General features: G+C 35.7%; 3 protein-coding genes across 3 annotated transcripts; 1 reads left to right on the top strand and 2 right to left on the bottom strand.

Annotated features, from left to right (window-relative positions):
- Position 1: 1 nt before the first annotated feature.
- On the bottom strand, positions 2-17164 carry Rtf1 (RNA polymerase-associated protein Rtf1). The gene is made up of 19 exons (XM_073077880.1): positions 16986-17164; positions 15255-15372; positions 13555-13770; positions 12182-12245; positions 11839-11958; positions 11134-11360; positions 10252-10344; positions 9622-9803; positions 8093-8204; positions 7455-7581; positions 6749-6854; positions 5079-5210; positions 4385-4513; positions 3630-3742; positions 3259-3427; positions 2717-2815; positions 1849-1941; positions 1226-1352; positions 2-223 (listed from the first exon to the last, which is right to left on the bottom strand). The coding sequence occupies exons 1-19, from the start codon at positions 17052-17054 to the stop codon at positions 117-119; spliced, it is 2403 nt and encodes an 800-aa protein (XP_072933981.1). The 5' UTR covers positions 17055-17164; the 3' UTR covers positions 2-116.
- A 679-nt stretch (positions 17165-17843) lies between these two features.
- maf-S (MAF bZIP transcription factor K) lies at positions 17844-22540 on the top strand. Its single transcript, XM_073077878.1, has 4 exons — positions 17844-18144; positions 19274-19392; positions 20265-20367; positions 21345-22540. The coding sequence occupies exons 1-4, from the start codon at positions 18100-18102 to the stop codon at positions 21489-21491; spliced, it is 414 nt and encodes a 137-aa protein (XP_072933979.1). The 5' UTR covers positions 17844-18099; the 3' UTR covers positions 21492-22540.
- Positions 22541-28660: 6120 nt separating this feature from the next.
- LOC140745735 (uncharacterized) lies at positions 28661-49561 on the bottom strand. Its single transcript, XM_073077629.1, has 6 exons — positions 49296-49561; positions 32124-32233; positions 31743-31874; positions 31219-31335; positions 30550-30752; positions 28661-30140 (listed from the first exon to the last, which is right to left on the bottom strand). Exons 1-6 carry the CDS (start codon positions 49378-49380, stop codon positions 29894-29896), a joined length of 894 nt encoding a protein of 297 aa, XP_072933730.1. The 5' UTR covers positions 49381-49561; the 3' UTR covers positions 28661-29893.
- Positions 49562-57170: the final 7609 nt, after the last annotated feature.

Below are 57170 nucleotides of genomic sequence, written 5' to 3'. Positions count from 1 at the left end.
ATCTTATCAAACGTCTCCCCCAGCAGTCTTCGGCCCGAACGTTCGTCCAAAAATTTGTCACACAACCAACACACCAACACTGGTACAAGTCTATCACATCACTAGCACTATGACACTCATATGAGCCCGTGGCGTTTCTTGTACTCCTCGAGGTTCAACGACCGTTTGGGACCAGTCTCTTTGACTTTCGTGGTCACTTGTTTCGGTTGCGAGGATGACATTTCTGAAAGAAATTTCAAATCAAATTAAAAAAAAAATATATACTACTTTGGTGTAAAAAAAAAATTACCAAAATTATCACGGAATGATTGTAAAATGTCATAACATGATATATGTATGTCATATTTTCTTATATGTATTCTCTTTAAAATGAGGCTTTTTCTCTAGTTTGTTATTTATCATTCCCAGAATTTGATCCTTATAAGCGACACTATCCAATGATGGAATAATACAGATGTTTTTATTCATAATGAACTCATTTGAACCCGGCTAAGAAAATAGATTTTTAAATATCTAATGATGCAAATGGGCCTCGAAACTCTTCAGCATTGTCGCTAATCTTTATAGTATCGGATTTGGCCCTGAAGGCGTATTTGAAAAATTCACCCTGTATATCAACAACCAGCAATTATGTGATCAGTGGCGGGTCTAAGGTCGTCGGAGGCCCGGGGCGGAAAGTTGAATGGAAGCTCCCAAAAGTGTAAATAGTTTATTTGATTTTACAAAATGACAAATGTGTCATAGAATTATTCGCCTGTGATTCGGTGACCCTTTTTTTCGCCGATTTATACATGGATTGTTTTTTTTTAGCAACTGTGTTTGGAGACCCTACAGATCGGAGGCCCGGGGTGGACTGCTCCTTCCGCCCACCCCTTTAGTCGCTAGAGTATGTGATTTATACATGAATCAGTGTAATGTGACTGTAACAATAGTCATAATGATAGTGTCATTCATGATACTGATGATAATAGTGATGTTGTTGCTGATAATGATGATAATGCTATACTCATTGGCGACAGGCAGATCGATAAACAATCAGTGTGATTTAACGGTAACAATCGTTATAATAATGATAGTCTTGTTGATGATACTGATGATAGTAGTGATATTTTTGCTGATAATGATGATAATGCTATGTTGTTGTTGAATGTAATGATAGTGCCGTTGATGATACTGATGATTATAGTGATGTTGTTGTTGTTGATGATGATAATGCTATACTCACTGGCGACGGGCAGATCGATCTCGATGTTGATATCGAAGTCGTGCAGTGAGTACAGGCTGGAAGCATCCGCACCGGTCAAGCGCGAGCGCTCCGCCGCCGCCTGTTGCTGCTGTTGTTGTTGTTGTTGCTGGTGACAACAATCATCATCATAAATATGCTTAGACACGACAGTGAAATGGAAATTATTCTCGTTTGCTTTAGTTAAGAGATTTTCTTTGTTTTTGTGATGATTGCTATTAGTGATTGGCTTTAGTAACAATTAACGATATATAAAATTTTTGGAAATCAAATCAATCGATTAGAAAAAAAAATGTCCTAACTCATTATTAATTGACTCATCAGCTCAGAGCTCAAACTACTGAAGATAGAAGCGCGAAAGGATAATAGATTAGTTTTATAACATAAGTTATTCGAAATGTGATATTCGAAAGTTAATTTTAAAGCAAGTTCTATCAAAATTTATATTTAACTTTCCAGTTCCTTTTGGCTTTTCAAGGAATATTCTTTTTCATTGGATTGACGAATTTCAGTGTTATTGATAAAGGTTCCATAATGATTATGGTCGAAATTCGACCACCAGATAACAACTAGTATCAAATAATATCCATGTAGTGTGTACTAACCATTAATCTCTCCTGCTCTTGCCTCTCTCGCTTCGCTTCTTCCTCACGCTGTAGTCTCTCTTCTGCAGCGGCTTCTTCGTTTCTTTGTAACTCCTGAAATTGTATTATAATTTATATCAAAATATTGATGACGGAAAGGTAAGTGCCGTCCAATGACATCTGTAACCCACTACATATAGCATATAACAGGGGTTCTATCCGAATATATGCACAGATACTTTGCCGTTTGACAGGACTGTTTCACATTAGAATAGGTAGATATTTCTTCAAGTCAACTATACTGGTTCTATCCTTACTAATATTATAAATCCGAAAGTAACTCTGTCTGTCTGGTTGTCTCTTCACGCCTAAACCACTGAACCGAATTTTAATCAAATTTTGTACAAAGATAATCTGAGACCCGAGAAAGGACATAGGATAATTTTTTATTCCAGAAATCCCACAGGAACTAGGGATGGCGCTCTAAGATCGATTAATCGGAGAATCATCTTTTGGATCAAAAAAATCGATTATGTTAATTGATATTAGTAAGAATTGAATCGCAAACTATGCATTTGATCAAGCGATGATCTTTAGCAAAGTTGTTGTTCATGAGCCCACGAAGGTTTCAGAGTTGGTACGACCAATGTTCGCCAGATGGCGCCACTGTCATTCCAACGAAGGTACGAATTTTCAGCTTTATGTATGTTAGTATGTCATATTATTTTCTTTTAAACGCGGGCGAAGCCGCGGGCAGAAACTAGTTACCTTATAAAAGCGTATTTTATATACTTCTTCCGTAGATTTCCATGATACTTTTTATTTTAAATTTTCTACGGAAAACAACAGACTGAGTTATACGATAGAGTTGCCATATTGTATAACTTACTTGACTCCTGTTCCCTTGATGTGATTTGAAGTTCATAACCGGCTTCGTGTGTCGTCTTGTGAAGGGGTCGTCCGTCTTCTTGCCTTTCATGGCTTTCACCTGAAAACATTAAACACTTTTAATTTCACTATAATAAATGTTTTAAATCTTCAAATTTAATATTTCAAAACACTATAAGATGGCGCAATAATACACTGCAATTGTTTTAAAATGAAATCATTCGATTCTCGGCCAAGCATATAGATTACGGATTTGATCAATCATACAAACTTTTTAAGGTGGTAGAACCCTTTGTGGTTCGACTCCGGCGGCACCACCGCCACACCTATTTCTACCTCATAACAGCAGTGTTAAGCGCTGCTGTGTTCTGGTTTGAATCTTACGGTCTTAGTCATGGGTAGCGGCGCATCTGTGACCGACCTCAGGTAGGAATATCTAATCCTATCTGGGGTTGATCACAGATGTCCATGGGCGGCAGAAGCCTCTTACCATCAGGTGGACTGCATGCTCGTCTGCTACTCCTATATTATAAAAAACCTCACCTCCTCCATAATAGCCTTCTCGGCGGTTTCCACATTGAGTTTTCGATTCCTGTTGTTGATGTAGGAGATGCTCTGGATCGACGAGGTCCTGGTCTTGTCCAGCTGGCTCGCGCGGTCCTCCAACTCCTGGATTTTGGAGTTCAGGTCCATCACCAGCTCTTCATCACCCCTGGGGGTTGAAAGGAATACTTAGGACAGGGTACAAACAAGGAATACTCTGCATATAGAACCGATATACTGACTGTTTCTCCCACAAGTGATCATAAAGCACATGACCCCAAACAGAAATCTAAATCCATTAGTAATTCATCTGGCTAACCCGGGATCAAACCTGGGACTACATGACAGACCAATAACTACAATGTACAAACCTCAACTGTGCAACATCTCTCTCCTTCATGAGCTGTGTTTTCTTCATGGCATAGTTTGTGGGATGTGATCTGAACCTCTCCTTCTCTGCTACGATCTTCTCTATATCTTCTTCCTAACACACAAACAAACAAACATTAGAACACAAATTAAATATAAAAAGGAAATATAAAATATACAGCTGATTTTTTCAAATTAGCGAAAAATGCTGAAAGGAGTTACGAGGGCGATTTTAATAAAAATTAAAACTGCACCCTTAGATTGTATAAAATATAAGGCAACTATATATTTTATTTTCTATAAGGAAGGGAGAATCATACTGCATGTTTTAAAATATGTATGAAGGTGGTAGAACCCTTTGTGGTTCGACTCCGGAGGCACCACCGCCACACCTATTTCTGTCTAATAACAGCAGTGTTAAGCGCTTAAGTGTGATTCTAATCCCATCTGACATTGATTGCAGATGTCCATGGGCGGCAGTAGCCACTTAGCATCAGGTAGACTTCATGCTCTTCTGCTACTCCTATATTATAAAAAAAAATTAAAAATCAGTGGGATCAGCCTGGGATTTGAACCTCGGACTTCTCGATCAAGAGGCCGTTTCTTAACCACTAGGCTTTCACAGCTCTAATCCTATCTATGGTTGATTACAGATGTCCATGAACGCGAGTAAGCACTTACCATCAGGTGGACTGCATGCTCGTCTGCTACTCCTAATATAAAAACAAAACTTACATGAAAACAGTATATAAATTACCTTGAACTCATACATCAGCGCCTCCTTAACCTCGCTGATCTTGCTCCTAACGAAGTCCATTGTGGGCGGTCGCTTGCCAGCGTCCTTCATAGCTTTATTCCATTTTTGGAACTCTGTTTCTGTGAACTCCTGAAATATAGAAAACATATTTTGTATACTGTTTGGGAACACTTTGGGGGCGTCCATTAATCACGTGCCTCACGTGATTTTAGGGGTTGGGTGGTCAGATTTTGGGTTGAGGGGGGTTTCAGCAAATATCACGTATTTTATTTCCACGAGAAACTAAGTAAAATTACGAGAAAATGGTGTTAATTAGATTAAACAAGGCATATTTCTTCATTAAAATGTGATCAAATCTAACACAAAAAAAATAAGCAAGTACTCGCAGCATGCAGTGCATCTGATGGTAAGTGGCTACTGCCGCCCATGGACATCTGTCATCGACCCCAGATAGGATTAGATATTCGTACCGGACGTCGGCCACAGATGCGCCGCTACCCCTGAGGACTAAGCTGGAACGCCTCGGAAAAGTCTGTCTCCCTTACCACACCCTTCAAACCGGAACACAGCAGCGCCTAACACTGCTGTTATTAGGTAGAAATAGGTGTGGCGGTAGTGCCGCCGGTGTCGAATCACAAAGGGTTCTATCACCTTCAAATAAAAGCGTGTTGAAAGAGCCAAAAGGATTCCTTACTTGATTGCTAACGAATTCCAACCGAAACACTCTATCCTGTGTACCGTGACGCAACTTCAAGCCCTTGTTGGTTCTCGTGTTGCCCAAATTGTACACTTTAGCCGTTTCGTACACGTCTATTATTTCTGCTACCTGCAAAATTAAAAATATAATTTACTCGTATTAACTCGTATTAATGTTATAGCATGTGTATTCTTATGTACGCAATGAAGGTGGCACATATAAATGTAATTATCGTTGGTTATTTAAAAAAAAAAAAATAATATTCTTTGCCGAACACAAAAATTACCAAAACAATTACATATCATATTTGTGAATCGATTTTAAATATATATTATTTTGCGAAATAATAGCACTTTTTTGGAACTATAGTAAATGGACACTTCATTATTTATTAACAAAAAAAAAACAACATATTATACAAAGATCAAAATGGTCCAGATGCAGTAGGGTTCCCATAAAAAAATTACGATTAGTGATTTCTCTCTTTACAAGTTATACATAGGTAGGCAGGTAGACTTCAAATTTAAACAACGTAAAATGCACTTTTAAATAATAAACAAAATATAATAAAAAAAGTTTTTTTTAACTGTATTAGGTAAACTCTAAATTTGCAATGCAAGCAATGCACTTGTAAAAAAAATAACAAAAAAATAAAACCGACTTCTATGTCACTACAAAGTAAAAAATAATTCAAATAAATGTTTGTTTAGTACATAGTTCTGAAGTCGGCGTTCAATATATTTCGTTGGATAACGACATAACTGCTTATCCAATATCCTTTTCTTTTCTTTTATAATATAGGAGTAGCAAACGAGCAAGCAGTCCACCTGATGGTAAGTGGCTACTGCCGCCCATGGACATCTGTAATCAACCCCAGGACTAGATATTCCTACCTGAGCTCGGCCACAGATGCGCCGCTAACCCTGAGAACTAAGCTGGAACGCGTCGGAAAAGTCTGTTTCCCTTACCACACCCTTCAAAACGAAACACGGCAGCACTTAACACTGCTGTTATGAGGCAAAAATAGATGTGGCGGTGGTGCCGCCGGAGTCGAACCACAAAGGTGTTATCTCTCTACCACCTTCTAAATATGAGCGCTCCAGAAATGGTGTTTAAATCATGTCGATCGGTCGAGGCATCGCGAAAAAATCGCAGGTCATACATTAAAAAAAAGAATAAAAAATATACGCGACGAATAGATAACCTCTCTTCCTTTAGGAAGTCGGTTAAAAAATTAAAAAAATCATTGTTATACAGAACCCTCTATTTGCAAGTTCGACTCGCCCTTGACTTACTATTATTAAGTACCGATTGAAATGAAATAATGAAATGAAATATATTTATTCTTTTGTATAGGCCAACGACGGCACTTACAAATTGTCAGGTACAATATTTTTCTTAAACTACTACCGGATCGGACGCGAATCCGGTAAGAAACTCAGTGGGTTTGTCTTTTTTTTTAATAATAATTATTCTCTTTTTTTTAATGCCATCATTTTTACATATAATTAATAAAGCATTAGCTCCAGTATCTTGCTTTACATTTATCTAAAAAAGAAGTTTGTTCAGCAAGATACGCTTTGACATTTTCTTAATTAATTAATAATTTTGTTATTGATCAATTCAGATCAGATTCAGAGCCCCTACTATGTATAAACAACACTCACCCTATATACGGGATTGCCGTTATTATTCCCAATACCGATGCGCACGAAACAGCCGTTGACGACGCGGTTGAAAAACGGTAGGTGCACTAGTCTCTCCAATTTGAACCTGGGGAACATAAAAAACAATTACTAAACAAAATATCTTTAAACTTGTAAAGGAATTGAATTGAAGAATTTGAAAGGTTTTGGGAGAAACGCGTAGTCTATCAATCTTACTAAGGTTGAATTCAAACATTCGAGAATCAAAATAATTACTAATATATTTTTTTAAAAAGCTTCCTACAGTTTTCAACTGTAACCTTTATTTATCTGTTTCATATGTTTTATTTCATATTTATTTTATTTTATTTTACCTCCACATTATTATTTATACAAAGTTATTTTTCAAGAGAATGTGGATGTCCAAATACGTAACTATAAAAAGTAGCAAAAAATATTAAAAAAAGTTACAGGGCAGATTTTACTAAAAATTAAAACTGTATCATTTGATAAAAAAAAATCTAAGCCGAACACGCACGCACGCACGCACGCACACACATTCACACCTACGCACACACGCACGGACATACACACAAATATGCACGCACACATGCACACACACATATGCACGCACACACACACACACACACACACACACACACACATACACACACACACAAGCATCATCCGTATCACATTTTTCCTTTCTATTTCCCATATAATTCACCTGCTAAGCCTCAACTTGTTGATCTGCTCCTTAGAATCCGCGTATTTAACTTCAACCTCCTCCCTCTCCCGTTTCTTTTCCTCCTCCTCACCGGCTGACGACGAAGAACTCGTTGAACTGCGACGACCTACGATTGTAATAGGGTTTTTAGGGTTCTGTACCTTAAAGTTAAACCCTTGAGAAGGTGAAATTAAAAACATTTGGTTGAATGCCTTTTCAAGATGAAACAAATTTGAACGTTGTACCTATTACGATTCCATAGATAAAGCGAAAAACAGCGATTTCTTGAATGGCGAACCCCATTAATTTTCAAGCTATTTTTATCTATATATTTGTATTTTATAGCAGCCACCGTTATAATAAGCTGTAAAAATTTCATGTGACTGTCTATTACGGTTTAAGAGATAGAGCCCTGTGACAGACGAATAGACGGGTCTGACAGCAGAGGCTTAGTGACAAGGATCCGTTTTTACTCTAGGATATGGAACCCTAAAAATGAAAATTTGGTGGTACTGAACCCTCAGTGTGCTAGATACACTGGCACTTGGCCAATTATCATTGAAAAATAAACCTTAAAAAAAACGGCGGGAACTTAGTTGCCAACCTATTGTATATTCCAGAATATAATAGTATAGTACCTTGTGACTTGTTATCATCGGAATCCGAACCAGAGTCGTCTGAGTAGATATCGGAGGCCTTCAGTTTCACACTCTGTTTGCTGGTACCACCTATTATTTCTGCATCGGCGTCCTGTCAAATAAATAATATTTTTTTATAATGAAAGATGTAGAACGTAAAAGATACCATGTGTAGTGTAACACTTATACAACTTAATCGTTACTCTGCTGAACAACATAAGAAAAAAACGTGGAATATCAAACAACAATAGTCAAATTATGTTAGCAATTCATCATCATCATCAACCCATTACTGTCCCACTGCTGGGCACGGGTCTCCTCTCAGAATGAGAAGGATTAGGCCATAGTCCACCGCGCTGGCCAAGTGCGTATTGGTAGACTTCACATACCTTTGAGATTTTTTTTTGTTAGCAATTACCTCCTAAGATTCTGCAGTAATGTAATGCAGACGTCATCCAACTTATCACAAAGAACCTTATTGAAGTATAGTTGAAGACCTGTGTTGTGGCCTGCGCTCTGCATATAATCACCTATTTGGATTCCTTACCCGAGGTTTAAACCAAACTCGACTTACATCATCATACTTATCGCGCCATACGCGATACGCTCTGCAAGGAACTACCAATGCTAAAGGAAGGTATAGTCTTTTTTTTTTACATAATATAAGAGTAGCAGACGAGCATGCAGTCCACCTGATGGTAAGTGGCTACTGCCGCCCATGGACATCTGTAATCAACCCCAGATAGGATTAGATATTCCTACCTGAGGTCGGCCACAGATGCGCCGCTACCCCTGAGGACTAAGCTGGAACGCCTCGGAAAAGTCTGTCTCCCTTACCACACCCTTCAAACCGGAACACAGCAGCGCTTAACACTGCTGTTATTAGGTAGAAATAGGTGTGGCGGTGGTGCCGCCGGAGTCGAACCACAAAGGGTTCTACCCCTTAGTCTGATTCATAATTAGGTGACCAAAATGTAAACAAAGAAATGTCACTGTCAAAATATAATTACAGGTGTTATAAGCCCTAACGAATTAACAAGAAACAAAAACTTTCACAAACTCAACACAAAACGAAAATTTAATAATAACACACAATTTACAAACGCGCTATGAAAACGAGAAAACATTCGAGTTCGACCACGATCACGAAAATGAATTAAAATCACATAAAAAACAATAACATCAACTATAAAACTTAGAAATGGCGGCACAAAAAATGTTTTGGATGTCCCGATTGTGACTTTTTAATTTTCTACCATAAATCTTTTTTTAATTATTATTACTGTATAAAACGAAATTCAGTTAATATAAATATTGGAAAATGTGAATTGATCTTAATTTATTTAGATTTTTATTTTATTATCGTTGTATTAATTTAACATTGTCAAAAATAAAAAAACTATCATTTGAATCGTATTTTCTTGATAGGTCAACACCTTTGTTTACATTTTGGACACCTAATTATGAATCAGACTATAGGAACAATATTCTCGTATCCGTAGCATCTTCTAGAAGCTTCTAGCACTCACGTCGTCCTGCTTGTCGGTCTGCTGCTCCGCTCTCCGCCGCTGCTTGTGCTCCACTCGGGTGGCTCGGGCGTCTCTCTGAGCTCGCAGTGCGGCCATCGCGTTCAACCGGCGATCGTCCACGTTGCGTTTACGCTCCGTTTTCGCACCGAACAGCGGCGACGCTGAGCGTTCCGCTGAACGATCTGTGAACAACGAGTTTTTTTTTTATAGAAACCTATATAACACCTAAAAATACTAACTAATCATTATAAAGAGAAAAAGCCTTGAATGGTTAAAAATATAGTCTATGTAACCAACAATACCTATATGTTAAAATCCTTTCAAATATAAACATTTAGATTTCGGAGCGAACTAAGGAATGAGAATAACCGACCACTTAAGGCACTAACACAAAAAAAATATACAATGTCAAATATTTGAATAAAAAAATGAAAGTCATGTTTGATGTGCAATTTTTGTTTCTCTTAACATCATCAACTTCCTTTTCTTACTATGTATGAGCTCATATCTATCTCTTTTGAAAACAACTAAAAATAATTCAACTGAAGTGATTTCACAAATCACACACAACATTGAAAAACAATAGAACTAAGTCACAAAAAAGTCCTCTTTCTTTATATATAAACTCACCATCATCTTTAGAATCATCCTGTATTTCCCCGGGACTCTGCGGCGACTTCTCCCTCTCCTCCTCCGGCTCCTTTGTCTCCTCCACATCTGATTCTGAAAGAAAACATTTGCATAAACCCCACATTTGGTTTTCTCCACTCCACTCCACTCCACTCTCTATCTATGACAGTAGATTAAAATTAGTTACGCAGTTGACCTGCGTGACGGTGTGGTCATGAGACTGCTCTGATACGCAGAACAAGGAAGCCTGATCAAAACCTAGAGTAAAGATCATTTTTCAAATTTATCTGCTAAGACCTCTGCACTTGCTGCCTCGCCATCTCTTCTCGAAGCGCTCGTTCTTCCTTGCTTCTCTCCGTCTAGTTAACATTACTTATAACTTTCTCAAACACTCACCATGTCTCTCCATCTCCTTCTCGCGTTCCCTCTCCCGCTCCCTCTCCTTCTCCCTCTCTCTAGCAGCTTCTCTCTCCTTCTCCCTCTGCGCCTGCTGCCTCGCCCTCTCCTCTCGTAGTGCTCGTTTCTTCTTCCTCGCTTCCTTCCTTCTGTCTAACATTGCTTATAACTTTGTCAAACACTCACCATGTCTCTCCATCTCCTTCTCGCGTTCCCTCTCCTTCTCCCTCTCCCTGGCCGCTTCTCTCTCCTTCTCCCTCAGCGCCTGCTGCCTCGCCCTCTCCTCACGTAACGTTTGTTCTTTCTCGCTTCTTTCCTTCTGGCTAACATTGCTTATAACTTTCTCAAGTACTCACCATGTCTCTCCATCTCCTTCTTGCGTTCCCTCTCCCGCTCCCTCTCTTTCTCCCTCTCCCTAGCAGCTTTCGTTCTTCCTTGCTTCTCTCCGACTAGCTAACATTGCTTATCACTTTCTCAAACACTCACCATGTCTCTCCATCTCCTTCTCGCGTTCCCTCTCCCGCTCCCTCTCCTTCTCCCTCTCCCTAGCGGCTTCTCTCTCCTTCTCCCTCTGCGCCTGCTGCCTCGCTCTCTCCTCTCGTAGTGCTCGTTTCTTCTTCCTGGCTTCTCTCCTTCTTGCTAACTCTCCTGGTGACGCCCCACGCTCGGCGGCTGAGCGACGAGCGAGGCGGAGTTTGCGTTCGATTTCCCATCTAGGCAAGACGTTAAATGAGTAACTTGGTTTTATAACTCGATCATAACTCTCAAATAGAGAGTTAATCACTTTGTTACTTTAAAATTAAGAGGCAACGCCTTATGATAATGTCACCCTTATCACACCCATCACAGCAGAGCACTGTATTTATTCATAAAGCAACAAGAATGATAGTGATTCTGCTGCAATAGAATCATATTCACGTTTATTTCACACCCCATGATGGAGCGGTCACCGTATTTGAGCCCTGGTCAGACAGATATCTCGATCATAAATTTAAATCATTAAATTTTGTCTGTCATAATAGAAACGGCAGGACTAATTTTAACGGGACTTTGACCGGCAGGTAGTTTATGTTATAAGGAGTAACTTCGGCTTCTTTAATTTTACAAAAATAATTAGTAATTTTACAAAATTACTTACACTGAACCGCGAATGAAACAGTTCATTTATGTATGTCACAAAATCTTACTAACCTGGTCTTCATCATGTCTCTAATCTCAATACGTTTGAAGATCTCCTGTTCCCTCTCCTTCTCCGACATGGCGGCCAGACGAGCTCTGTCTTCCTCATCTCCCATAAGGTTCTCATCATACCTGAAAAATATATTAAATAATTAATTAAGAGCTTTGAAGGTCATTTAACATTTCGATGGAAAACACCACTTATTAATTATCAACTACTCTCTTTTTGAATCTCTAATTAAATTAATATATAAACATATTATAATTTGTGGCGAAAATTACATTTTTATTCTGTGGTAACACTGTTGTGCTCAAATTTTTTTTCATCATTTTATAACAAGAGATTGCGACTCACCCATCATCAAATTCCTCTTCTGAATCCAATGAATCAATGTCTGATGAATGTGATGATACTTCCCCTAAAACAAAATATAATTGTTACAAATATAATTATAAGCAAAGTAATTCTTTTTTGTATGAATATTTCAAAATAACAACTTTTCTACTGAACCATACATAGTTTTATTTTGTAGAAATTAATATATTACTTGTATGTTCTATCCACCATAAACATTCTAACCAATAACAATTTGCTATAATATGATGTACATACATATTACGTGTAAAAACGTGCTTGAATATTTTTGTTGATTACATTTGTATGATTACCTTTAAGTACATAATATTTTTTTTATTAAAACTCATTTACATACATAACACGTTATTTTATTTAATGATTGCACCTGTATAACTGAAATAACCTGTATTCTCACCTCTATTAATGGAACCCTCTGTAAATGAGACAGATATTTATTTATACCTGTATATCTGAGACACTGGGTAAGTGGAATACCTCTATAAGTGAAACGACATTGCAGGTCCCTTGATGTCTCACTTAACCAGGTTTCACTGTATATGTTTAGTTCATTAACGAAACGATTTAATTTGTTTTGAGACTGAGAAATTACTCTTCAATATAATCAGGTGAATAATTATGGGTTTTTTTAACAGTACTATTATTTTTTCCTTTGTCTCAAAAAAAGATACTTTGACATATAGGAGGTTATTAGGTAAGGCCGAGTTAGAAATTAAATTGAAACATTTTATATACAATACGGCTCAATTTACATTGCCGCGGAATGAAATGGAAGCTAATTTTTGCAAACAAATTCTGCATAGCATAATGAACTTTATATCAATACATGTGTGTATACACGAAACTACACATTTGTGTAGGAAAATAATACTTTGTTTGCCCCAATATACATTTGACATGGTTTATGTTAAAAAACTTATCTACATTACGCATATCTACGGTACACTCTACTCTATGTTAAAGATGTAAATGAAACCTAACTCTATTATCATACAACTTATTATTTGACTACTAAGTGGAGGATGGATCAAGCCCTCAACCGATGGCACCACCAGTGTCGACGTCCCAGCGGGCGCTCCCTAGCACTGCTATCACGTCTTTTTCCCCACTAAGTGGTCGCCATCCGACGAGGGCTGTGGAGCCTGAGGACTAAAGCCAGAAGGGGCATATTTTGTCGGTAAGGCATCCCTTAGGGATGAGTCCCACAGTATCAGGCAACCATTGCAGCGATGGTGCTAATGGCATGAGCATTCACCCCCTCCCTGTTTGCAGGGTGCCCTCAAAAGGGCTACCCTGTCGGTCATACCAATAAATTGTCTGGGTGCAAAAAAACTAAGTGGACATATATTTACCTTCTTCCGGTTCACTGTAAACATCTTTCTTCTTCCCCGAACCGTTGCTATCCGTGCTTTTCCTAACCTCACTCTTCTTAGGTTCCGGTTTCCGTCTACTGTCATCAGAGTGCTCTGACGACGTCTTCCGGGAGCTTCTAGCCGGTTCCCTCTTTCTGGATGAATCGCTTTTTGCATCACTGTTCGATTCTGAACCGGATGATGATGAGGATTTGTCTGAAAAGTAACCAAGTTAATACATTAATTTTGTATTATATCTAATAATTAATTTTGTATTATATCTAACATGCAATGGGGCCACTTTGTGTCTTAGACTTTTAGCCTTTCTAGGGACAATATTTAGTACTCTAGCAGACTAAGGGGGCGGCGGAAACAAACACCGTTGCAAAAAAACAGGTCGTCAAAACCAAACAATCTATGAAATGTGTTTAAATCAGCGAAAACAAGAGGTCACCGGAATCATATGTATTTTTCTGCGAATAACTCTCTATGACACATTTGTAATTTTACAAAATCAAATCGAATTTTTACACTGGGGGCCTCCATTCAACTCTCCGCCCCGGGTCTTCGACAACTTTATTCTTATACTGTTATAGTGTAACTAGCTGTTAAGACCCGACAAATGTTAAGGGTGAACAACCCTTATCATTTAGGGGGATGAAAAATAGATGTTGGCCGATTCTCATAGATACCGGATAAGCACAAAAAATTTCATCAAAATCGGTCAAGCCTTTCGGAGGAGTATGGCAACGAAAACTGTGACACGAGAATTTTATATATTAGATAAAAAATACTCGTAAATAAATAACAAGGTTAAAAGGTAGCAAATCCCTTAATATCTCAATAATATGCCTATTAACCACATTAAGTGAAGGTGGTAGAACCCTTTCTGAATCGACTCTGGAAGCACCAATGCCACACCTATTTCTGCCTTACAAAAACAGCATTGTGTCCCGTGTTCTGGTTTGAAGAGGGTGGTAAAGGAGACATACTTGACCAAGGTGTTTTAACATAAGTCCTCAGGGGTCTCAGCACATCTGTGGCCGTCCTCAGATCCATGGGGGCAATAACCACTTAACACATTATGTGGACTGCATGCACATTTCCTACTTCAATGTTAGAAAAAAAACTATTGAAACATTAGAGAATTCTACAATTTCCAATTTTTACATTTACAAATACAGTGTAGTGTAGAGATACCACCACATCTATTCGTTGTCTGAAGCAGGCTTTGTATTTCAGTGGAAGAGTATAGATGCCGGCTGACTATCGAACCATTTTAGTTCAGAAGTGACAACACATCTGTGATTGGCTTTATATAGAACCTGTTCCATGGGACTTGATTACATATGTCCATGAACGGCAGTGACGTCTTACATACTCTACATGGCACCACCGCCACAGCTATTTCTGCCTCATAACAGCAGCGGTAAGTGCAGCTGTGTCCTGGTTTGAAGGGTGTGGTATGGGAGAGATACTTTCCCGAGCAGCTTAGTCCTCAGGGGTAGCAGTGCATCTGTGGCAGACTTCAAGTAGGAATATCCAATCCTAACTGAGGTTGATTATGGATGTCCATGGGCGGCAGCAGCCACTTACACTCAGGTGGACTGCATGCTCGTCTGCTACTACTTTATTATATAATAATAATAATACACATTTTTAATTCAGTCTTAATAAAATAAGAGTAAAGATAATCTAACCATCCTTTTTGTCATCTTCATCCCAATCAGACTCGCTGTCAGATGATTTGCTTTTGGATTTCGTTGGCGGGGGTGAGTCGCCGGGCTTCTTTTTCTTTTTGGCTAAATTCAAAAATTGCTGAAATAGACAAACAGTTGCTAGTCACAAAGTTATGATGAGGATTTCTGTAGTAGATTAATAGCCATTATTAATAATCAATCTATCTAATTATTACTAATGAAAGGTCAAAATTGACTATAATTGGGTACTTGACAGTTATAACAATAAAATATGAAATATGTTGGATATGATAGCTTATAAGTAAACATAAATTATGCAGTATTTCGTTTATTTTTTAATATGTTCTAAGTATTTTAATTTTTAAAAAGAAATTTTCGATTTTTTATCTGTGGATTTTAAATCCCAAAACGGCGACAGTGCTGCCTCAAATGTCATGTGACGTCACTACATCGAAACCTGTCGATCACATCGAAACCTGAAGTATGTGTAACGTCGAAGTTTATTTCTATATTTTCAATGTGTTGACGTCACGCTACGAAATGACACTTGACCGCCTGTTTTGGCGTAACGTTCCGTTTACCGTAATAAAAATATGTTTTTTATTAATAAATAGCCCTTTTTCGAAAAAATGATCAATGAAAGGCATATATAATACGTATATGAATTCATTAAAACAGTTTCCCAAAAAGTGTCAAGTAGCCAATTGCTAGAAAGTACAAATTGTCAAATTTACAAAACATCAAAATTTGACAATTGATAGGAGGCAAAAATTGTAAGATTGAAATTGAAAATAATTGCTAGTAGTCACAAAGTATCAAATTGATCAAAGATTCAAGAGATCGAAGAATATAAAGTAAGACTCTGTTTCTCTTAATTGCTAATTAGAGACTAGATCTCTAGTGTCAAGAATACATGGGTTTGCTCTTTTTCAAAATATTAATTATTAATTTATTTGGAGTAATAAGACTCATTAAGTACATTATAACATTGTATTTATTACACAAACTTATTCAGGACATACAATTATTAATTTGCAAAGAATTTCGAATATCTTTCATGGAGTTATTTAGAGACCAATATTATGTTAATTATTTAATAGTGAGCATAAAATTCAGGACTATAAGATGTTTTGTACTTCTGTTACTCAAATGCTTTCAGGATATGGACATTTTAAACCAATTTTGAATTAATTAAATATGGGAATTGTAACATGTCTAAAACAACTTTGAAGACTGACTTCAAAATGGTCGTAGATTCGAATCCCGATCATAAGTATTGGACTCCAAAATAATACCAATCGTAACGCACCATAAACAAGACATTTTATGAATCGAATATCTATGGATTCATTCATAAGGGATCTGAACCATGCTTGTATTCTCAGACGTACTTACACACTATTTGATATAGTTATTCGTGTTTACGTCACAGTGTCGCATTACGATCACGAGAAAGTTACATTTAACGATTTCCATGAGTCATGCAACAGAGGCCATTACAAAACAGCCTAAAAAGAAAAACATCGAATACTATCTCTTATACGTTTATTCGCACTTAAAACCGTTTCTCGAGCTTTCTAGACTCTTCTAGCGCTAATACACTGCGCAACGGACATAATTAGATACTCCAGACATTGATCTTGGCCTAAATACGCAGATTCTGCGGAATGTCGTAAAGATGTTTTGCCAAATTAAAAAACTATAACCTACGTTGTTGTTTACGCAACTTACCGAATCTAAATCTGAACACTCGCTGCTAGAATCCGAGTCGATAAGCGGTTTGTTTTTCCTTTTAGCCATTTTATAATACTTTAAATCGAAGAAATGCGTTACAGTTTTTTCTAGCGTACGAAATCACCCGTCAACTACTACAAACATACAACACACACAGAGACAAGAACCCAGAGGAAAGCGAGCACACAAAAATAAATGAACGGAAACCATAGACAAAACGTTGTAAAATTCGGATACTTGTATAAACATTATTTTAGTTTCTTATTTTTTATTTACTCTGATTTGTAATTTAAATTCCTTGTAGCCGACATTTGCAGGGACAGGTGGATTGCTTTTTAAATAAAAAGACTTATTCGAACTGAAATTATTGAGACATACATTAACCTAGACACTTTTACGGAAACTTCGAAATATTATGTCTGAAATCCAGAGTGATATAATGACACCCATAGAATACAATGGATCAGTGGACTCGAGAATCCCAGGGACTGTCCGACATGAGCGACAAAAAATTACAAATAATTTATTTTATTTTGTCCTCATTAATACAAGAATTAAACTTTAATTTTTTTTTTTCGAATTATCTTATCGTAAATGAAATATTTATTATATTTAACCGTAAATACCGTAAATAGAGACTTAGAATTTATGTGAGTAGTAACTAAATGTACACACCGGGTAGCATATTTATTCTGTTAACTTTATAATAATATCATTACAATATGCCATGAGCATACATGAATCTATTTTAGTTACTATTGTGTAGCCGAAGGGTTAAAATTGTCTATGGTCGTAGTCATTGAAGTTGATAGCGTAGTTTCCGTAGTATCCCTATGTCATCTGTGGTATACCTATACAAATACACATGTGTGTGACATATGACGTATTATTACTATTATTCTAGTATTTTACTATTTCACTTTTACTATTAGCATTGTTTATCAAAAATTCTCAAAGTTCGGGTTAAATTTCGTTGTTTTTTCTATCTTCAAGCACTGTTATTGTGTTCCTTGTGTGTTACTCATACTGAATAAACTATAATAGTTACCAAAACACGAAATAAGCAGGCAAATAGTAACGGTGTACCGTTACCTTCCCACAAAACCTTATTATGCCTCATGATTTGAAAGAACTGGGAGTGAGGAAAGCTATAATGGTAAGTACGAATACAGATTCACATTGCCATTAATCCAAATTTATTCATAGAGAACTATTTTCGAACGTCTACAATCTACTTCCGACTACTTGTCGGAAGTAGTTACGCTATGGAGAAGCTAGCTACTTCATAAGTGTTTTTTTTTTTATAATAAAGGAGTAGCAGACGAGCATACAGTCCACCTGATGGTAAGTGGCTATTGCCGCCCATGGACATCTGTAATCAACCCCAGATAGGATAAGATATTCCTACCTGAGGTCGGCCCCAGATGCGCCGCTACCCCTAAGGACTAAGCTGGAATGCCTCGGAAATTATGTCTTCCTTACCACACCCTTCAAATCGGAACACAGCAGCGCCTAACACTGCTGTTATTAGGTAGAAATAGGTGTGGCAGTGGTGCCACTGGAGTAGAACCACAAAGGGTTCTACCACCTTCATGTTGTATCTTCATTTTTTTATTTTATTTTTGTATTGAAGAAGCTAGTGTACATGCAGTACACACTCGTAAGTTGTCACTGTGGCTCATGGACCTCTGTAACCCACTGCACGTAGAACAGTTCTTCCTGAAGCTGAAAAGCGGCCTAAGGACTAGGAAGTTCGCTTCTCAAGTATGTTAGTTGACTCCCACATCCTTTAATGAAATGCAGAAATTACTTTACACAAGTTTAAAAACATTATCTACGTTATGAGACAAGTGCATGTCAGTGCCCAGCAGTGAAATAATAATCGGTTAATCATGAGTTCCTGGATGACCGAGCCTTGCTTGGTGTTGTAATAATAAAACAAAAAAACCGATTATATTATAAAAAGTCACGATTGACATTATTTTTGTCACAAAAAGAAGGAACTCGTAAAAAGAGAAAAAATAAAAGAAACGATCGGACCGAGATTTGAACCAGGATTTCCTGCGGTTTAAGGCACCCGATTTCAAGACCGAGCTATTCTAACTTTATAAATGTTTGTTTAAAGATATAAGATGCTCCACTATACATTACAGGTAACCCATACCTTGACTAATCCCTTCTCATTATTGAAGGATTCCTATATCCATATCTATAAGGGGTGTTGTCCATGCCTATAATGGGTTGATGATGAATGTAAATTTTAATGACACTACAATTATTTCCAGGCACCCTTGTCTCCGACCCCCTGCGCGGAGATCAGTGATGATGAGCTGGTCTCCATCTCCGTGCGGGATCTGAACAGACAGCTGAAAATGAGAGGTCTTACTCGGGAGCAGATTGTGAGGTAAACAAAAACTTTTTAATTTCTCCATTCTCTACTGAGTAACAATAATTATCAAAAATAAATCTGACCGCAGTATTATAGTATAGTTCATGTAATACTGCTAGTCCGGTCTGAATATAGAAATGAATCGCGTGTCCATAGAACATTGTATGACTATACCTGCTCGCAACAACTTCAGGGCTTACTAGCAGCTTGGCGAGGATTGTTCTATACAATGTTTTAATATATATTGTTGTATTATGTAACGTAATGTTGTTAACGGTTAATACTCTGTAGTCCGATACCAGTGGCACCGATGTCACACCAATTTCTGCCATATAACAATATACCTATATTTATTAATGAATATATGGGACTTGATTGATTGGATTTACCAGTGAAAGATTTAGAAATAAGGTCATATAGTTTAATTGTACAGAATGTCTTGTTTTGATGTTATAAAACATACTAATGCGATGGAGTCACACAGATCTTGGATTTAAATTGAGTGACCCAAAAAACTTGTAATAAAGAAGTCTGGCCTTTGGGCTCTGAAGTCGTTTTTTTTTGTTTGGCTCAAAGATTAGTAAAGATTACTCACTCCTAACAAGAAAATGTACCCAGTTTTGAGAATTGAAATAGTTGCGTAAAAAAATTTTCGTCACGTCTCCGTGCTAAAATGTCCCTAAAATATTTGAAATAATTATTTATTTATTATGTCCATTACGCAGTACTAGTTATTTATTCCTAAATTTTCTCTAAAAATGTTTTTATTTGTCAAGAATTCAAAAAAAGAAGTTACTAATAAGCCGTTTGTGGCTTCATTCAATTTCAAGGCGGCGAAGTATCTTTACTAATCTATAGTTTGGCTGTGTAATTTGTTGTTATTTCAGAATGAAACAACGTCGACGTACGCTCAAAAATCGTGGTTATGCCGCCTCGTGCCGCATTAAACGTATTGAGCAGAAGGACGAGTTGGAAACTGAAAAAAGTCAGGTAAGAAACCATTAACATTTATATTAGCAGAAAGTATTAATACACAATTAACAGAGATAATGTTGTTGTATTGGTCTACAATGTATTAGATTTCTTTCTAAGTTTCCATACCCGAAGGGTAAAAATTCAATCAAGGAAGGGTCCCCTGAATTATGAAGATTCTGCTATTGGCCGGTCATAGAACATGTCTTGAATTGTAATAGCGTTTTTCGTTTAATTAAAAAATCATAATGGGTAGTATATGGGTAGATGGGTAGATGGGTAGATGGGTAGATTAGGGTAAAAGGTGGTAGAACCCTTTGTGGTTCGACTCCGGCGGCACCACCGCCACACCTATTTCTACCTAATAACAGCAGTGTTAAGCGCTGCTGTGTTCCGGTTTGAAGGGTGTGGTAAGGGAGACAGACTTTTCCGAGGCGTTCCAGCTTAGTCCTCAGGGGTAGCGGCGCATCTGTGGCCGACCTCAGGTAGGAATATCTAATCCTATCTGGGGTTGATTACAGATGTCCATGGGCGGCAGTAGCCACTTACCATCAGGTGGACTGCATGCTCGTCTGCTACTCTTATATTATAAAAAAAAAATACTAAATTTTCACAATCTCTGCCCTTCTGCTTGACCTGTATGTATGTATGTAATGGAATCTTTGAACTTAATTTTTACCCATTTTGAATGGGCCGATTAATTTAAAATTATGAACAATTATCAAGAACCGATGACATTACGCGATTTTAATAATTTTATCCCATTCTCCTCATCAGGATCATCAGGAATTAGGATTAACGATTTTCCTTGTGCGATTTTAATGTTTTAGTTTTTTTAACTATGATTATTTATAGTACTCCAAAATACATACAGCCCTAAAAAATCATACAAAAAACCGGTAAATTTCAGCATTTTTCGGTTTATTTATTGAAAGTTTATTTCTAGGTACAAATCCATGCTTTTTATAGGGTATTTAAAGATATTTTTTTTACAGGAATGGCATGACATGGAAGCAATGCAAGAGGAGAACACACGCATCAGAGACGAGATCGAAGCGCTCCGAAGCAAGTATGATGCACTGAAGCGCTTCGCTATCATGAAGAGCATTCCGTTACCCACTGAGTTGGAGGTTTTGCCTTAGTTACTTCTTCTATTGTTTTGCCTAAACTAAGGGGATTATTGTATTTCATGTATAGGTGTAGAACATAAGGAAGGGGTAGGGATGGATTTTTAAATATCGATGTTTATATCGTAGGGTCGAAAATGTCGATGGTAGGTAACATCGAAAGTTTCAATCAAATTATCGGTACGTAAAATACTTGATTTGGAATGATATGAAATGTACAAAATTAGAAAAATAATGAATTAAAATAAAATATTAAAAAAGTCCAAAATATTTATAGATATAACAATGAGTCCAAATCACTGCAGCAGGTAGGGTCCCAAGATTGCTGACTGCGTTCCATGTTGTTCAAAATACGCACCAACCCTTAAATACGATATGATAATTATCCTATCGGCAATAGTGTTTATCCGATATAAATATCGATATTTAGGGTTCGATATTATTGAAATTTAATATATTGTTGCATTCTAAGACGGATGTCGCCTTCGACTAAAAGAATAACCTTGCAACAAGGGAAATTTTATTTTTTTGAAATGGGGTACCTTCATAGTAATATATTTTAACCCCCAATGCAATAGTAGGGTTATGTCTGTTTGTACTTTGTACCGTAGCTCTTAAAATGATATACCAATTGAAATGATTTTTTTTTGAAGCTATGTAATATAATAATTCAGGATAATTAGTTATGTATAATTCTGATTTGGATGGATAGATGCTGGTTATTGATTAAAAATAAGTCAAAATAGTACCACCATTCCACAAGAAAAAAATGTAATTATTAAAAAAAATGTGTCTTTTTTATTTGTTATACAATCGTGACTCTACGTCTTTTATATTTTGTGATATCGACAAAAGCTTGTAATATATATATGTAATATATTACACGATTTCTAAGGAACTATGGCGATAAGTGCAACAGAGAGCACAATATGTGGCGTCCTGCTCACTCATTTTCAATATTATAGTTGTTTTTTATAATTTAAAATTAAACCGTTACCTAATGTAAAATAAGCGATCATATTACATATATATTTGTAGTTGTAAATAAATTAGTTAAGTATAAACCTAGTTGTTTTATTTAAATAAAAATCTTGTTTAAAGTAAGTATCAAATAAGCTTGTAATTGTCTTCTTTTCCAATAGTTTTAGTCCGCGTTAGTTTTAAACTGCTAGTCCGCTCTGAATATAGAAATGAATCGCGTCGCCATAGCAAATTGTATGACTACACCTGCTCGCAACTTCAGAGCGGACTAGCATTTTGGCGCGAACTATACCTAATGTTAACAGTAAAAATACTTTCTAAATGAGAAGGGTTAAAGAAAACAAAAATAGTAATCATTTTGACGTCATTTATTCATAAAGACAATTTTAATAAATGAACGCACTATATTACAATAATTTGAGATATGTCACTTAGATATATTCGGTGGTGGTCGTTATGTTATTCTAAATATTTAATATCATATTTAATAATAATGTAATATCATATTGGTGTTATTATTTTATTGTTCATTATTTTATATAGTTTTACGTGTTCTTTCATTAGTACGGTATCTCATTGAGTGTTTCTTCCTTTTTTGTACAGTATGGAAGTTTTACATGCTGATAGATATTTTATTTAGTCCTTCCTCAAATGGAAAACTATCCTAGACTAAGTTGGAACGCTTGTAGTTGGAACCCTTTGTAGGACTAAGTTGGAACGCCTTGAAACAGTTATTCCATCCATCCGCACTAATCAAAAACACGAGGAAACATGGGGAAAAGAGATATATTAACACTTGCATTGGAGGTTTTGATCTATTATTATATTCATATAATTATATATATTCACACACTACATACAGCACATCCAACAAAAAATAAATGTACATAATGTTACCTAGATAAAGGCGCTTTTATATTTGAACATTCGTCTGTAATGCATAGATTAGTAAAGATTATTCACTCCTAACAAGAAAATGCAACCAGTTTTGACAATTGAAATTGTCACTGTCATCTATTTTCGTGTTTGAAATATTTAAAAAATGTAGTTTTTAGATCATTTATGAATGAAACTATATTTTTCCGCACTTTTTCTTCGATTTCGTGTTTTTGCACCAATTAACTGCGCATGTCGGCATTGTTCCGCGTAAATTTAACCATGACAGCCATTAAATGGCTGACAGAATTGTTAGCCGTAAATGCCATTTAATGGCTTCCTTCAATTACAAGGCGGTGAGATATCTATACTTATCTATGCTGTAATGGTACAGATTTCATTTTTACATTACGATACCTACTCATTTACTGAAGTACAAGCATTCACACAATCCAAATTTGTCACACATTCTCTCTAATTACTGAAATATTACAAATTGTAACATTACAGTTACGCACTGTATTGCTCAGTTCTCTTCACTCACTGATGTAATGCTCATATTTGACTGTTACATTACTGGTAAAATGTTTCTCTATAGTAAAAGAGTGCCCTTAGATTTTGCTTCAAGATAATATTAAAAATTGATAAAATAAAAATTTGGTTAACAATATCTCGAGAGATTAAACTTGTAAAAATACGTAGAACAAGGAATAGCAGAATTTTAAAGTAATATTGTATAGTGTTCGAGTAAATTACATACGATATGAGTTATAGAAAAAGTTATGAAACATAATATTATTTTTTCTAATCAGACGGTGGTCATAACATGTGGATATTTCAAAATATAGATACATAACCAACAAGTTTTGTTTCGTGTAATATTAAAACACGTGTAGCTAAGTAACAATACCTTATTTCTTATTCTGTTCATACAAGAGTAGGTATAGGTAGGTATTTCTTAGTATTACAAAAATATGGAAGGCTGACAAAGAATTTTTAACATCATGAAATATCTTACTTATAATTTTTACTTAATTACTCTGTTGTAAAATAAATGAGTAATTTGATACTTAAAATTATTATTCTTTTAACATAAATAATTACAAAAATAATAAGGACATTAAAAGAGGCCTTTAATAAAATCATTCGTCTCCACACACTCGCATTAGCGATCATAACACAACACCACCACCTTTGTATTACAATAATAATTATTATGTATAATATAATAATAAGCTACAATACTTTACGCTATTGTATTAAGTTCAATGTTACTGGAAGACAAATCGTATGGCATATAATATTTAGTACATTATTTATTTTAAATTTAAATGCACCGATACAAGTACATAATGCTACGAAATCATTAAGGAAAAAAATCTACAGAAGTCCAATACAAAATATTAGGAAAATAGTATTTAATCTCATCTAGATAGAAAACTTTTCAGAAACGTTAAGAGTCCTTAAAACAATTAATTACGTTACAATACGATAGAATAGAATTTGAAACAAATAGCGTTACTATTCGAAATATTCGAAGAACGGCTTTCGCTATATACATGAGATGAAAAAGCGTACCTAATCATTTCATTGTATTTATAAATTTATCGAAAAATTCAAGGAAGTAGATGTAAAAAAGGGAGAATGCCTTCAATATTCAGAACTGGAGACCGATATGTGCTAAGGTTTAGTGGTGCCACAAAAAACGAATTTAATGGGAAATTTCTCTCTGTCTTTAAATATCATTTTAAATGAAATAACGTTTAAAAACATCTTCTTATTATACTTTTTAATTATTTCTTCCTTAAAAGGGATCAATAGGAATAATCTAATAGTTAGTTATTATTTTTTCACGAATACGCATTTTTGTCCTCTTTATGCTTAAATAATATTGAACATAAAACCCCAAAATGTTAAAAACGTATGTAAAGACCTATTCAAAAAGTTATTTATCTCGTATGATCATACTTCGTAATATTTCCTTGGGAAAAGATTGTGGGTACATCGCTAGTTCGCGCGTACTTGGATCACGCAAAGGAGCGATTAAATATATTGTTGTGGTCTAATTTAAATTTGTTCAATCATTATACTGTTGCGAACAAGCCTTTGTGACGTAAGTATAACGTTCAAAAAATTTGTAAATGATGTACTTTGAATAAAGTATTTTTGATTTGATTTCGACGCAACGACATTTGATGTTTCTATCGTTGTTACTATTATTTAAATATATTATTATTTATTTGGGCCCCTAATCTATATCTATGTCCACTATATCCAATTGAAATAGTAATAGGGGTCCATTATACACTTTGGGTATGAAACCGTAAAAAGAAGTTTGCTTAAAACAAAACCTTAGATCGGACTGCCAGTTCTAAATGTTGACAGGAATAGCATACTTCGGCAAAATGAAAGCCAAACTTATTTACAGCGAAGCGAGCGTAGAAAGAAGTAAGGACTATATAACTAACTTAAGCTAAAACTTTAACTTCATATAAATAAGATACAAACTTACATTGAACAATGATCACATAACGTCTCACATACAACACACCTTTAGACTTACAATGACGTTATGCAAAATAGTGTCAAATTGACTATGTACAAAACATTTAAAAAAGAAACGTCCGACTGCATGAAAATAATTATTAACATATGCCATTCCCCCAATTTGAACGACTCTAATGTCATCTCATGGGTTAAAATCCGACAAGGTCTATAGGGCGTGCCAAAGAATAAGACATTCATACATAATAAATCCATACATACATACATACATACATACATACATACATACATATAGAAGTATAAGCAATGTCGGCTTGAGAAGGAATTAAATGTAACTCGCATAATTCAAATGCATTTTTCTCAAGTGCATAATATTTGCACACACGTCATCGTACTTCTAAATGTGACAACTTATTAATTAAATTGAAACGATATGCTTAATAATTGATGAGTATTCAAATAAAAAGTCTCTCGACTTAAAAGCATTTTACACACAGCGCATCTTAACAAGCAAAACTTGGATACTAGTGTTCGGTAGTAATTCATGTCATATTATTGTTAAATATATTAATTATAACCTATTTTTACAAGAAAATATTATTTTAACCTAAAAGGAAGATATATCGAAAGATGGAAGTCTCGTAAATAAAAATATAGAAAATATGTCTCCACATAAAAGTATTTATCAGGCAGACGCACTTAAAATGTTTAAGCTTGGAAGATTAGGTAAGAGGTAGATAGGAAATCATAAAGATTACAATTATCTTACGTCATTCATACTTCATATAAACTAAACTTAATATTTGTATATTGTATAGGCAATTTATCTTAAATTAAAAAGGTTGACGAGTTAATGTTACGTACAAAAAAAATATAAACATTTTAGCTGATTACAAAACATAAATTCTCTCATAGTTATCTAACACATGAAAACTGTAAAAAAGGAAGGGACATGTAGTATTTTCGTTATAAAATCCTATCATTTCAATACTTCAAGTACTAAATACTTATCGCTAAAAAGAACACTAGCAAATATCCAGGTTTTGCGCACAATACAACATCAAATTCAGCCATATGTCGCAACGACGGGCGTTCAATTAAAAAATTACTTATTGCTTTTACACGTAATATCTCCATAATTATACAGTGTCCTATGCAAATAATTTAAAAATAATTTCCATTATAATTACATATACTGAGTCGATAAATTATATTATTATCATCTGATATGCACTATGAATAGTTAACATTTAACGAAAGGCGATTATCTTCACATTCATCGCCAAATAATTTAACGCTTCTATCATAATCAATAACTGATTACCAGTTACCGTAAACCATAACGTAATATATTATATACGAGTATTCGCCGATATTAGGCACTGGTATATCTCGGCGTCTATTAGAATCGACGGACAGCGCGTTTTCCCTTATACTAACGCCATCTTCATTTCTGAACCAGAAACTTTTGGAAACATTCTATTACAAAATACTTGTAAACTTATCTCATGTCAAACTTATTCGAGCTACTCTTGCTTAGTAATTTGTTATCCGCCGTAATTAATGACACGAGGTGACACGTTAGATATTGATTTCCGCTCGCCGCTCCGCGTATATTTCCGCTGACAGTGGCGACGTACACATCTATGCTTATTATTGTTTAGCCGATTTTTTACATATTTTTTTAGTACAGCCGAAACATATTACGACTAAACAACAAAAGCGTTGAGCACAGGGCTGTCGGCGCCGAAAACCGGTTTTCAACCTACACGACCTTACACGCGTTTTAATACAAAACTAGCCTATGGGATAATTGGGGATATATGAGGATTAAATACATTTTTACAATAATATCAACCATCAACAACATTTTAAACAATTTTTACTTAAGATACGGGATCGCTTGATCGCGAAAGACATAACTGCATATGAGCTAATACACATATACATGCATATACGATGTGGAATCGTAAGATGTTGCGATGTTGTGTATCAATGCGATGTCGTGTCGTGGGAATTTGAACGACACGACGCCGTAATGCGTCACGATTCGACTTCGAATCGTATGTGTCTTAATCTTTTTAAATATAATGAACATTTACTCATATAGCCGAAAGTGTAAATATTTTCACATATACATATTTATAATTTAAGCAAATGTTTGTAGTTTTAATATAATAATTAAACAAAGGTAACATATTTTAAAAGCTTGTAAGCATTTTATGTGTTTCCGTTTTATTGATATGTATACACCTTTAGAATTACAAGTGCAAAAAACATAAGTGTCAAATTATACAATGCAATATTGACACTAGTGTAATTCATAATTTCCGCCAGATGGAAGTATAATCAACGTTGCTTTGGCGGGAATTAAACTGAAGAAGTTTGTTTGTTAATGCATTTGTTTCGAATGCATGGCTTACGTCATTGTAATTCTAGAGATGCGAATTATGTTCGTTTTTATCGATATGTCGGACAAATAAGACGATTTATTTTCTGCATCAAAAATAAATATTTGTGTGACGAATTTAACAACTTTTTATTATTAATAATATAATATATTATTTAATTTTAGTAACATTTTAGGCTATCGTTCTATAGATATCATAATTGGCATTTTACTTGAAACTTGTACCTATAATGATTTTAAATCTAACACTCCCGCTCTGAACTCTGAAAAATATTAAACAAAACTATGCAAATAAAAATATAACTATACCCTAAAAATGCAATCTTCTTTATTAAAAAGAATTATTGTATTTTAATAATTGTTTTTGAACGGGTATATTAATTATTAATTATCATAATCGGAACTGAACAATGTTTTTTGTAATAATATAATATTTTATAATACTAAATTACTGGTTTATACTGAAACGCCAAAATAATAATGAAAAGTATTGTCAAAGTTTCGAAGAACCATAATTTTCACAAATTCTACAATTTTTAGTTAATTTTTAATCGACAATGATAATGAAGTTGATAATGTAGATTATCATAATAATCAAATAAACTTAAAAGTGATCGATCGAATACCTTAATAATTAAGATATATAACTAAGCATATATATCTTAGGCTTAGTATACATGACCGTACAAACAAGCTTTCAACTTGTATTTTTTTAGTTTTGTCCAAGATGTTCTTGGTTGTACGATCGTGCATTCAAGTAACTCCTATCATCGACCCACAAATGTTAAATAAAGTGCCTCTGGATCACAGACCGGAACGAATACATCCTAAAATATAGGTAATAATTTCTACCGTATAAAGTTTATAATCAAACTCAAATGGAGCATGTATTTTATATAATATAGAAGTAGTAGACGAGCATGCAGTCCACCTGATGGCAAGTGGCGTCTGCCGCCCATGGACATCTGTAACAACCCCAGATAGGGTTAGAGATTCCTACCTGTGGTCGGCCACAGATGCGCCGCTACTCCAGAGGCCTAAGCTGGAACGCCTCGGAAAAGTATGTATTACAGATGTCAATCTCAAATGCGTCGCTACGCCTGAGGACGAAGTTGGAGAACTTCATATTAGTATCTCTACCTCACCAGGTGCCGCCGTAGTCAACCTAAAAGGTTTTACTTATTTTAATTTTTTAGTTGTATTTTGTTTGGCCTAATATTGCGACCTACATAATATCCTAGATTTCATATCAATCCATCATTACCTACATCCGAAATCGATATAAACAAAAGTCTCCTATTTTCGGTCTGTGAATCTAATATGTTTTAAGAAGATCAATCGCTTATTGACGCGGAGTATTGGATTAATAAATAATTTCAATCATTTTTTTTTCATCTTCGACATAATGATAACGAAGTTGATAAATCAGAACATGTCCATAATTATAATAATAATAAAATGTATGCAAAAACGATCGCTGGAATTAATATAATCGATCCGTCAGTACTCTTATAGAAGTCAGTACCTATCTGAATCTACAATATTGTCTCCAGTTCTGTGACAATCACGCGTCAATCGTTGATCATCTTAAAGTTACAACAAAACAGACATTAAAACCAAAATATGTACCAAAAATTCAACCATTTCATTCCATCGTGTCGTATTGCACTTTCTTCACCTTCAAGTAACGCCAGATGGCGTAACCAACCAAGGTTCCAGCGGTTGCTATCGCCAGGGCCGCTCCCACTGCGACAGGGGCCGCTTCTGACCTCGCGCGGGTCGCATCTGAACAATGCCATGGAGGTCCAAACTCTCCATCGCGTTTAAACATGAAGGCTTGCAGGCGCATTTGGCGGAGGTACAGCTTCGCTCGATGGGCTACGTTTGAGTTGCTGTAAAGGAATTTTGTAGGACCTTTTTATGAGATGCATCTCATCATCTGATAAATTCCTGATCTCTACATTTTACTGATACTACTAGGATATCACTAGTGATAGCCTAGTGGTTAAGAAACTCGGCCTCTCGTTCGAGGGGTCCGAGGTGCAAATCCCAGGCTTCTGACCCCTGATTTTACGAAGTTACGAGTATGTGCGTATTAGAAATAAATTATCACTTGCTATACCTACGGTGATTGAAAACATCGAGAGGACACCTGAGATTTTTTTTAAAGGTGTGTTAAGCACGGTGGACTATGACCTAATCCTTCTCATTCTAAGAGGAGACCCGTGCCCAGCTACTGGGTTGATGACGATGATGACATATTACTGGTACTCAAACGTACAAAATACTTAAAGCCCTTACCCTGCGTCTTCTTCAGCCATTTCCACAATAGTCTCATCCGGGCAGTAGAAGGACTTCCCGACTGGCGTAGGGAAGAGCAAAGCCCTTGGACCAGTGGTCAATGTGACTCGACGCCCTTGCTTCGCTGCGTGCTCCAGGATCCTTGCGCTCGAGTTGTAGGTCAGTTTCAGGCTGTCTGCGTACCAGCGTTCTCCACCTGGCGTCTGAAAGAGATGTTATTTGTAACTTTAGCACTGGCTTCTTTGTCCGAATTAGTATCGTTAATATATTCCTGGGTAGATTCAACGGCCATTCTGTTTTAAAACAATAATGTAAATCAATCATTCAGACCATTAGATTCAAGCCATGAACGATCTTTGGCTTAAGCAACTTTGACATTAGTCCGAGGTACATCTCCGTTGTAAACATGCGTCTGAAAAGCATTTGAAATAAGATAAAAGCGACAGTGATAGAAAAAGGCAGAGTGTAAATGTTACGGACGTCGTAAGTCGCGAAGGTTTCTGCTAGAATGTTATTCACGAAAAATCTAGAAGTGATTGTTGGTACTTATAGAACTTGCGTGAAAACCACTCATGGTCAGTTGCATACATCAAAACTTTAAACGCAAATACCCAAGTTTCCACCAAAGTGAAATGCATAGATCGATTAATATTCGATCGCTTAGCTCACCTTCGCGAAAGACCACTCCAAAGAAAACTCCTTAAATGACAGGACCAGAGTTTCCGCATCAGATTCTCTGCACGCACCAGCTACGTTCGCGTTGTTAGGTACGAACGTATTTGCGTCCTGCAAACAAGAAAAACTATTTAATGTCCAAAGTTATTAACAAAATAGGTATATTGCTTGTATGCTGTATTTATCCAGGAGTTTGCTCCTTCATCCAAGACTTTTGTATTCTTTTCAACGTTATACAATAACAATTAAGGAAGTATGGCCGATTTACTAACGCTCCTATTGAATAAGAATTTTAAAATACTAAGTAACAATTAATCATTAATCGTGAAGAATTAATCGTGATAAAACCGACATGCTTGAGGGTTTTATAAAAAAAGTTAAAAAAAATATAGAATCTAAAAATCCGCACTCGCCAGCATGACAGACTATGACATCATCATTATGTCAGAATACAAGTACTCAGGAGTGAGACAATGAATGATGATGAACAAAAAGCGTTATTTCTAGGCGTTACTTACTGCGCGTTCATTAAGTTTCGTGAGATACGATATATCGAGTAGTGCGTCCACAGTCAGCAAGATACATGTCTCTCCACCACTACCTTGCAGGCGGTAAGTGGCTGTCATTAAACTCCGTTCTGTTGCTGGCTCCTGGAATAATACATTTTTTTTATAATATAGAAGTAGCACACGAACATTCAGTCCACCTCATGGTAAGCGGCTACTGCCGCCCCTGGATTACATATTCGTACCTAAGGCCGGCTATAGATGCGCCGGTACCCCTGAGGATTAAGCTGGAATGCCTCGGAAAAGTCTTCCATACCACACCCTTCAAACCAGAATACAACAGCGCTTAACATGATTCAAAAAGACATAAAATAGTTTTTCAAGTCCACATACCGTTGACCCTCCAGGCGTTAAGGTAGTCTTGCTGTACTTCGTAACCCTAGGCCTTCTGGTCGAGGCCTGGCTGTCCAGCTGGAGGCTCTGCACTGAACACACCACCAACACTGCCAACACATACAACATAGATGCTACATTACACCACACGCCTCTAAAAGTTATTTTTTGCACTGATGTTGGGAAAAGTAGCGGTCTCAGATTTGTTCCTTTGAAAACTCCGTCTTTTCGCTTCAAGCCACGTAAATCGACACTTCAACACTTTGAGTTTATGAGCGTTCAAAGTTTTAATTAAGCTAACTTAAGAAATAACGCCTTAATCACTTCAAAAAACTTAAGTCTTAAGATCCTTTTTCATTTTGAAAATACTTTTTAAGTACACACTTCATTTAGGATGATCAGCCAAAAAATACGAAAATTCACTTCGAATTTATCGATCTACTGAATTTAATATAATGTTCAAATTAATACTTAGAATATAAAAGTATTTTTAATTCACTGATAATCACTGAACTTATTTCAACAAAAAAAAATAAAGTAGAACAAAAAAGTAAACAAGCAATGGGGACTATTTTATAATTAATTTAATATAACGAATAACATATGCAATGATTTAAATTACAAATAAAAAAATAACTAAACAAGGAAAATTACGAATACAATATGTTAACTGTAAAATGGACTTCCTCGTAAGAAATACAGAGAGACTCCCGAGGGATCCTGAGTGCATACAATAAATGATTTGATTTGTTTAGGCATGTTCACATATCGATAGTCGATAGTACCTAAACATAATTATTTGCTAGATGAAATATTTAAGACCTAAAAAAGTAATCATTAGAAAAAGCAATCAAAGTAAAAGTCTTCATCATTAGCAAGTTCTCAAATTCTCAATAACTAAAATTAGTAAAGATAACTAGCTTTTACCCGCAGTTTCGCTCGGGTTCAGAAGTTTTATTTATCCCTCAGAAACGGTACTTTTTTTCGAATAAAATATACCCTATGTTCTTACTGAACCCCTCGCAACGTGTTCATAAAACTTCATGACAATCAGTTATGTAGTAAGAACGTGAAAGTGAAGCAAACAAACTTAAACACATTCACATATCAGAAAAAACTCCAATTCACAGCACAGTAAATACTTTTATACCATTTTTAACACTTATCAGCCAACTAGCATAGTTTCCACTAAACAACTTATCACCTTGATGGTTAACGTACGACTATCAACCGACTACCAGAGCCGATATCACAGACTTTTATAGGGATTTTAGGTGCATACTACCCACAATATAAGTTTATTTTAATATCAAACTACCTATTTTAATATTAATTTTTCAATCATTGCTGTTAAGACGACAATAAAATAATGATTAAATTCGGAAATCATGACACACATTTATAATACTAGTAAGATATAATAGATTAATACAGTACTTTCGGGATCACAGATACCCTATGTCCTTTACCCAAATCTGTTGTTGTGTTACCTATTATCTAAGTTACTTGCTCAGCGTGGTAAATGTTAAAATACACACCTATGGTGTAGGTGTTAGTTATCTCAACACCTACACATGTAATATATCTCCCGGCGCACGGGAGACGGCTGGACCATTTTCTACGCTTTTTCCTCATCAGGAAAATGTTTTCTATTTTTAAACCTATAATATATACAATATATTTGTGTTCGTCATTTCCACCTTTGAGTAAGTTCTGGGATGTTATTTTAAGACTTAACATTTGTCTTAAGATGTCAACACTTATTATTAAGAGTAGTTGCTAAGTCGTCATGTATAGGATATAGGTGTCGTCAACAGATTGACGTTAATGTGTTTTTTTTTTAATTAAAATATTTTTAGACTTACTATAGTTAACATTGACTGAAACACTAACTTACTAACCTAACCAAACCTAACCACTTGGAATATGACAGATTAAAGAAACTAATTCTAAACTCCAAGTATAATCATTAAACTCATATTATCATCTACATTATGAATTCAATACGTGTTTTGTCAAGTTAGTTTGACTTTTCTTGGAAATTACTTGAAAATGTAAAAAAAATAATTATAAGTAGGTACTTATATAGAAATAACATTTTGTACAATAAAACAAATCCATTTTAATGAATTGCATCGTTTCAAAGAGATCATTGATAGAGATATTATTATCACGACGACCACGTTTCGTATTAACAATATTTTTCAAGGCAATCAAAAACCACTGTAGCTAGAATTGAAACAAAGCGGTTTTAATAAAAAACTAGCCACTCCATGAATCGGATATGAATAGTACAAAAGGCATTGTAATTACGGCTTCAAGCTGAATAGACTCACACAAAAGCCGCTAGAGTAACGAGTAATTTAAACAAAATAACAATAATGAGAATTTTGATATGTAATTCAGAGGATTGATAGATATCGTGAAATAAGCCATAATTATGACTTATTTCCATGAGCGCATATAAAGAGGTTATGGGGTTAGGTAATATGTACCCCCGTAACCAACTCCACACAGAAAAAGATTCCTATATGAAGCCAATCGTTGAAGCGTTGCTTCTTCTAAGAGTTAAGATATGCTTCAAATGTTAGTCAGTGAGCATCAACATACAAATTTGCCGAAATGCAATACCTAACTTTTTTTTATATAATATAGGAGTAGCAGACGAGCATGCAGTCCACCTGATGGTAAGTGGCTACTGCCGCCCATGGACATCTGTAATCAACCCCAGATAGGATTAGATATTCCTACCTGAGGGCGGCCACAGATGCCCCGCTACCCCTGAGGACTAAGCTGGAACGCCTCGGAAAAGTATGTCTCCCTTACCACGCCCTTCAAACCGGACCACAGCAGCGCCTAACACTGCTGTTATTAGGCAGAAATAGGTGTAGCGGTGGTGCCGCCGGAGTCGAACCACAAAGGATTCTACCACCTTCAAAATAGGTATGGCGGTGGTGCCGCGTAACTACTTCACACTAGAAATACATAACATAAATATTGCAGTTGTATCTCCCCGATGAATCATACCCGTTCTACAATTGTTCAAATTAGGTTAATAAAGCCCCACAATCCGATTATAATAGGTTCAATCAGCCCATTGAGCTGGAAAAAACTTTTGTTTTAATAGCGTAAATAAGCAATTTAGTTAGAGTTTTAGGTTTTAATGTATAAGCCCATTAATAGATAATAAAATAAAAAATATATAACATAAAATATATATTATTATAATAATAGATATAAGTCATAAAAAATTATCGATAATTTATACAAATACGCACATCACTACGTTTATTGCGAGTGGAAAAATATAGAGCGCGTGGCGACAAATTATCCTTGTCAGCTGCGGATGAAGACCGTGATTTATGTAGAAGGATTTAAGTCGCATTTGCGAGTAGAAAATATGATAATTTGTAAGCTTATCTAGCTATACAGCTACATCTGGTTTTTGAAGCTAAAAGTAGTTTATTAAGTTTTGTTAAACTTAGCTGGGTACATCATTATTTCGTGTTGTTAGAAGCTATGTATGTTTAGTTGAAAACTTGGTAAGTTTAAGTTATGTATATATCTCTAAATATAAAATTGTTTAAGTTATTGAGGTAGAAATCTAAATAATTTTAATTTTTACGACAATAATATTAACACAATAACATAGGTTTGAAAATCCAGACGCCTGTAATTGGAACCACGGCTTCCAGATTGGCAAATAAAAGTTTCTAGTAAAGGAGGGCCTTAAAAAACCCCTGTGAGAAATTTCATCTCCCTGACATTACCTACCTACCTACCTAGACATATTAATCCAAATATGCGTATCCTCATTCACCTTTTGTTCTACTAAATCTATACAGCTTTCTATAAAGAGTCCTTATGCCAAAAACACATTCACGTAGGCGTGCGCCATTTCTGAGAACATCTCATGTGTCCCGCGACACAAATAAGGAGCATACGCAAACAATAATGTTTGCGTATGCTGTGTGTGTGGAATGTTTATTTTGTTGTTCTTCGGGGTTTGGCAACGTTACGCTAGTCGCGGTTATCATTGAATACATGGATGAATTTTTCATAGTTCACTTTATTTATATATATATATTTATATGTATATACATATTTAGTTGTATTATAGATATATATGTACATTTATTTTTTGTATTTAGTATATTATGTCATTTTTATTGTATGCAGTTTATTGTTTTGATTGAGAAGCCTACCACATGTTATCGCCATCGCCCAGGTTTGACTGGCAGAGAATACCATTAGGCATTAAGTTTACCCTTTGTTACACTAGTTTAAGGTGTAACAAGAAAATTAAATAAATAAATAAATAAATCTAGATCATTTCTTTAGGAGTTTTGTCAAGTTCCAAAACAAATGATCTAGATTTGTTGCTAACCTCGAGATTAGCAAAAAGAGGTCAGCTAAGTACTTAGTATCAATAATACATAGATATAAAACATCTTTGCTCAGTATCCCAATTTTTATCTCACCCTTTGCAAAGGGAGGTTATTGTTAATCTAGGCTATTATCCACCTTGTTAGCCATATTCACCAGATTAGGTGGTAGAACCCTTTGTGGTTCAAATCTGACGGCACCACCGCCACACCTATTTCTACTTAATAACAGCAGTCTTAAGCGCTACTGTATTCTGATTCGAAGGGTGTGGAAAGGAAGACATAATTTCCGAGGCATTCCAGCTTAGTCCTCAGGGGTAGCGGCGCATCTGTAGCGTATTCCATGTAGGAATCTAATCGTATCTGGGGTTTATACAGATATCCATGGGCGGCAGTAGCTACTTACCATCAGGTGGAACGCTCATTATTCGTTTATTATAAAAAATCTCTGCGACTTCCTTATACGTTTGCTGTTGTTCATCATGACAATTAATTTCAAATATCAGAAGTATCTATCTGAAATATAATCCTCAAATCTCAGTTAGCATCCGCCTACCAGGCTATCACTTCAAACAGTTCCAAGGGCTTCCAACTAACCTAACCTAATATAAAAATAACAAAAGTCCCGCCAAACTCAATTTCAGTCGGTCACGTCCGACCGACGCTTACTCGATTTCATTAACAGAAAACTTATCTGGATTGCTTCCAGCCCACGTAAGTTTTTTACGTAATCCGCCCTTAGATCCTCTAGGAAGAAGTGTTAGCCAGCTATGAGTATTTATAAACTTTGTAAGTTAAATACCTTATTTTTTGTTTACGAGGGGAAAACCTTCGAAAAGTACCCGACGACGTGGGAGCGACACCGCGTTATGTGGGATTTTTACTACACTCAAACCTCCCGGTGGCCGTCCTCAACGCTTTTTGGAGAACTCCGGGATCTCCGACGGAATACAAACGGAGTCCTCTAAGCGCGATGCCCCGGTCGGGAACTGCCCTGCTGGAGCACTTTTCGCTCCTCCTACACCGTCTGATGTATACGACGGTATGCGACCACACATACCGCCGTCCTTCCCCGGGTCGGGTGCTGAACGGTTCGAGATCCCACTCTTGCCGCCCGCAACCCCGGAAACCCCCTTTTAGTCTTACGACAGGCAGGGGATACCGTAGCCCCATTCTAGTCCCGAGAATACAGGGACATTGTAAGATTTAACATTTTTTTAATAATTGATTTTAAAATAAATCATACATATTTTAAGAAACAAAAGTTCTTTATAAAGGTTAAAGACGCAAACGAGCTTATGGTAAACACCTGATGGTAAATACATTTACTATTTACACACATAGACATCTGTAATCAAGTCCAGATAGGATTTTAATTCCTATCTGAGATTGGTCACAGAGACGTTGGTAACCCCTGATGATTAATGTCTTCCTTACCATACTCCTTAAAGCGAAACATAGCAGTGCTTAGCACTGCTGTTATGAGGCAGAAATAAGTGTGCCGGTGGAGCCGCCGGAGTAGAACCACATAAGTTTCAACCTTCATAAACCTCTCTCTAGCCCGTACTAATCCGGAATATATGCAAATTTTAAAGGAAATTTGACTGGTCTTGATGATGTGAACATTACGACGGATATGTCGACTAGTAAGAAAGCATTTCCAAATCTCTGAACGGGAGCGAACGATATACATGTGGTCCCATGGAAGTTAAGACGACGGCTATTACCATTTTTAAACCTAGCAAACTAACAAAACGACGTAGAAATAACCTACCCATTAGCACTAACCTGAATAAATGATAAGTTATTCTCGACCCATTCATCGCTGAATAAGTCTGGGTCCAAGCGCTAAATTTAGTGCCTGGGCTGCCAAAATATACGTTTTCATTTGTAGGCTGGCTGGGTGGATTTAAAACTGAATTATTTGCTGTAGGAACTGTTAGAAGAAGTGTGAAAGATGGTGGAATCGGGGGCCTACCACCATCTTTTAAAACCATCATAGTTCAGGAAAGTTTTGTTTCAATATTGCATCAACATAATTTTGTTTCGTACCACGACCTCCTTAAAACAGGTCGTGGTACGAAATTTCTATGTATGATTAAAATAATATTGTTTTAAGAGATGGTAGTAACCCACCAGTATTATTTAGCATGAGAGGTACTATCGCCAAATCTTTTTCAAGCGTAAAGCAGTTCTTGCATTTCAGAAGAGTATAGATGTCGTTTCATTTCATAAGGTGTCCAACTTAGTTCTCAGGAGTAACAACCCATCAGTGTTCGGTGTCACGTAGAACCCCCATTCTTAATGGACGGAACAACAAAATAATAATATTAATCATTTAATTTATTGATATTTATAATGTAGTTGAAGTGGAATGACTAAAAATGCTTAATATATGACATTTCCTAAATTTATGTTTGAATTTGACATGTAACTTAATTAATGATGTAATGAACTATTGAACAGGATAGATAACTTTTGCACGCTCAATGTTAGAACATTATGTACCTACTCATTTTATAGATAGATATCATATTTAAGATCCTTGTAATACTATGTTCTAGCAAATAAATTATTTGATTTGATTTGATTTGATTTGAGAATGGAATTGGTTACAGATTAAAATTTTACTCTAATACGAGTAAAAGATTCAAGTGTCTATTTATTACGGTTCCAGAGATAGAGCCCTGTGACAGGCAAACAGCGGAGGCTTAGTAATAGAGTTCCGTCTTTTTCCCTTTGGGTACAGAACCTTTAAAGAGGCACACACTGTGAAATATGTACAACATAAGTATGTAACACCATGTGTTCCACATTTCTAAAAGTAGAACTTTTCAGTCCAAGTCTAGATAACAAAGCAATAACACAAATGGTCTCAGATTGTGCAACTTCGGTACAGATAGCGAAATGTAACGCGATTTTATTTTCAACTTCTAAAAGTAGATCAGAAGTTTCCTTTCACGTCTAGATAGCTGGTTACGCAATCTCTACAAAGTTTATAAATGCGAAAGTTTTGTTTGTTTGTTTTATCAGTTTTAAGTTATTTGTACTTATAAACTTCTACAAAAATATCACGACCAATATAACCAGTATTTTACATGTTTCTCATTTCAGAATGAGAAGGATTAGGCCATAGTCCACTGCGCTGGCCAAGTGCGGATTGGTAGACTTCACATAGGCTTGAATCCTTTTAAAAAAAATCATACGACTTTTTCTTCATGATGTTTTCGTTCACCTTAAGCAAATGATTATTAATTTGCAGTACGTACATACTCGTAACTTCGGGATTAAAAGCCTGGGATTTCAACCCCATTGATACGTTTTAAAGCAAAGCAAGTTATTACTACTGCACTATTTTTACCCGCAGAAAGCAGTGAAACCGCGATCGAAGACTACTTATATAGATATCTAACAGTACATATAAGTCAGACCTATCGTTTCATGTAGATTGTGGGTGTCTGCTAATAACACCGTTCTATGTTTCTAAAAGTAGAACACGCCTCATACGGCTTAATATATCATGTCTAAACCATCTTTCCACCCGCGACCCCAATTGTATTTAGAGCGCTTTTCCAACCGCGCTCTTTTACACCTCCATGCGTGCCTTACATACGCGCATGCTAAATGCATAGTATCGTAAGTGTATGTGTATACACTTACATGAATCGCGAAGAGACTGCAGTAAGTCAATTCACGCGAGCATTCAGGCGTAAACCTGCGCGACAGGAATACGGCCCTTATTCCTGTCACGCTTCTATCACACTAGCATGTATCTGCATGGAGTTCGGACCGCGTGCATGTCGCTTACGTCGCATTCCCATCATGGACACTTTTTCTGTCGTGTAAGACATTTACACATGCATTAACCCGCGTGACAAGAAAAAGGTTGCATAAAATGTTGATAATAAAGAAATGTTTTATACCTGCGTAAGCCAATATAGCTTAAATAATTTCAGGAGACATAGTAACACAGTTATATTTCCGCAAAAATCGACCCATTTTTTTGCAAATTTTAATACTTTTGAGTTAGGTAATTTAGTTACGATTAAAAATGGAACTTGTGCAAATGCAATATACAGTAAGTACTTAAGTAGTATGCTGCTGGTATGAAAAGCGATAATTATGTCAGCTTAATGAGCTTAAACAAAACCGAGCAGCAGTTTAGTGGCTTTTCAGGTTTCAAAGTTTCCATTTTTGGAAAGCACGTTGAGCAATCGGAAACGATTAGTTTCCGATTGCTATCATTATCTCGTTAGACCTTGTCTGAGGCCTTCGGGCTTAACAAGTTTCAGTATTCTGAATAGCTATTACGCCTATTATCATGGCATTTTACGAATTGTTATTGTGCGTTATATCTACAAAATTATATTCTCTAGTATATCATGTTTGTCTATAATTATATCGTTCTAAACAATGGCATGAACTGATGAACTCTAGCGGCCTAAGGGGGAGCGAAAGGGGGCCGCCCCGGGCCTCCGATCATGGGTGGCCTTCAAACACAGTTGCCAAAAAAAAGGTAATCAGAACCAAACAATCTATGAAATTTGTATCACTCAGCTAAAAAAAAGAAAAGGTCTTAGTCTACGGTCTAATCCGAAACGATCAAGTTGAATGTTTGTAAATAATACATAAGCAGGAACTTAACTCTATGTTCTATATTGTCGATAGCCCGAATTCAATATACCAAGGGTGTTATATATCATCTTTATCGAAATAAAGTTAGTAGCTTATTGAATAGTTTTTAATACCGAAAGTCTCCTGTGTTCGAAAGACAAAAGTCTGTTGTCTCCGAAAGGATTGATCAAATGAAAAATAATTAAATTGAAACGCTTCGTATATCTATCAAACATCATGTATATCACCTTACATCTATCCCTTCAAACTACAATATAGCGACTTGATTGCTATACATTAATTGCTATAAGGCAAAAGTGTCAGAGCCAAAAAGAGTTGTCTACTATCCTATCTATCCAAATAAGTTTATAAAACCTAAACATTTCAGCCGAGACAAATTTAAAAAGTCAAAAGATAAAAGACCACACAAATTGGATTGGTGTAAAGTCTGACCTAAATCCGCTAAGCTCTCGCCTCAATTTATTCTGGTTATATACAGCGTGTCCCATTCCATTATACTAAAGTTTCGAGTGGCTCGAGCTTACTCCAGTGAGCCATTGATCGCCATTTATAAGAATTAGTTTGAAGTGTCCGGTTGTATTTTTACTGTTTTTATCGAGTAGCGTATTTACTAACTCTTTAATGTTGAGTCTTTTGAGGTTGATCACAGATGAGAAATAATTCTACGTTTAATATCTCGCCTTTCCCACATCCTTCAAACCAGAACACCATGTATCTTGCCTACACCCTTACAAACCCTTCGAACTAAAATACAACAGCTTTTCTGTGTTCCTAGGCAAAAGTTTGAGTGCCAGACAGAGAGTCCCTACTACCATATGCAAATAACTTTATAAAATTTAGGCATCTTGATTATTTGCAAATGAGATGAATTTAAAATGTCAAAAGATAAAAGACCACACAAATTGGATTGGTGTAAAGTCTGACCTAAATCCGCTAAGCTGTCGTCTCAATTTATTCTGGTTATATACAGCGTGTCCCATTCTGTTTTACTAAAGTTTCGAGTGGCTCGAGTTTACTTCAGTGAGCCACTGATCGCCATTTAGGAGAATAAGTTTGAAGTGTGCATTTGGATTTTTAGAGTACCTTTTTTGAATTTACCCGCATTTTTTAAACTTAAACATAAAAAGGCATTTAAACGACTTCCCAAAGAAGACAGGTTATCTATTCGACGCGTAAGTATATAAATATTTTTTAATATATTTGCCTGAGGTGTCTATTCCATATAGCTTATTATTTGAAATGACTCAGCCGCTCCATTGATGTTGATAGGACTTTCTGACACTAAAATTACTTACCAAAATTTGTACTAAGTATTACCCTAGAGAAATATGAAGTCTAATTTTAGTCTATATTTTTATCCTGAGAAAATGAATAATATAAATCTCGCATAGGGATAAAAGCTATACACTTAAATAATGACGAAATAGGCACATGTATTTTTTGTAAATACGGAAGTTACATTACCTGAAAGTGTATCAGGAGTTGAAAATCGATACACTGATTCAATTTTGATCTTATCCGTATCTGCAAATGTAAAACTTACTTAAATAAAATATTTTTCAAACGAAATAACTTCACTCGAAAATAGACAATCGACTTATATCAAAAGTGGATTTATATAAAGACTGCTCCAATTTCGCTAAAGTGTCGAGTCTTAATTTATTCCGGTTATATACAGCGTGCTCCATTCTGCGATACTAAAATAGGTTTCGAATGGACCGAGTTAAAACTAAACTAAGCCATTGATAGTCCCCATTCATAAATTTCATTCTGGGAATAGAGCTAACCTACATTCGCGTGTCTAGAATCTAGATATTTATAATTAAAATGGCCTAAATTCAAACGGTGCCACATTTACTATTATATGATACAACGAGCTTTTGTCCGCGGCTTCGCTCGCGTTACGAAGTAATATTTTCATCCGCTATTTTATTCCCTTGGGGGTAGAATTGATCAAAATCCTTTCTGAGCGGATGCCTACGTCATAACATCTACCTGCATGCCAAATTTCAGCCTGATCTGTCCGGTGGTTTGGGCTGTGCATTGATAGATCACTATGTCAGTCAGTCACCTTTGAGTTATATATTTTTAGATTTTAAATTAATTAGAAAATGATTTCTACTTTTTCTTATGAAATTAAAGTTGCATACGAGCATGCAGTCGACCTGATGGTAAGTTTCTGCTGTCCATAAACATCGGTAATCAACCCTAAATAAGGATTTAAGATTTGTTATAGATGCGACGCTACTCCTGAGGACTAAGTTGGAACGCCGGGGAACGAAACCTTTTGTACCTAACCTTCAAACCAGAACAGAGCTCTACATTTCTGTTATAAGGCAGAAATATGAATGTAACATTAGACCTATTTATAATCAAACTAGCATTTTGGACAATACGAATAAATTCGGATTTATTTGTATACAATGAAAATTAATATCTTCAGGATATAAATCATATCACTGCCGTAATACCAACCAATGTACCTATATGCGGATATGCGGAAAATGAAGGAAAAGCCCCGCATATAAGTATTACATCATTTCCCTCTCCGCATAACAGGATATTCTATATGAAATAGATTCACTGAGATTGCAAAAATACTTTCTACAAACGGAATTTACCTTTAAATGAAAAGACATAAATTGATAAAGACATAATCTTCAACAAAATATTGAGTTTCTTACACAAAGTGACTCGTAAGTTAAAACTAAAAGCCTTCATGTTTCGACTCCGAAGGCACTACCGCCACAACTATTTCTATCTATAAAGGTATGGTAAGAGAGAGAGTTATTGAGGGTTACAGCTTAATCTTTAGGGTTACCATCTGTGGTCGAATTTAGGTGTGACTTATCATCGAATGGGCTGCAAGCTCATTTGCTACTGTTGTATTGAATTATTATAAAAACTTTTATACCCGCACAGTTTAAAAATAATTAACTGCAATGGGAAGTAATGTAGTTATTTCACTCTACCAACCTCACCTCATCATCATCAACCCATTACTGTCCACTGCTGGGCACGGGTCTCTTCTCAGAATGAGAAGGATTAGCCCATAGTCCACCGCGCTGGACAAATGCGTATTGGTAGATTTCACATACCTTTAAGATTTTTTTTTCATAAATCTCTCACTGTCACCTCACGTGGTAAAATACATCAAGCCGTTTAGGGTGTAGGGTATGCCAAAGAATCAAACATCATCACACGTAGGTAATAAAAACATTACCCTCCATAGTTGGGTAAAAAGTGTAAGGTATGACATTACTTCTATAGTCTGATTCATAATTAGGTGTCCAAAATGTAAACAAAGGTGTTGACCTATCAAGAAAATACGTTTCAAATGGTAGTTTCTTATTTTTGACAATATTAAATTAATACAACAATAATAAAATAATAATCTAAATAAATTAAGATCAATTCGCATTTTCTTATACATATTTATATTACCTCAAATTCGTTCCAAACAGTAATAACAATAAAAAACAAGCTTTATGGTAGAAAATTAAAATGTGATAATGGTAACACAATCGGAACCCAAAACATTTCTTGTGCCGTCATTTTTAAGTTTCGTAGCTGATGTTATTCATTTTCGTGATTGTAATCGAACTCGAATGTATTTTAGTTTTCATAGCGCGTTTGTTAATTGTGAATAATTGTAAATTTTTAGATATTTGTTGAGTTTGTTAAAGTTTTTGTTTCTTGTTAATTTTGACAGTGACATTTGTTTGTTTACATTTTGGACACGTAATTATGAATCAGACTATAATTAGAATCGAACCCACGCTCTCACAAATGTATTTGCAATTTGCAAACTACACTGACATTAAGACGAAATAGCATGTAATGACGTCACATCTAATGACGTCATTCCACGCGACCTGCGTCATTAACTCGATTAGGCCATAAACTATAGTCCATTCATAATTTCCCACCAAACATGTCGCGCTTAGCAATAAAAGGAGGGGTAGCTTAGTAATGGCGATGTATGAAGTCGTTATATGGGTAATTTATTTATTCCAGTGAGTTATATACTAAGATTGTCCTTTTATATCTCATATGTTCAGCTGCTTCATGCTAAAAAAACGTATGGCGGTGGTAGAGACTGATATGTATTAACCACCTTTGACAGTGGTAGAACACACATAAGGCACATTTGACAGTGGTAGAACGTTTCGTAATTGCTTCGTCATTTACAAATTCAAAGTCAAAATTCAAATCTCATTTATTCAAAATTGATTCATAAGCTTAGAATACTTTTTGAAAGTCAACAAACTACTGTGGCAATACCACAGCTGTTTTTGTGTAATACAGATTTGTTTATATAATATAGGAGTAGCAGATGAGCATGCAGTCCACCTGATAGTAAATGGCTATTGCCGTTCATGGACTTCTATAATCAACCGCAGATAAGATAAGCTTTCTACTAGATGTCGGCCACACATGGACCGCTGCTCCTGAGGACTAAACTGGAATGCCTCGGAAAAGTATGACTCCTTTACCACACCCTTCAAACCAGAACACAGCAGCACTAAATTACTATCAGGTAGATTGCCTGCTTTTCTATTATCTTATATATAAAATTCTCGTGTCACAATGTTAGTTACCGTACTCCTCCGAGACGGCTTTACCGATTTTCACCAAATTTTATATGCATATTCAGTAGGTCTAAGAATCGGCTACTATCTATTTTTCATACCCCTAAGTGATAAGGGTTGTTCACCCTTAACATTTTTTTATTTATATGGCAACACAACGTTTGCCGGGTCAGCTACTATTTCATAAAATAGTAGAAACATATCGTCATTGAGATAATTAACCGAAATCCGTAAAATTAAGGTTCCAAATAATAGCACCCTTGTTAAAACTAAACGCAAAAGTGTAACGTTTACGTTACACAAATGTTTTCCCTTTTACTTAAGCCGGCCTTATTTGAGGTCTGAAATGTAATTAGAAGACAAAGAGTACAAACGCTTCGGTCTTCTGAGACCCACAATCCCATTCGACGGGTCTACGAAGTTTTACTGTTCTTTTATTTAAGTAGCTCTTTGTAGCACAAAACTTAGAAACTAACCCTCAATTTATTAGTCCTTGGTGTAAACAAGAAAAACTTTTAAATGAAACACCAAGTTTTCTAATGAAAATACCCACTTTAAGAACAGTCATCTAGGATTCTTATTAACTGATGCGTGTAAAATGTATACATATGTTATTTGAGTGTAAATGTATACATTTTAGTTCAGTTTAACAAAGAAGTTTTTTTTTTTATAATATAAAAAAAAATTATAAATATTATAAAAAATATATATATATATATATAGGAGCAGACGATCATGTAGTCCTCCTGATGATAACTGGCTACTGCCGCCCATGGACATCTATAATCAATTCCAGATAAGATTAGATATTCCAACCGGAGGTCGGCCACAGATGCGGCGTTATCCCTGAGGACTAAGATGAAACGTCTCGGAAAAGTATGTCTCCCTTACTATACCCTTCAAACCAGAACACAGCAGCTCTTAACACTGCTGTTATTAGGCAGAAATAGGCCTGGCAGTAATGTATGGATTACTATTAGCGTACTAACACAGTAGTTTGAATTTAGGCATCGAGGCTGGCGGTCTAGAGTTAGAATCCCACGAACGGAGTGATTTTTTTGTTATAAGTACGTACGCCTATTAAACATTAATTAGAATTAATTATTGATTTAACGGCGAAAGAAAAGTCGTAAAGGAACAAATTCTCAAAGTTGTCCAGGTGGACTATGACCTAAATACTTTCCACTATAAGAGGTCATCCGTGCCAGGCGGGACATTAATCTCTTTCTTTCATGGGACGAACCTCTTACTTATTGTTTTTATATACCAATATCACATCCAAAATGTTTATTTTTTTCATAATTCTGCACTTAGAAATGTCTTTTAAATAACATGTAATCGAAGCCTTCTTGAAGGTAGTCATGTATAAATATAGTCACATATACGGTAAAGAGTAACGATATTACAATTACACGTAAGTAGGTACACACTAGTGATTAGAGGTGTTATAACTATTCCCGTTATTAATCTGTTCTTGCTGAAGTCTCCGACCAGAATGTCGCTCTCTGTTAACTCGGGTGTCGCCATGATATCTTCCCCACTTGACATCCCCACTGCATCTATGTTTTTACTGTAGTAATCAAATGAGTTAAACTTATTATTTTAAAGTACTAATATAAAAATGCGATATCGTTAATATTCAAGCTTCGTATTAACGACGATAACAAAAATCTGTCTTATTTATTTTTAACTGCTTATTTATTCTTCTCTATCCATCTTGCGATCCTTCTATCCGCCGTAGCGACTTCCAGGGTCTTCGCGACCCGGACTTTGAAAAGCACTGATATACAATATAAACCGATATTATTTATTTACAAACGCACATACATTTTATATTTATGTACATGTTTTGTAGCGGGAACTCCGCTTGTTTCATAATGTTTTCAGTACAACACTTTGAAAGCATGTCACTGTCTGAATAAGTAATGATAGTCACTACCGATCTAATATTAACGCTATCGATCCTAACGTCGTGTTGATACTCTATTAGTACGTCCATTACACGTATTCGTAGGAGGAAAAATATTTATTTTGTGGCTCGCGAACAATAAATAAACGTGTTGTTTAGTTTTGGGATCTCGTCCAAAAAGGAATTTTGGAAGCGCTTAGTAGAAAAAAATATAAAAGTATAGTCGGCGCTAAACTGCTAGTGCGCTCTGAAGTTGTTGCGAGCAGGTGTAGTCACACAATTTGCTATCGCGACGCGATTCAACAAAAACAACATATTCTTTATTTGTACACCAAATATAAGCAACATATAAAACAATATATGTGTCAGTATACAAATAGGCGGTCTTATCGCTTAGAAGCGATTTCTTCCAGACAACCTTTGGGATGGAGTTCATGTATATGAGATCTTGAAAAGGTAGGGTGTACACATACAGAAAGAAAGTATATACATAAATACTTACATGTAAATGGCGTAATAGACATAAAAAGGGAAACGTAAGAAGGAAATATGTTATGAGGAAGAAGGGATTAGAGAAAGAAGGAAACCAAGTCAATGCAGGTAATGAGCCTTGACTTGGTACTTAAAAATATTTCAATATTCAAAGCGTACTAGCAGTTTTACGCGGACTACCTATACCTACCAATTTTGTTATTCAAAAACTAAGGTACTGAGATAAATTGTTAAGTTTTGTAATTATGATTGTTACTTACAAGGATATAAGTAAATTGCATATTAATTTTCCTTGTAAAGTATTTATTTAATAACAGTTTTAGACAGTAAAATTCATACAATGTCTTCTGAAGACTATACCATGGATTACCTACCGTGTTATATAAAAACCTAAAGCGCCTTACTCTGTTTAATTTGACAGACAAGATATGTGCCTTAATTTTTACCGCGCGTACCAAATATGGAACGAACTTCCGCAAGAATTTTTTTTGTAATAATAAAGTAATATATGTTCTCCAAAAATAACGCCCGGAGAGCTTTTCTTCAATTTACGATGTCTTGGCGAGGTGTCTAATGTTGCAAATCTCCATAGACAACAACATAAACTCACCATTAGTTACTCCATCTGTCTTTATGCTAGGTGTTATTAAAATAATGTCGTGTGATGTTAGTTATATGGCTAACAAAATTCAAGTTAAATAGTAGTTTTATAAAAACTCTAATCCCAAAGGTCTCTAAGAAAAGATAGGATTAAGTTTTTATATAAAGAATTCACGTTGTATTGACGTAGCTAACATCAAAACTATGTAAGTACAAAAACTTGATTCAAATGAACAGTCATCGAAATAAGTTCAATAAAAACAACATTTTGTATTAATAATAGTAACTAGTAAATGTAACGGAACACTAAATATTTTACAGGACAAAACTCCCAGAAAATTTGTTACTATAAGTCAAAATTTTAAGTCGACATCACACAACAATTAAGGCATTTAATAATATTCGGAAAATATTTTTAAAGAATGTAGATAATCTAAAAGTGTAACTTAAATAATAATCTCCGGCAGATGTTTGTAACACAAAAAAATATGTTAATTTATTACTAATAAAAATATTTATAATAAATTAATAAAATATAAATATTAAAAAGAATACTTACATAAACATATCAGTTTGGTGAGCATCATCGCAGCACCGTCGACGACGTGAAGAAAATTCTTTTGTACTGCCATACTACTAACCATTTCAAATACCTAGATATTGTGACACTATCAACACGAACAAGGCTATTTAAATATTTTTATTTTTACCCAAATAATCCCCGCGGTTTCTGTTTGAAAAGTTCGTGCAGGAAAGATATTTTGAATATAACTGGGCTGCTTAGGTTTTACGTTTTATACTGAGGAGGTTGGAAGAATGGCAGACATTTTGTGACGTCATCCTGAAAATCAATTCTTTGGGACATGCGCGGGGTTTCGCCTTGTCCCACATCCAGTGTTGCCGACTCTACTAATTAATCTACCGATCCACCAGCTTTCGAAAAATCTACTCAACTACTGATTATTGCACGAAGGCTTCTATCAAGATTTGTTGTACAGTTACAGTTTTTTATAGAAAAAGCTTGCCTATTCATTTCAGAAACCAAATATCGGAGGGTTTTAAACGCTGGTTTTGAAATACTTTGGGATATTGTTTTTTTTTTTTTTTAATATTTTTTTTTTATTTCAATACAACAACCATTAATTAATATCAATAATAATTTTATTATAAGTATTTTTATAGCCTGTTTCATATATTATTTTGTACTTTTTTTATATAGTTATTGATATTGTTGAAATATTATATATTTTTTTATAATATAGGAGTAGCAGACGAACATGCAGTCCACCTGATGGTAAGTGGCTACTGCCGCCCATGGACAGCTATAATCAACCCCAGACAGGATCAGATATTCCTATCTGAGGTCGGCTACAGATGCGCCGCTACCCCTAAGGACTAAGCTGGAACGCCTCGGAAAAATATGCCTAAAACTGCTGTTATTAGGCAGAAATAGGTGTGGCGATACTGCCGCCGGAGTCGAACCACAAAAGGTTCTACCACCTTCGAAAGTAAGTATTTGGTACAATAGGAGAGTTGCTACTTGATTTGTATTTTTTTTATATAATATTAAAGTAACAAACGGTCTTCTACCAAGTTATGGCAAATGGTGAACTCTTGTAAATGTAACGTTGAAAATGTAAAAAATGAAGAACAAAAGTACAGACATTCATAAAAAATTAAACAACTTAGAACCTAAATACCTATAATTAATCCACCGATATTTTTCCGAATCTACTGCTTATTTTGCAGAATTTTCTGCAGATTTCCTCAGAGCTGACAACACTACATGAGGCTTTGAGCTCCGGCCGTGACGGGAAATATTTTAGTTAAGGCCACATGAAACGCTAATATGTATGCACCCTACGGAATTAGGATATTTATTTGACACGTTACTAATGTTACTAATTAACGTACGCTTACTAATGTTACATTACATCCTATAGAATAAATGAATTGTAAAATAAAATAATGATTTTATGATGTATACGCATAAATACATTGACATAAGTGGATGGTCACATTTTTATAAAGTTGACCATGACCACCTTTCTTTTACCACCGTTGAAAACTGAGGCAAACTAAAAAGATTTCTCTTATTCGAAATTGATAAAACATAGTAGAGACGAATGGGTATTACTTAAAACGGTAACGTAAATAAAAAATGTGAAAACGCCGTAAAAATGTACCAATAAATAATGTTATACAACATAATTCACGACAAATTATGTTTTCAATAAACGTAATTATGTGTTCAGTAAACGTAATTATAAAAAATCTATTTCTCAATTAAATTTACGCCATTATGTTACCTATGTTACTCACTTAAATATAATATGTTACTCTTAAACTGGTGAATTTTAGCAATGTAAAAAATCTATTTTAGCAATGTAAAAAATCTTACTAACAAAAAAACTTAATAATATTCCCGCAGGAATCCAGTGACCTCACTCGTTGCGGCGTAGTTCGGAACGCCGTCTAAAGCGCGCTTAACTCAACTCAAAATGGCTGACGTTTTTCATGAATGAACCCCTTTCTCATTCAATCTTTATTTTTAGATGTACCACTTAAATGAATTGAATATTGCGCGGATTTTGATTCGATACAGCCGTTTCTTTAATGGTTCAAGCTACTTACTTTTATTAGAACTAAAGGTCCCGTGCACGACAAATTGCAATGACCTTAATAAAGTCTGTATGAAACATCAACGCTATTAAAGTCTGGGGCGAGATTACCCCTTTTTCAAGCTTTCGCGCAGTTTTATTAAGGCATATTCTTAAGAACCTTGTTAAAAGTTGAATTTATAAATTTATCCCTCATTCTATAGAACTCCACTGTTGGATATCAACAAAGTCTTCCTAATTGCAAACATTTTATTTCCTGTATATTTTATCAATTCCAAATTAATTTTAACCGTGACGCTCTTGAGTTTTTTTACAGTAGACGGTTTTTCGAGTCAACTATATTTACTACACATACTATTACAAATCTAATTCGGTATATATTTGGGCAAGCACTTTATGACACAATAGAAAAAAAAACTTCTCGAATCGAATCGAATAAGGAAAGCAATTTTGAAAATCTTCAATATAGTTTAGACTTTAGTAGAATGTTTTGCAAAGCGCTCTTCCGCCCTGCGGATTTCAATTTCAAACTAGGGAAGCGCTTGCCAAAATTTTCAAAAGTCCGTTTATATAGAAGTCGATAACATAGTAAAGAGTGCTATATACGAATTTGTATTTCTATTTACGAAGTTCTATTTTCTGTTTTATTTACGAATTCTAAACTAAGACTAAGTATGATTTGTTACAAGCAAATTTAAAAGAACACAGCCCCTCTATTAAGCAGCATTGATCTGAGGTGACAAATGCGTTGAAGGCTTTTATAATTTAGGAGTAGCAAATACAGTCCGTCGGTGATGATCATTGGCCAGCTATAGAGATCTATAATTAACCCTAGGTATGATCAAAGTCCTGGGTCGGCCACAGACGCGTTGCTACCCTTGAGTTCCTCCTTTTTTTTCGTTTTTTAACGAGAAGAAAACCTTCAAAAGGTATCCGGTGCCGGAGCGATACGAGGTTATGAGGGCTTCTTACCGCACTAAAACCCGCGGCGGCCAAACATATCGCCTCCCTTCCCGGGGTCGCTTACCGAGCGGTTCGAGCTCCCACTCTTGCCACCCGTGACCTCAGAAGCTTTTTAGTCGCCCCTTACTACAGGCAGGGGATACCTATTCTGGGGATACCTAGTCCTATTCTGGTCCCGGAACTACAGAGATACCCTTGAGTACCCTACTAGGTATATTTTAACGCTGCATACCTATTTTATAAATGTTCCTCTCTTACCACAGCCTTCAAACTTAAACAACAGCGCTTCATAGATACTGCTGTTGTAAAGCAACAATTGTTGTAGTGTTTGTGCTACCGGAATCCGTAGAAGGACGCTTAAACCGGCCGCAATATAACCGACCCGTAAACAACAACTTAATCTAATTAGTTTGGTCAGTGTAGGTCTTTTGAGCTTCGTACAGTGCTGAAATCGTGGTTTACCTAATCTGTGGTAGCTTTTCAATAATCTCATTGAAATACTCCTAATTCAGAAAATAGCCTGATAACCTTTTGAACGTTATGTAAACTAACCTTTAGGAGATTATGACTAGCTTATACTGTGACAGCACTCGTAGAATTTTGAACTTGAAGGCAACCGAGCAATTAATCAAACATCCAGTAGAACTTTTGTTTCTCTTGGAGGTACCATCGCCACACCTATTTTTGCTTTATAACAACATTGTTAAGTGCTGCTGTGTTCTAGTTTGAAGAATGTAATAATTAAGGGAGGTACTCCCCTGAGTACCTACCTCCTAACTTACTAAGTACTCAGAGGTAGCAACGCATTGCGTAAGACGATGATCCTATCTAGGGTTGATTATAGATATCCACTGGCACCAGACGGTGTGGCGAGAGTTCTCACCTGGGTGGAGCCCGACGGCGCAACTCGCTAAGAGGACTCCTGTTGCGTTCCCCAGAAGATCCCGGAGTCCTCTACGCAGCACCGAAAACGGCCACCAGGGATTAGTGCTATAACAATCCCACGTAACTCTGTGTCGCTCCTACGTCACCGGGTAGATACAAAAGTTAAGTAAATCTTGATATAATAAGTCATATATTTCTCTTTACGTAAATATTTTATTTATAAAGCGTGGGAGGATAATTTAAAAACATTTTACAACCAAATTGAAACAACTAGGCGGAAAATTGCTACAGCAGAATGTGGGCGGTGACATTTCCATCTTTCTAGATAGATCGTAAATTTCGATGTACCTACACGGTGACATTATGTTGTCTGAAATGACAAGAAGATACTGTTATTATTTTAGAACAATTTAAATTTCGCTTTGACATTTTTATGTCCCATAGGTTAAAAGCATAGTACCACATATTACCACGAAGTGATCTAGTTAAAAGGGTTAAAAAACAAAAAAGAGCATGTTGTTTAAGCATTTTTAGGTTTCCGTACCCAAAGGGTAAAAATGGAATCCTATTACTAAGCCGCCGCTGTCTGTCTGTAACAGGGCTCTATCTCTAGAACCGTAATAGATAGACATTTAATTTTTTACAGAGTATCATAGATAAGTATAAATATCTCATCGCCTTGTAATTGAAGGAAGCCATTAAATGGCTTAAACGGCTGGCAATTCGGTCAGCCATTTAATGGTTATCCTGGTGTAATTTAGGTGGAACAATGCCGACATGCGCAGATAAGTGGTGCAAAAACACGAAATCGAAGAAAAAGTGCGGAGAAATATTTCATTCGTAAATGATCTAAAAACGACATTTTATAAATATTTTTCAAACACGAAAATAAATGACAGTGCCAATTTCAATTGTCAAAACTGGTTACATTTTCTTGTTAGAAGTGGTTATCTTTACTAATCTATGGAGATTATGTATAACAATATAACAACGCCGCTATAACAACAAATGCTAAACTTAAAAAAATCTTGAAAAAACAGGGGCTGCCATACAAGAAATACTTTTTTGGCGTTGTTCGCTTTATTTCTGAAAAAATAAATAAATAATTGATATTATGACCAATACCTAAGCCTAAATGTTGAGAACCGCAGCCTTTATGAGCATAAAAATAAATCCCACACAATCTATTTTCTATACCGTATTATTATTTCCTTTCAAAAGATTTTCATTCGTGGTTGAATAGATTCTTGTATGCTTTTATGCAACGAATAACTGAATTTCATATTTCCTCTCTGTACTCCATGTTGCTTTTGTATAAATATTGTTTTAAATGCTGACATAATTATTTTAGTTCGTAAGTAAATAACATTTATTTTCTTAACGCATTTAAACCAAGGCGTTATGTAAATCGCAACTGTTATACAAAGTTAAGCCACGTTAAGCAATGTCGGCCACAATTGACGATCTCTAGAGGTAAAATATGCAGAGATTTTGAAGATGGTAGAACCCTTTGTGGTTCGACTCCGGCGGCACCACCGCCACACCTATTTCTGCCTAATAACAGCAGTGTTAGGCGCTGCTGTGTTCCGTTTTGAAGGGTGTGGTAAGGGAGACAGACTTTTCCGAGGCGTTCCAGCTTAGTCCTCAGGGGTAGCAACTGTGGCCGAACTCAGGTAGGGATATCTAATTCTATCTGGAGTTGATTACAGATGTCCATGGGCGGCAGTAGCCAATTACTATCAGGTGGACTGCGTGCTCGTCTGCTACTTTACTTTACTATTACTACTTACTACTTTATTTAAACTTTACTTATAAGAAGTTTTTAAGACATATACCTATAATATATTATTAGTTTTATATATTATTAGTATTACGTAACTAAAGTTAATTACAGGCAAATTGATCTACATAGATCACACCTACATACTCGTAGGTTGTTGCTAGGTTGATAAGTAAAATATAAAGATACTTCACCGCCTTGAAATTGAATGAAGCCACAAAAGGATGATTTTATCATTTATTTTATGAATTCTTGACAGATAAAAACACATTTCTAGAGAAAATTTACGTATAAATAAGTAATACCACGTAATAAATAAATAAATATTTCAAACACTTTAGTGACATTGTAGAACGGAGACGTGGCAAAACTTTGTTTACGTGACAATTTCAATTTACAAAACTGTTTACACGTCTAAGTATACAGTGTTATAATATTACAAGTTCTGACATTTAGTAAATTATCTCTGGTTTGCGTTAGAAAGTTCAAGTTACCTTTAAGGTTATTTAACTTAATAAGGTTATCGGTATATTCAATTACATTCTGATATTTCAAAATACTACATACCTACTTAAATATAGAAGATTACCTACTTTGTGGCTCACATGCCGAGGCATGAATGCTATATATTTTTTTTTACAATATAGGAGTAGCAGACGAGCATGCAGTCCACCTGATAGTAATTGGCTACTGCCGCCCATGGACATCTGTAATCAACCCCAGATAGGATTAGATATTCCTACCTGAGGTCGGCCACAGATGCGCCGCTACCCCTGAGGACTAAGATGGGACGCCTCAGAAAAATTTGTCTCCCTTACCACACCCTTCAAACCGGAACACAGCAGCGCCTAACACTGCTGTTTTTAGGTAGAAATAGGTGTGGTGGTGGTGTCGCCGGAGTCGAACCACAAAGAGTTTTACCACCTTCAAACTGTTTTTTTTCCCCTTATAGACACTTTCTACAATGATACCTCCATACTAGGGCTCACTTTGCCGTGGATGCCATAAAAACACATTGATGAATACACAAACATTAGAACCTGAACAGATATACATAGATAGACCGGGGATCGAATCCCGAACCTTTGTGCGTCAGACCGGTATGGTTATCCCACCGCCAGGCGGAGAATAACAGCAGTGTTGAGAACTTCTTGTTAGGTGTGTTAACCTCGTTATACTTAACAAATTGAAGGCACTCAAGAGTATTAATAATTTAATACATCTTTAGCTGATCTCAAATATAGAACTCTAATCAACTCTAGGGTTGATTACAGATATTCTTGAGGCTGTGATCGTTTACCATCAGGTACCTAGAGTTCATGCTCGATTATCACTTGCATTTCGTAAAAAAAAAGTGATAAAACGCCCATTAAAGCCTATGAAGTCTGCCAAACTAATAAATAAGGCGTATATACAATATACATGTACCAATAATAATATGTACTACTAATAAAGACGTTAAATATGATCGAAGTTAGTAAATATAAGTTAGTAATAGGAGCCTCGTATGCAACTTGACTCTTGAGAGCTGCACACAAGGTAAACAAATAGTCTCGAGGTAGATATTACAAGAATGACAAATTTACACGCCTTGTATCACATGATCAGTAGTGGGTACTGAGTCGTTTTTATTTACTTAGAAAGACTTTCTTTGCGAGCCAAGTCATGGCGGCAAGAACGAAGTCAATAGTATACTGTTTAATATACAGTAGGTAAATAAATAAATTACAGAATCTTAGAAACAGGTCACACTTAATAATAGTTTCATTATTTCAGAAGACTAAAAGGAGGCTTTGTCGTAACTGAAATCAAACTCATCTTGTAGGTCTTGAAGTCATGTAATAATATAGTCACATAAACGGTACAGAGTAACGATATAACAATTATACGTAAGTAAGTTCACACTAGTGATTAGAAGTATTATAACTACACAAGTATCTCCGTTATTCGACTGCTCTTGCTGAAGTCTCCGACCAGAATGTCGCTCTCTGTTAATTCGAGCGCCGCCAAGGTGTCGTCCCCACTTCACCTACCCGCATCTGTTTTTAAACTGTAGTATCAAATGAGTCACTTATTACTTTAATGTAACGTTATAAAAATGTGATATCGTTAATATCCAAGCTTCTTATTAACGACGATAACATTCGGCCGTCCTGCTCACACGTTCGTCCTCGATCGTGTATGG

Source organism: Epargyreus clarus, unplaced genomic scaffold (genome assembly GCF_041222505.1).
Source record: "Epargyreus clarus isolate Ecla_fem2 unplaced genomic scaffold, WU_Ecla_fem_2.2 ptg000011l, whole genome shotgun sequence".
NCBI lineage: Eukaryota > Metazoa > Arthropoda > Insecta > Lepidoptera > Hesperiidae > Epargyreus > Epargyreus clarus.
Note: the sequence above shows the minus strand (reverse complement) of the source record. Positions and strands in the feature narration are given on the sequence as shown.

Excerpts from the sequence above, each read along its gene's own strand:
- Rtf1 (XM_073077880.1), bottom strand. The coding sequence starts at position 17,054 with ATGGCTAAAAGGAAAAACAAACCGCTTATCGACTCGGATTCTAGCAGC. Across the intron at positions 11,361-11,838 it reads AGAGACATGATGAAGACCAG|ATGGGAAATCGAACGCAAAC; the intron begins GTTAGTAAGATT and ends CGTCTTGCCTAG. Across the intron at positions 1,942-2,716 it reads ATCAAGGGAACAGGAGTCAA|GAGTTACAAAGAAACGAAGA; the intron begins GTAAGTTATACA and ends ATACAATTTCAG.
- maf-S (XM_073077878.1), top strand. The coding sequence starts at position 18,100 with ATGCCTCATGATTTGAAAGAACTGGGAGTGAGGAAAGCTATAATG. Across the intron at positions 18,145-19,273 it reads GAGTGAGGAAAGCTATAATG|GCACCCTTGTCTCCGACCCC; the intron begins GTAAGTACGAAT and ends AATTATTTCCAG. Across the intron at positions 19,393-20,264 it reads ACTCGGGAGCAGATTGTGAG|AATGAAACAACGTCGACGTA; the intron begins GTAAACAAAAAC and ends TTGTTATTTCAG.
- LOC140745735 (XM_073077629.1), bottom strand. The coding sequence starts at position 49,380 with ATGGTTAGTAGTATGGCAGTACAAAAGAATTTTCTTCACGTCGTCGAC. Across the intron at positions 32,234-49,295 it reads CACCAAACTGATATGTTTAT|TGTTGGTGGTGTGTTCAGTG; the intron begins GTAAGTATTCTT and ends ATGTGTTGGCAG. Across the intron at positions 31,336-31,742 it reads CGAAACTTAATGAACGCGCA|GACGCAAATACGTTCGTACC; the intron begins GTAAGTAACGCC and ends TCTTGTTTGCAG.